General features: G+C 40.3%; 2 protein-coding genes across 3 annotated transcripts; both read left to right on the top strand.

Moving 5' to 3' along the window:
- The first annotated feature begins 50,308 nt into the window (after window positions 1-50,308).
- Window positions 50,309-52,369, top strand: LOC121983089 (QWRF motif-containing protein 7-like). The gene is made up of 5 exons (XM_042536067.1): window positions 50,309-51,205; window positions 51,315-51,551; window positions 51,632-51,721; window positions 51,807-51,914; window positions 51,985-52,369. Exons 1-5 carry the CDS (start codon window positions 50,567-50,569, stop codon window positions 52,141-52,143), a joined length of 1,233 nt encoding a protein of 410 aa, XP_042392001.1. The 5' UTR covers window positions 50,309-50,566; the 3' UTR covers window positions 52,144-52,369.
- A 718-nt stretch (window positions 52,370-53,087) lies between these two features.
- LOC121981293 (cell division control protein 48 homolog D) lies at window positions 53,088-61,433 on the top strand. 2 transcript variants are annotated; one of them, XM_042533739.1, is made up of 9 exons: window positions 53,088-53,223; window positions 53,338-53,500; window positions 53,937-54,165; window positions 56,440-57,206; window positions 57,287-57,508; window positions 57,769-57,840; window positions 57,927-58,208; window positions 58,290-58,649; window positions 60,938-61,433. In XM_042533739.1, the coding sequence occupies exons 1-9, from the start codon at window positions 53,189-53,191 to the stop codon at window positions 61,226-61,228; spliced, it is 2,421 nt and encodes an 806-aa protein (XP_042389673.1). In that variant the 5' UTR covers window positions 53,088-53,188; the 3' UTR covers window positions 61,229-61,433. The 2 variants fall into 2 exon arrangements, with proteins under 2 accessions (XP_042389673.1, XP_042389674.1); XM_042533740.1 differs by having other exon boundaries at window positions 53,128-53,239.
- The last annotated feature ends 10,656 nt before the right edge of the window (window positions 61,434-72,089 follow it).

The raw sequence follows: 72,089 nt of genomic DNA, 5'->3' as shown, positions 1-72,089 counted from the left end.
GGCACCTAAGGGCAAGGAGAAGCCCAAAGAGACCGCCCCCGTGACAAAGAAGAGCAAAGAGCAAAGAGCACATAGTATGCTTCTTGTGCAATCAAAGAGGACATTACCGGAGTCAATGTCCAAAGGGGAAGAAACCGATCAAAGTCAAGGGAGGAAGCTCAAGTCATGGAGGAGCTCTCAAGAGCAAACCCAAGGTATCATTTATTGAGCTTATCCCTTTAAGTAATGATAAAAAGCATGCTAGTTTTAATTTATATCATTTTAATGCTATTTATCATGAAAATAGAAAGCATGATAGAATTAGGAAAAATTATGTAGTCTATCATGCTAAAACCACTCAATCTAAGGCTAGAAAAATAGATAATAAATTAGACAATAACTCTAAGGATTTTAGATATAGGCCTAAAACAAAAATTGCTCATAGGAATCAAGAAAAATCAAAATCTAAGGATTTAAGGTTAGAAAACCAAGCATTGAGATCAATGCTTGATAAATTAGAAAAGACTATAAAGAAAATGGAAAATATTTTTAAGGGTCAAAATGAGCATAACCTAGGTTTCGGAACACAAAAGTCATCCTATGGCCATAGAGGTTTGGGATACAAACTTAAGACTAAGAAGGGTGTGACTTCATACCATAGGATTCCATATAATTATGGAACCAACCTTAGGTCTAGTAGTCAAGTCAAAAATATAAGGGAAGTTATCCCTAGAAGTATTTTTGGAAAAACTAATGTGACTAAGACTTCTAAGAAGTCAAAGAAAGTTACCAAGAAGGTCACAAGGGAAGCTATTCTTAGAGTTGACCTAGAGAAAGTGACCAAGGCTTCTAAGAAGCCTAGAAAGGTCATTAGGAAGGTATCTAGGGAAGTTATCCCTAGTGAGTACCTATAGCATCCAAGGAGCACCAATAGATTTTGGATTCCGAGGAGCATATTTTCTACACCCTAGATGGGTTTAGAGAGTGTCAACTCCACATGGGTAGGGTGGTTAACCCAACCTTGATAAAGTTGACACTTTGAGACATTTTCAAGGTTTTTGTTAACTTTTGAAAATGAAAAAAAATAAATGGTTACTCTTTGAAAGAATAAATATGCCAAAATTTGAGGAATTGGACTTAATTTTAATTGACACAACTAAGGAAAGGTAAAAGAAATGTTAAGTTGGATTTTGACATTTTCTTAAGAAAATATGGGCAATCTAGGATCAATTTTAATTTAGCTAAGGAATTAAGGATACTTAGATAAATTATTTAGGTATATTTTATTTATGCTAATTATCATGCTTTGTTTGCCCATCATCTGTCATGACATCATATGTTGCATTCATATTTATTATTAAAAACAAACAAAAATATTATGTCATACATACATCATATAGCATTAGTATTTTTTTTTTGTAAATTATTTCTTTTTGATGTATGTCATAACTTATCATACATCGTTTTAGTTACCTTATAAGTAAGGACAATGACATTTACTGACAAGTGACATCCTAGGTGGATGTTCATAATTCCTAAAATGTCTAGATAGATATGTATGATCCCAGTTTAGGGTAAAACCAAAATCTACATCTCACAAAGACTATAAGGTGACTTGTATGTGTGTTAGTGCATGTTAGATACAAGTGAAATGTTAGGATGATGAACAAGACTCAAGATGTTGATTTAGTGTATCTATTTGAGTTTTGATTTCATTAAAATACATAGTTATGTGTACTCCAATCATTAGAAAAGCTAATGTACAAGCCACGTGCATTGAGCTCAAAGAACATGGTTGAAAATTGGTTTTGAAAATCATTTTAAATATACTTTGGAAAACCTTGGTGAAGGCTATCTTTTGATAGCAACTATCATTGAAAAGTTAGACACAAACTAGAAGAAAACATTGAAGTTTTTATAAATTTTCAATTTTGTGTCAATCTTTGAAAATAAGGTGTATTTTCTTAGAAAACTATTTTTTTCATGATAGTATATACCCTAAATAATGTCTACAAGAAGTTTCATGATTTTTAGAATTTTGTAGAATTTTTAGAACATTTCTAAATTTTGGCTAAAATTAGATTCTAGAAATTCAGAAACCCAATAGATTCGTCGATCGATTGGGCAGGCTCAATCGATTAGTCGATCGATTGAGAAAGAGGATTTTCAGTAGTAGAAGCTCACTAAATCGATCAACCAATCGATTCAACCCTGGTTGGATCGATCAGTCGATCGATTCAAGGGCATTTTATGCGAACAGAACCTTGCTGAATCGATCAGTGGATCAATTGAGCAAGTGTCAATCGATTGAGCCCTAACCCAATCGATTGATAAGGCCGATTTTGGTTGGAAAAGCCTGATTGCAACACTTTAAGTGATTTTTAGTCCCTTTAACCACTCTTACCCCCTTAGAATATATTTATATACATTTAAGGGTAGTTTTCATGATGAAAATAAGGAGAAATGGTTAAGGACCACTAGATTGAAGTTAGGTTGAGGTTTGCATTCAAATATTGATACTTAAACCTCAAAACTTCAAGTTTTTGGGTTCTCTAAAGATTTAGGAACTCCAAGTTATTATTGATGTAAGACAGAAGTTTGGAGCATGTCTTTAAGGGGAATCACTCTTTAAGGATATGAAAATTATTTTTTTTTAAAACACCCTGGAAGGTGGTTAACCTTCTTTAGAGTAAATGCTCAAGGTTGAGCATTGAAAAACAATGAAGAGTGGATATCTCCGTTGTTAAGTTGTGAATGCTCAAGGATGAGCATTATGAAGTAGATTAATGCTCGAGGGTGAGCATTGACTACAATGAAGGGTATGAGACCTTCATTGTGGTGTTGTGACTAACATGGTAGGTTGTGAACAATGTTGAGTAACTCTTCAGAGGAGAGTTTTTGATGTGTACCAATAGGGGGATAATATAAGATTTAAGTTAGTTCTTCATTACCCTTCTAGGAAAGTTTGGGGGAGAATGCTCTCTAGGAAAGGGAGAGAATGAAGGAAATTCGAAAACCCGCATTCATGCATTGACATGAAGAAAACGTTGAGGCTATGCGATTATCCTAACTTAAAGGTATTGTCAAACATCAAAAAGGAGGAGGTTATTGGTGCAATATCCCCTGGGTTAGGTTGACTAGTTAACTAAGCTTGAGTTGGCTTAAACTTGAGTCTTGATATTTAGGTTTCGAGACAATATGTGGGGATTGTAGGTGCAATCATCTGATTAGGGAGATTGTTGGTGCAATTCCCCTCTGGTCAAGGTTTGACAGTTTGATGCAAAGAAAAGTCAAGTAGGTCAAGGTTGACCGGATACTTAACTGGTAAAGCCCTAACTGGAGGTTAGGCAAAGGAAATCGTGGTGAGTGAAGCCGGGTGAAAGACCTAGTGAGTGAACCTAGACAGTTGAAAATTATGGTGAGTGAAGCCAGGTAAAAGACCTAGTGAGTGAAGGTAGGTAGGTGAAAGTCCCGGTGAGTGAAGCCGAATAGTGGAAAAATTCTAGTGAGTGAAGCTAGGTGAAAGTCCAGGTGAGTGAAGCCAGCAGATGAAAAGTCCTAGTGAGTGAAACCAGACAGATGGAAAGTCCTAGTGAATGAAGCTAAGCAGATGGAAAGACCTGGTGAGTGAAGACAGACACGAGAAAATCTAGATGGGTCAAGGGTGACCGGACATCTGGTGGAAGTCTAAGTGGGTCGTGGAGACCGAACACTTGGTACGAGACGGTAAGTCCAAGTGGGTCAAGGTTGACCGAACACTTGGCGCGTGAAGAAAAGTCCAAGTGGATCAAAGGATTGACTGGACACTTGGTGAAGAAGTCCCAACAGATCAAGGTTGACCAGATGCTAGGCACGAGGAGTTCCAAAAGGTCATGGTTGACCGAATGCTGGATTTAGGGACCCTTGAGCTTGAGTTAAGCAAGTCAAGGGTGGTCAATCGATCAGCCGATCAATTGGACCAAATCCCAATTAATCAACCCATCGATTGGGAGAATGCTGCAATAAACAGCAGCCCAATCGATCGGTCAATCAATTGGGGGTGTTTATCATGCAAACAGAAGCCTCCCCAATCGATCATCCAATCGATTGGGGGCTGAAAATCACTTGTGACGCGAGAAAGCTGAATCAATCGGTCAATCGATTCAGGCTTTTCCAGCAAAGAGCACAAAGGCGCTTTGAATTGATCAGCCGATCGATTCAAGCCTCCCCAATCAATTGGTTAATTGATTGGGATACGACCGTTGCACAAGATGTAGATTTTGGACGATCGAGATCGTTGGGATCTAGCGTGACAATCGATTGGGAGGAGCCCCAATCGATTGGAAGCCCTAGAAGCGCAGATATAAAGGCGACGAAGCGTTCAAATGCAAAAAAATCTTTCTTCCCGATCTTCACGCGATCTTCTCCGACACTTCTTGCCAGTTCTTGGAAGCTCTTGGGGATAAGTGCTGGTGCACTTCCAAGGTTCAAGAGGCAACTACAAGTAATAAGTGAGCAAGAAGAGAGTTTTTCATTTGTATTTATTGTATTTTTCTTCTTGCGTTGAGTTGTTGTAAGTGTGAGTGTTGTATGAGGTTTCTCCACCTCCGGTAGTTACTGAGAAGGAGAGTTTTATTAGTGGAGTGAGTGTCATGTGTGGATCCTTGGATTAGTCACCTCTTCCTGAGGTGGATACCAAGTAAATCCTCTTGTTAGCATTGTGAATGTTTGCTTCGAGTTCTTTTCCGCTGCACGTCATCACAAAGTATCAAGACAACGAACGCGATGAGCTATTCACCCCCCTCTAGTTACAAATCGACCCTAACAGAACCTGTCATATCATACTCTTTTAGAAGTTTGTGCCAAAAAGGATAGAGAATATTCCACTAGTAAATCGTCCTTTAAAAACTTACAGCCTGTCAAATCATAGAGATTTGTGCACTCATTTAAGAAAAGATGTCAGAGCACTTTATCACCTATCCTTTCCTAAAAAAACTTTGGAAAACATGCTAACACTTTGAGATGCATGTATAATGCAATAGTGACACTATAAAAGAAGTCTTTATCTACAGGCGAAGGTATGTGATGCTTTATATTTAGATACGCTATTTGCTACAGTGTTCTTCTACTGCTATCTTCTCTTTACAAGATCGTTGATTTGAGCGTCGGAGGGCCAATGCCGGAGACCTATTTTCTAGCCCGGCACTAACACTCCCTGTGTTGCAAGGTAGCGCGGAGTCTTCATCTAATCAACAGTAAAATCATATTCCCAACTCATCACCTTCACTGATTTATGATAGGATTAGTCACTATTAAACACTAATGACTAAAATTGTTTAACTATCACATAGGGCTTAAAAAAAAAAAGAAAAATAAATATAAAATTCAATAGAGCCTCTAGAGTACAATAGTGTTCATTGGACATGAACTCAAACATCTAGAGTCATTAAACACTTTAAACTAAAAGTGATTAGCCAATATGAATATGGATAGAGACTCAAGGAGCCTTAGAGTGCAACTTGAGATTGTATAATCATCAAATATTTTTTTTTTTACCAAAACTGCATCATACTTGTAAGTTTTAATTTTTTATATATATTGATCCTTTCTAAGAACTACATAAATGATGCACTAGCATGGTGGATCAGTGGTTGGCTAGTAGAAGGCCTTTGGTTCCACGGGAAAGCTTCCTTCTGCTCCTGTGCATATGGAGATGAGGCAATAGAACGTCAGCACCTAGAAACTAGGGGGAGTCCCTGATGAAGGCTCTCCAGTGCTCAAGTCAATACAAATATGGACGGGTGGATGAAGAACAATAAGAACGTGCACGTGAGAGTAAAGTTACAGATGTTCCCATAATGCACCTTTGCCACAAAAAGGACTTCCCCTTTATATACTACCTCACATAATCTCCGCAATCATGAGGTGACAGAGTATGCCAGAGTTTGTTAGGTAAAGGGAAATGCACAACTCAGGTGATGTTCAATAATCCTTCGAGGAATATTTCCCTTACCCACATGTATACCTCTTTTGTCATTTATAGCTTCTGTTATTGTTAAGGCTGATCTATGTGAAAATATACAATAGACTTCGCTACTGTTTACTTTAGTAATTAGTAATTATGAAGTAATATATGATAATCAATTTCATTAATAAATTTGATGTACTAAATTTGATTTTAGATTTCATCAGTTAAAAAATATGGTCCTCACTTCTAATTTTATTTAAATTTTACTTCATAATATATATTTAATGAAGTAATAAGTTATTAAATAAAATTGATATGTCTAAATGATGAAATAATAACTTTGAATAAGTTAAAATTTTTCCCATGTTGAACCGATTTATTATTTTTCTATCTATTCTCTACTAAAACCCTAAGTCCTCCTTTTGTTTTTCGCCGAAAGCACTTCACAGCCTCCTCGACGCAAGCTTTGGCATTTTTCCCCGATTCAATCCTTCGTGTTTTCCCCAACGGGCAACCTTCTCATTTTCCTCGACACACTTCACTTCCGTTCCTCTCTACACTCTAGGTTTGTTCCCTCTCCCACCCCCTTCTTTCCTTTCCTTGCTGCGCCATTAGGATTCTTCATATCTGTAGTGCCGCCGGTGGAATCAACCTTTGATAGGTCATCCTCTTTGGGATTTCCTGGCCACGGGAAGAAGAGGCAACATGAGCAATTTTTACAATTTCTTCCGCAAACCCAAGGACATAAAGAATATCCGCAAGAGAAAAAAAGTTGACTCCGACGAGGAAGTCTCCATTGATGATATTTTGTCTTCTGATCCAGAGACGAAGAAGTTCGTCGAGCTTTCCTTCTCTTCGTCTTGCTTCGATATTCCAGTTTGATTCGTCCATGGAGATCAAGGTCAAGCATGACAGTTGCGCCATGGCTGCACTCGAGATGAAGACCGAGTTCTCCAAGGATGCCTGCACCATCAGCAAGCGAGTGTTGAAGAGGGCAGAGGAGGCTCTCAAGGGCAAGTAAGTCTGGCAGAGGGGCGATGATAAGATATACAAAGGGATCCACAGGTACACTAATTACATTGTGCTCTAAAGGAATATGATGTTTATGATGCATCTGTTGGCATGTGTTTTTTCTGATAATGATTTCCTTGAGCCTATATACTATTCACATGCATTGTTCAGTTAAGGCATTATACTAAGGGTTCGATAATGTAATCTTCATTGTTTATTAGTTGGGCTTATTGTGTGAAGATTGTAGTATGAGATTTCTCATGTATTTTAACCAGTTATTTGTCAGTATCTTTTCTTTTGTTACTAAGTAAAGCACTTACATGTAGAAAGGATATTTGCTATACAAAATTCATGTGTTCCAATTTATCATAAATAGCCATATTATTCTTGTAAGGTGTTTCCAATGTAGGTTTCATGTTTTTGATGACTGGATTTATTAAAAGCAAACATGAAGATCCTACTATAAAGTTAAATTATTTAAATACTGCTTTACTTTGTATTTGGACATCCAAGGTTAGCAGTGTTGGCATAATGCATGTTTGTTCATATCTCAATAACAAAATCTTTATTTCTTTATAGTTTATACATCATCAAAAGCTGGTATGTTAGATCCGAGGGGATTTGAAACCTTTCATTATTATTCATTATATTTACAATTATATTTTTTTTAGATAGCATCATGCAAAGAATAAAAAATATTTTATCTGCAACAAACCAACTCTTGGCATATTCAATGCCACACGTGAGATACGAAAAATATGGCTGAAGATACATAAGAGGAACTGATAATGATATGTGTCAAACCAAAGGTTACATAGAATATTTTAGCATTGGTAGAAAAATTATGCTTTCTGGAACTATTAGACACTCTTATTGGTCACGTTGATCATCTGTTAGTTTAATATACTGGATTGTGGAAGATAACTGAAAGTTTAACTTCATGTGGAAATGTGGTCAGAGATCTAATATTAACTTCTGATCTAATATAATTGAAAGTTTAACTGAAAATAATTGAAAGTTTAACTCCTGGTCTAATATTATATATCATGTTTTTTCAAATCTTTTAAATAGTTGGACCAAAATGAAGCATTTGTACTTTTGTTGATAATTTGCTTTAAAATGAAGTTTAATCATTGTGTTGTCAATTACTTTGATTCTTACTATCTTTTTTAATATAAAAATTGGCTTTAGCACTATCTATCTCCTAATACTTATGAGATGTCTTAGCATTATTGAAACTATAGTCAACATGCTTTGCTTTGTTCACATGGGGTAAATTTAGATTTGACCTTAATTTTTCTTAAAGACGATCCTTATAGAGAAGGGTGACAATGCTTGATGTTAGATACTTTTGCCAATAGATGTTGTTATAAACTGACGTAGGGTTATGAATATTCTTGTACCCATCATCTATGGTATTTTTTTTTGTATGTTTACCTCATATGTACCCATCATCTATGGTATTTTTTTTGTATGCTTACCTCATATGTTCAAGTTTTATTATGATGATTATGGTTATCTGGTATGTTCTAGCATTTTTTTTACCATTACCTTGCAATTACCTTACAGTTACCTTTACAAAAATATATTTAGGCATCAATTAATAATTCTTATTATTTGGATTGTGACTAATTGCATTAAATTTTTAATTTTATTAGGGTAATCTAAAATCAAATGGTGATGTGGATATTGTGTAATGAGGTACATGAAAGAGATAGTCTTAGATAAAGATCCACAATTGGAGAGGAAGGTGAATTTCTTTTTTATGAAATATCTTCTTTATGTAATATTGAGTCATTTTGCATTAGCCCTTAAACTTATGTTAATGCTTTAGTTTGCAATATCAAAAAATAAATAATATTACAATCAATTTTAGTATGATGAAGTCAGAAGTAAATGAAGTGAATTCGTCTGGTTCTATGTGTGTGTCTAAGTGTAAGTTGTGATATAAATTTTGGATTGTAATTAGAGATTTATGGATACAAAAGCCTTTGGGCGAAGTTAGTCAAACTTGTCTTTTGTGAATATACTTTTGGATTATAGTTAGAGATTTGTTGATATAAAAGGTTTTGGGTGAAGTTGGTTATATTTCTTTTATGAATACACTTTTAGATTGTATTTTATAGATATTTGTGATATATTTGTTCAATTTTGGTGGTGAAAAATATTATGTAGTAAAATATTATGATATACACTTTTGTCAATTAAAATTGTACTATAGTAAAATATGATCAATTTGTTGGATCGAAAGCGCTAGAGGGTGGGGGTGATGTAACACCCCACCCTCCTCACTACTAGTTTGCGAGGGCGGAGCGCTACTGGACTACTAACTTATCTTAACTAACCTTGTTCACATGTTGATAGTAATTCCTAAAACTCTCGGAGAACTCAAAACATACAATTAACTAGCAGCAGAAGACTAAATAACTCATCTAATACATTCTTAATAAATGGCAATCTTAATAAATCCTTATGCTAGGTCCCAAGGCTTCTATAGTCCAGGCATCACACATCCATCCGCACCTCCTTGTCGCCTTCCTTTGCTATAACTTTTCCTTTCCTTTATCTGCAGTAAGAGGAAAATGCAACTATAAGCAAAATTGCTTAGTAAGCGCTATCTAACTCACAAAACTCGAATATGCATGTAACTGGAAGAAGTCTAAAACTGAATGCTCAGAAAGAAATACTACTCATACTCATCTACTAATAAAAGAACAAGACATGCTGAAATGCTAAACATGTAAAGCTACTCATTCTCAGAAAATAGCAAAGAACAGTAAGCTAATCTAAATAACATGCTAGCATAAAAGAAAACTCAGCTTGCTGATTTTAAAACAAAGTGAAACTTAATTCATCTGTTCTAAACTTATTCTTTAATTCACTTGTTTAAAACTTATTCTTTAATACTTTATACTTATGTAAAAATTGCTTTACTTGTTTAAAAACTTATACTTATAATACTTCAAATAATAATCAACTTCTCGTGGGCCCGGCAACTGTGCTTTTACTTTTGTAACGACCCGGCCCATTTGGCGACCCTCGGGTCGTCGACCGTCGACCGTCGGCCGTGCCGTTACTACTAGGTTATCTAAACCTAGGGATGACTATGGGAGCCCAACCCAAGGACAACTGAGAGTCCAGCACAGTGCCACTGATAAAAGTAAAATACTTGTTATCTTTTAATACTTCTAATATATAATGTCTCGGCATTTTCTTTAGCACCTTGTGTGCCAAATTCCCTAAAGTCTTGACTTTGGGATCTACTTAAGGCCTTGGCCTTTTTCTTTCTTTTCTTTATATTTCTTATACTTTTCTTAAACTCAAAATACTGATAGGAAACTCAAAATTTGTAATTGAAATGCTTGATGAAAAATCTACACTGTAATGCTTAATTAAAATCTGCATTATAAGCTTACATAAAAATCTGCACTTATAAGCTTAATTAAAATCTGCACTATAGGCTTAATTAAAATCTGCACTATAAGCTTAAATAAAAATCTGCACTATAAGCTTAATTAAAATCTGCACTATAGGCTTAATTAAAATCTGCACTATAAGCCTAAATAAAAATCTGCACTATGAGCTTAATTAAAATCTGCACTATAGGCTTAATTAAAATCTGCACTATAAGCTTAATTAAAATCTGCTCTATAAGCTTAATTAAAATCTGCACTATAAGCTTGCATAAAAATCTACATATGAGCTTAATTAAAAATCTGCACTATAAGCGCTCATCATGCTTCGAATTCAAGAAGAACAAAGGTCCGAAACTACTCCTACTGCAGGTGAGAAGCACTTACCTTGATTCTTGGACTCACAACCGAACAAAAAGGGCTTCTAGGACCTTGGTCGGCCGCCGGAGACGATGCCCTAACTCCCTTTCGTTTTTTTCCCGGGCTCCGCCATCGTACGCAGAAGAGAAGGAGAGAATAGTTTAAGTCATGCGAAAACAGAGCATCAACTTGTCCCTTTTTATAACTTTAATATTTCTGTTAACTCCTTAAATAAATTCGCTATCCTTTCTAAACAGACAAATCCAACATCAACTTATCCCTTTTATAATATTCTGTTAACTATCTTAAATAAATTCGCTACCTTTTCTAAACAGACAAATCCAACATCAACTTATCCCTTTTATAATCCAATATTCTGTTAACTATCTTAAATAAATTCGCTGCCTTTTCTAAACAGAAAAATCTGTTTGCCCACCTGGTTAGCTGGGTTTTGACCGAGCCAAAGGTCGTGGGTTCAATTGGACATTTTTTTGTCAAAACTTCCTTCGTTTAGTAAAAATACCAAACGACCTCCAAAAATTACATAAAAATACTCTAAAAAATTTATAAAAATCCCTAGAATATTTCTATAGCATTTTTAAATATTTTTAAATTACTTTTAGGACTCTAATTGAGAAAATTTGGGTCATTATAATTCCCCATATCTTATAAAAAGTTCGTCCTCGAACTTAGAATAATTCTATAGCATGTTCTCTACCTTGTACATGCATTAGTTAGCGTCCATAATTTAATGTACTAAGGAAAACCACATCAAAGGTATCTTAAGACCTCCTAACCTACATACAATGAACATAAGCATAAGCAGTGATATAAGCATGACATCATAAATGTAAGCATGGTAGATGAACTAAACATAATGATAGACTCTATCACAAGCATGTCCATATACATAGGCAAAAACATAACATGAACATAACGTAGACCTAAACATAAACGTAAATATAAACATAACATGACTTGAACATACTTGCATGCATACTCATAAACATACTATTGTGGTGGCCTAGTTGCACTTAGTAGTACCATAACATAAGTTGTTGATCAGACAACTACCCTAGCGCTAAGTTCGTAGGGGTCTGAACTTAGGACCGGAGTTCCCCTTTATTCTGGCGCGCTCACCGGGCTTAGGTCCCCGGATCATACCACCCTCCCAGAACATATCTTGTTTGATTCTGGCGTGCTCACTGGGCTTAGGTCCCCAGATCATACCACCATCCTAGAACATATCTTCTTTGATTCTGGCGCGCTCACCGGGCTTAGGTCCACGGATCATACCACCATCCCAGAACACATCTTGTTTGATTCTGGCGCGCTCACCGGGCTTAGGTCCCTGGATCATACCACCATCCCAGAACATATCTTGTTTGATTCTGGCGCGCTCACTGGGCTTAGGTCCCCAGATCATACCACCATCCCAGAACACATCTTGTTATATAAAAGAAACTAAGCAGAATTCTTAACTTTATAAGCACTTCTAAACATCTCCCTATTCTGTACATATAATCTAATACTTCTAAGGATTTCTCTTTACTGTAAAGAATAAAGAAAAGCATACTAAAAATTAAATACTTTCTTACTTGAAGACGGCAAGGTTGGTGCTAATGTGTGATGTTGGAGAATAGGAACTGCTCTGATACCAACTTGTAACACCCCACCCTCCTCACTACTAGTTTGCGAGGGCGGAGCGCTACTGGACTACTAACTTATCTTAACTAACCTTGTTCACATGTTGATAGTAATTCCTAAAACTCTCGGAGAACTCAAAACATACAATTAACTAGCAGCAGAAGACTAAATAACTCATCTAATACATTCTTAATAAATGGCAATCTTAATAAATCCTTATGCTAGGTCCCAAGGCTTCTATAGTCCAGGCATCACACATCCATCCGCACCTCCTTATCGCCTTCCTTTGCTATAACTTTTCCTTTCCTTTATCTGCAGTAAGAGGAAAATGCAACTATAAGCAAAATTGCTTAGTAAGCGCTATCTAACTCACAAAACTCGAATATGCATGTAACTGGAAGAAGTCTAAAACTGAATGCTCAGAAAGAAATACTACTCATACTCATCTACTAATAAAAGAACAAGACATGCTGAAATGCTAAACATGTAAAGCTACTCATTCTCAGAAAATAGCAAAGAACAGTAAGCTAATCTAAATAACATGCTAGCATAAAAGAAAACTCAGCTTGCTGATTTTAAAACAAAGTGAAACTTAATTCATCTGTTCTAAACTTATTCTTTAATTCACTTGTTTAAAACTTATTCTTTAATACTTTATACTTATGTAAAAATTGCTTTACTTGTTCAAAAACTTATACTTATAATACTTCAAAATAATAATCAACTTCTCGTGGGCTCAGACATTGTACTTTTATGCGCGTTCCCTAATTGGTTGAGTCGCGACCGGTCGACCGTCGGCCGTGCCGTTACTACTATGTTATCTAAACCTAGGGACGACTATGGGAGCCCAACCCAAGGACAACTGAGAGTCCAGCACAGTGCCACTGATAAAAGTAAAATACTTGTTATCTTTTAATACTTCTAATATATAATGTCTCGGCATTTTCTTTAGCACCTTGTGTGTCAAATTTCCTAAAGTCTTGACTTTGGGATCTACTTAAGGTCTTGACCTTTTTCTTTCTTTTCTTTATCTTTCTTATACTTTTCTTAAACTCAAAATACTGATAGGGAACTCAAAATTTGTAATTGAAATGCTTAATGAAAAATCTACACTGCAATGCATAATTAAAATCTGCATTATAAGCTTACATAAAAATCTGCACTTATAAGCTTAATTAAAATCTGCACTATAGACTTAATTAAAATCTGCACTATAAGCTTAAATAAAAATCTGCACTATAAGCTTAATTAAAATCTGCACTATAGGCATAATTAAAATCTGCACTATAAGCCTAAATAAAAATCTGCACTATGAGCTTAATTAAAATCTGCACTATAAGCTTAATTAAAATTTGATCTATAAGCTTAATTAAAATCTGCACTATAAGCTTACATAAAAATCTACATATGAGCTTAATTAAAAATATGCACTATAAGCGCTCATCATGCTTCGAATTCAAGAAGAACAAAGGTCCGAAACTACTCCTACTGCAGGTGAGAAGCACTTACCTTGATTCTTGGACTCACAACCGAACAAAAAGGGCTTCTAGGACCTTGGTCGGCCACCGGAGACGATGCCCTAACTCCCTTTCGTTTTCTGCCCGGGCTCCGCCATCGTACGCAGAAGAGAAGGAGAGAATAGTTTAAGTCATGCGAAAACAGAGCATCAACTTGTCCCTTTTTATAACTTTAATATTTCTGTTAACTCCTTAAATAAATTCGCTATCTTTTCTAAACAGACAAATCCAACATCAACTTATCCCTTTTATAATATTCTGTTAACTATCTTAAATAAATTCGCTACCTTTTCTAAACAGACAAATCCAACATCAACTTATCCCTTTTATAATTCAATATTCTGTTAACTATCTTAAATAAATTCGCTGTCTTTTCTAAACAGAAAAATCTGTTTGCCCACCTGGTTAGCTGGGTTTTGACCGAGCCAAAGGTCGTGGGTTCAATTGGACATTTTTTTGTCGAAACTTCCTTCGTTTAGTAAAAATACCAAACGACCTCCAAAAATTACATAAAAATACTCTAAAAATTTCTAAAAATCCCTAGAATATTTCTATAGCATTTTTAAATATTTTTAAATTACTTTTAGGACTCTAATTGAGAAAATTTGGGTCATTACAGGTGAATAGCGCTCATGGCTTTCACTCATTTCGGATTCGTAAAACTCTAGTAATGACACAGCGGAAATAAAATAATCACACAGAGAGACACATTGAGTTACTTGGTTCGGAGCCTATGGCGACTGCTACTCCAAGGCCCGCGATCGTTGATCGCTTTCGATGGGAAACAACTATAGTATCGTAAATTTAGTACAATTTGAGATTACAACTAAGAGTACTTAGAAATAATGATTCCGACAACAAAGAATAGTAGAATCGCAACTCCTGGTTGTCAGGGCGTAGCTACAGCACTTCAGGGTCGTCTCTTGAGCAGCCAACAGTCAAAGGATGGCTTTTTAATTGATGATTCAACCTGCTGCTCGAAGCCTCCTTTTAAAGCCTATTGGAGGCGCCTCCAAGACCATCCAAGGCGCCTCCAGACCTCCGAGTCACCCGCGTGGATCACTGCTGAACTCGTCGCACCTTATCAGCTTGAAGGTGCCTTCAAGCCACTCCAAGGCGCCTCAAAGCCTTGGTCCAAGGCGCCTCCAGCACTGCTTCGTGGCCAGCTCACATTCTGCACCCGAGGCACCTCCAAGCTCCATGGAGGCGCCTCGGACACTATTCATCCGAGGCTTAAGGTGCTCTTTTGTACCTGCAAAGTATCTTAGTTCCAAAAATACCCTACAAAATAAGGTTAGCACAAAATAATAATATGAATAGAATATTTTAACAATCTCCGGACTGTCCGGTTCTGACTTCGGATTTCCTACCGGAAACCCTAGGTCGAACCGACGCCTATTGTTCTCTCTTCCGAGGAATGCGTCTTCATCTACTCCCCTCAGGAGAGATTACCTGATGCTAGTCCGATCCTCCAGACCGACTGGACTTTTCGCCTAGGGTTACCACCCCCTATGACCTAGAGTTATCGCCCCCTAGGGTTTTTCTCCACCTAGGGTTACCACCCCTAGGACCTAAGGTTACCCCCCTTAAGATTTTCCTCCACCTAGGGTTACCGCCCCTAGGACCTAAGGTTGTCACCTCTTAGGGTTTTTCTCCACCTAGGGTTACCACCCCCTAGGACCTAAGGTTACCCCCCCCCCTAGGCTTTTTCCTTCACCTAGGATTACCACCCCCTAGGACCTAAGGTTGCTGCCCCTTAGGATTTTCCTTCACCTAGGGTTACCACCCCTAGGACCTAGGGTTACCACCCCTAGGGTTTTCACCTTGCCTAACCACAGCTAGGACTTTTGCCTAAGTATCACTTAGGACTTTCCTGCAAGCTCCAGGAACCTTGTTAGATAACACTACAGCTTAACTTTGAACCCTTTGCCATAATCAAAACTCAGGTTCGATCATTTGGTGCTCACTGCACCAACACAATTACTTCAATACTATGTGATCCGGTTGTAAGAACAGGGGCCCCCCGTCGGTGGAGTCAACGCCACGTGGAAGTCAAAGTGGCAAGTGGCCAGCCGGAGAGGGGTGGGTTCGACCGGTCGGGCAGCCGGTCGGTGTCTAGTGGATGGTTAAAGGCGCCATGTCGAAAGTCAGGGTTCCGGCGCTCAGCGGACAAGATCGCAGGGCCGATCGGACTGCACGCTCGGTCGAAGCCATCAGGTAGCATACTGCTAATAGTTTCCACAAAGCACGCGATTGAGAATCTCTAAGTAAACCACCGTATACATCCGGCCGGATGTCGCGGAAGCTGGCCGGCCAGACGCCCTCTAGGGAGTAAGGGCAAAAGGACAAGCGACATCTTTTTCTAACAGCGGGTATGTTCCACATGTAGGCCATACTCCAAATCTTATGACAGGGGGTTCCGCCGTCCCATCGAAGACATGCTTGGACTGTAGCAGTATGGGTCAGGTAAGCTCACTGACAAGCCCTTACTGGGGTATGGGCCACGGACACGTGTACACCTCGGTATGTGTACACTCGCTTCTCCGCTGCCCTATATAAAGGCCCTCATCCTTCGCCGAAGGTACGCGTTCTAATATTTTTGGAGAGCCACTTTTTCGCTGCTTGCTTGCCTGACTTGAGCGTCGGAGGGTCGTCGCCGGGAACCCCTTCCAAGCCCGACTTTTGTGCAGGCTCGCCGGAGATTCGTGCGATCAAACGGAGGCCTACGTCATCAACTAGGAGAGCGCCACGTGCCCAGCGTCCGTTGGTTCAGCGATTCGGACAGGATCAATTTGGCACCGTCTGTGGGAACGCTCCTGCATCCGAGTGAAGCAATGGACGAAGCTGGACGACAACACACGGTGACGCTTTCCACGGAGGAACTCGACGCTCTGATCGAGTTGAGGGCCGCCAAGCTTGTGGAGAAAAAACAGAAAGCACCAGCCGAGCGGCCGGAGCAGCAAGCAACGTCAGCATCTGGTGGCCGAGCGGAAGCATCACAGGCCACCGTTCCATTCCATCGGGCCTTATTCCGCACCCCTGAAGCCGTAGCAACTAATCGAGATTTAGGATCTTCTTCGGATGAAATACCTCGACGAGACGACAGAAAAGGGAAAGCCCCCCGAGCGGACTCATCGCCCGAGCGGATTAATCGCCAATTCTCAGAGGCTATTCTACGAGACCCTCTGCCCAAGCACTATGTGCCTCCGACGATCAGCGAGTACAATGGAACCAGCGACCCGGATGATCATTTAGGTAAATTCGATAACACTGCAACTCTGCATCAATACACAAATGGGGTGAAGTGTCGAGTTTTCCTCACCACCCTTTCCGGGTCGGCTCAACGATGGTTTCGGAGGCTGCCGGACGAATCCATCACAAGCTTCAAGGACTTCTGAACGGCCTTCCTCCATCATTTTGCAAGCAGTCGGCGCTATCAAAAAACCAGCGTTAGCCTGTTTGCCATCAAACAGGAAGCCCGCGAATCGCTCCGAGCTTACATCCAGCGGCTCAACAGAGTGACCATGGACATTCCAACGGCCACCTCGGAGACCATGATGAATGCCTTCACACAAGGCCTCGTGGATGGGGATTTCTTCCGATCACTCATTCGGAAGCCGCCTCGAGACTACGACCACATGCTACACCGGGCCAACGAATACATCAACGTAGAGGAAGCCCAAGCAGCCCGGAAAAAAGAAACTCCAACCGAGCGGGCTCCTCCTGCCGAGCGGAAGCCGCACGCTCAACCACCCAGAGGACCGAGGGCCGAAGCAATCCGCTCCCCCCATGCTAGGTCCCACGTGCAAGAGGTAGCTGCCGCTCGGCCCAAGCCAAAGAAGAAATGGACCCCAATGTTCTGCTCCTTCCACCGGACAGATACGCACAACACGAGGGATTGTCGAAGTCTTCCCTTGATTGCTCATCCCGTTTCCCGAAGTGGTGGTCGACGATCGCCCTCATCCGATAGACGACAGAGAACTCATGAAGCCAATCAGACTCAAGCTGACAGGAGAAAACAACAGACTCCCGATCGGCATCGCTCTCCGAGGAGGGAGAATCGCCGAATGTCTAGAGAACGGTCCCGACCGTCCGCTCGGGAAGAAGAAAATAGGAGCAATACTTCCCGAGGCGAGATCAACACCATAGCTGGTGGGCTGACCGGAGGAGATTCCAATCGAGCAAGAAAGGCGAGCGTCCGGCAGCTCCAGATCCATTCAGTCAGTTGCAGCCAAGAGCGGACGAGTGGACCCGAAATCAGTTTTGGGCCTGGGGACTTGGAAGGAGTTGAAGTGCCCCACGACGACTCTCTGCTCATCAAAGCGGTAATAGCCAACTACACTATTCACCGTGTTTTTATTGACACAGGAAGCTCGGTCAACATCATATTCAAAAAGGCGTTCGATCAACTGCAAATTGAACGCGCCGAGCTGCTGCCCATGACAACCCCCCTCAATGGGTTTACGGGCAATGAAGTCCTGCCGGTCGGACAGATCCGACTGGCTATCTCACTGGGAGAAGAGCCGCTCAGGAGGACGCGTACAGCAAACTTCGTGGTGGTTGACTCTCCCTCATCATACAACGTCATTTTGGGACGATCGGCGCTCAGCGAATTCCGAGCGGCCGTCTCCACCTTCCACCAGAAGATCAAATTCCCCGTCGAGGACAAAGTAGGAGAAGTACGGGGAGACCAACTGGCAGTTCGGCGATGCTATGTTGAGATGGTCCGAGCAGAAGCCAATTCCGCTCGGAAGTCGCCACGGATCGAGGTAAACGCTATAACTGAGAAGCCTCCCTCTCTAGTTTATGAAGAAAAAGAGGAAGTGCAGATACACCCGACCCGATCGGAGGCCACGACATTTATCGCGTCCGATCTGGAAGCGAGTCAGAAGGAGGAAGTGATCCAATGCCTCTGAAGAAATCATGATGTCTTCGTCTGATCGACCCATGAGCTGCCCGAAATTTCGCCAAGTATAGCGCAGCACGAGCTCCACGTCCGCCCGGACGCTCGGCCAGTAAAGCAAAGAAAAAGGGACTTCAGCGCCGAGCAGAATGCCATCATCCGAGCGGAAGTTGAGAAACTCTTGGAGGCCGGCCATATACGCGAAGTCCAGTTCCCGAGCTAGCTGGCGAATGTGGTGCTAGTTTCCAAGCCCAGCAACAAGTGGAGAGTGTGCATCGATTTCCGGGACCTTAACAAGGCGTGCCCAAAGGACTTTTACCCCTTGCCCCGAATCGATCAACTGGTGGATTCTACGGCCGGCTGTGAGTTGATATGCATGCTCGACGCCTATCAGGGATATCATCAAGTGCCGCTCGCCCGGGAAGATCAAGAAAAAGTTAACTTCGTGATGGCCGACGGCACCTACTGCTATTATATGATGCCGTTCGGATTGAAGAACGCGGGAGCCACTTATCAACGCTTGATGAACAAAGTTTTCAAGGAGCAGATCGGGCGGAATCTGGAAGTTTATGTGGACGACATTCTTATCAAGTCCATCCGAGCGGCCGATCTCTTCAAAGACATGGAGGAAACCTTCTGAACGCTGCGGAAATATGGAGTCAAGCTAAATCCCCAGAAGTGCCTGTTCGGAGCAAAAGGAGGGCGTTTTTTAGGTTACATAGTGACCGAGCGGGGTATCGAAGCAAATCCCAGCAAGGTGAAAGCCCTACAAGACATGCCGCCTCCAAGAAATATGAGGGAAGTGCAGCGTTTGACCGGTCGGATAACTGCTCTGTCCAGGTTCATCTCCAAAATTGCCGACCGGAGCCTTCCTTTTTTCAAGATACTGCGCAAGGCCACTAAGTTTCACTGGGACGAAGAATGCGATCGGGCGTTCGAAGATTTGAAGGCATATCTGAACTCTCTCCCGGTATTAGCCAAGTCGGCTGCAGGTGAGCCACTTTGTATCTACTTATCTTCAATCGAGCAAGCCGTCGGCTCGGCACTAGTAAGGGCGAGCGGAGAAGAGCCTGTATATTTTCTGAGCCATATTTTAAAAGATGTTGAATCTCGCTACACTGGGCTCGAGAAACTAGCTTTCGCTTTGGTCCTCGCCGCTCGGCGCCTCCGTCCTTATTTCTTGGCTCATACTATCATCGTCCGGACGAATAGCCCATTGGGAAGAGTGCTATTGAATCCCGAAGCGTCCGGACGGCTCATTAAATGGACGACGGAGTTAAGTGAATTTGACATCCAATACCAGCCCCGCTCGGCAATCAAAGCGCAGTCCTTGGCAGACTTTGTGACTGAGGTGCAGAATTCAGAGCCGGATGCTATGTGGAAAATATTTGTGGACGGATCATCCACTCGGCTCGGAAGCGGGATTGGAATACTGTTGCTCTCCCCTCAAGAAGAAAAGATGCACTTATCCGTCCGGCTGGATTATAAAGCTACAAACAACGAAGCAGAGTATGAGGCCCTCATAGCCGGATTGCAGGCAGCACGGCATGTGGGAGCCGGTCGGGTAACGCTCCATTCGGATTCGCAGTTGGCCGCTCAGCAGCTCTCTGGCACCTTTGAAATCAACAGCGCTCGGCTCAATCTCTACGCTGAAGCCTTTGAGAAGCTCAAAGCCAATTTCAGAGAGGTTATTATCCAGAAGATACCTCGAGCAAAGAACCAAGCGGCCGATGAGTTAGCCAAACTCGCAAGCTCAATAACGTCGATCGCCATCCAGCAGCCAATTGAACAAGTTTCGCTGGTGGCTCACGTCGACCGGATGGAGGGCCTCTCGTTTCCAAGCGACTGGCGGACACCCATCATGGAGTTTCTCCGCTCGGGTTCTACGTCGTCTGATCGGGATGAGTCCCAGCTACTAAGGAGGAGAGCCGGTCGGTTCACGCTCATTGGAGATCAACTATACAAGAAGGCTTTCTCCCGCCCGCTTCTGAAATGCGTGAGTTCAGAAGATGCAGCATACATCCTCCAAGAAGTGCATCAAGGGTCGTGCGGGGGACATCCGGGCGAGCGATCACTAGCTAAAAAAATACTGCTGGCCAGATACTTCTGGCCAACTTTACAAGCAGACGCCGCTCGGATCATCGCGACGTGCCTTTCTTGTCAAAAGTATCATAATTTCTCTCACCGACCGACGGAAGAAATGAAGGCCGCTACTGTCTCTTGTCCGTTCGACCAATGGGGAATGGATATTGTGGGTCCGTTTCCTATGGCGACCGGACAGCGGAAATTTTTATTGGTGGCGGTTGATTATTTTTCCAAGTGGGTGGAGGCCGAGCCACTAGCCAAGATCACCGAGCAGATGGTCAAGAAATTTATTTGGCAGAACATCATCTGTCGGTTCGGCATCCCCCGACGACTTATTTCCGATAACGGGCGGCAGTTCACAGGAAAATTGCTTGAAGATTGGTGCAAAAGCTATGGCATCGAGCAACACTTCACATCTGTAGCCTATCCCCAAAGCAACGGTCAAGCCGAAGTAGCCAATCGGGAAATTCTTCGCATTCTGCGCGCTCGGCTCGACCATTTGGGAGGAAGTTGGGTGGATGAAGTGTCAGGCATCCTATGGGCCATCCGAACGACTCCAAAGGAAGGAACGGGCGTCATGCCTTTTCATCTGGTATACGGCGGCGAGGCGGTGATTCCCGTCGAATTCGGTGTCGAATCCGTCCGGATCCAGAATTACGATGAGGGCAACGCCGAGCGGAGGAACATGGAGCTGGATTTGGTTGATGAAGAGCGAGCCAAGGCGTCCGTCCGGCTGATGGCGTACCGTCAACGGATGAAGCAAAACTACAACAGGCGCGTAATCCCCAGATCATTCCAGGTCGGTGACCTTGTCTGGAAGAAAGTGAAGCCGGTCGACGACGTTGGCAAGCTAGAAGCTCCCTGGGCAGGCCCCTTCAAGGTTATCGAAAAGCTCCGCTCGGGCGCTTACTATTTGGAGGATGAAGACGGACGGCAGCTGGACCGGCCCTGGAGCGCGAATCATCTCCAACCTTATCGAGCCGGATGAGAGGTGCACTGATGTAACTCATTTTTGTGTATATCCTAGTCGCCCATGTCCTTGTAATGCAGGAAGCAGAAATGAATTAAAGGATGGCTAGTGTGTCAGCCGAGCGGCTGTGTTAAACATTAGCCAGTAAAACCGTCGAGCTCTGACGTTAAATATCGAGAGACGAGTCGGCATCTATAAACCCTCCGAGCGGAAGACCGTCGAGCTCCGATGTTAAATATCGAGAGACGAGCCGGCGTCTATAAACCCTCCGAGCGGAAGACCGTCGAGCTCCGACGTTAAATATCGAGAGACGAGCCGGCGTCTATAAACCCTCCGAGCGGAAGACCGTCGAGCTCCGACGTTAAATATCGAGAGACGAGCCGACGTCTATAAACCCTCCGAGCGGAAGACCGTCGAGCTCCGACGTTAAATATCGAGAGACGAGCTGGCGTCTATAAACCCTCCGAGCGGAAGATCGTCGAGCTCCGACGTTAAATATCGAGAGACGAGCCGGCGTCTATAAACTCCATAAGGAGGCTAGGCCCGCCGAGCGGCGTTAAACATTAGCCGTAAGATCGTCGAGCTCCGACGTTAAATATCGAGAGACGAGCCGGCGTCTATAAACCCTCCGAGCGGAAGAGGCCAATAAAAAGGATGCGATTGTCCAAGAAACTCGCCGTCAATATCGTTCGATCGTCTCTACGTTCCACTCGGCCCAGTACCCAAAGGTACTTCATCGGTGTCTAGCGAGCGATCTCTGCTATCAAAGCGGAATGTTGCATATTGGAAATATTACATATTTAGCCGAGCGGAAGGGCAACGCCAAATACTTGCATCTCATAATAGGCGAGCGGACAACACGCATTAACTAGCAAAAGGACAAAGTACGCGAAAGGGAATTGTTGCATTAAATTTAAAACTTTAGGCCGAGCGGCCTAAGTACAAAAAAGGATCACTTTTTGGCCTAGCGGCCCAACTACATCTACCAACGTCTACTCAATGTAATCATAAAGGGTCTTGGGGATGTTATCCAGAAGCGCCACCTGATCGCCGGCCGGAATAGTAGTGGACTCCGGAAGAAGGCCCTGAGACTTCAGATATGTCATGGTGGCGGTCATAGCCAAGTCGAAGGTTGTGTACATCCGCTCGCAGATTTTCTCCGAGAATTCGGGCGAGCGGATGTAGCCCTGTCTCAGAGCAGCAACCCGACTCGGCTCGGCCTCTTGGTACTCTTTGAAGGACAATTGAGATGCAGCGAGGGATTCCTGCAAAGTGGTCAACTCATCTTTATGCTTGGTGGCGTCGGCCGAGCGGCCCACCTTCTCCCTGTCAAGCTGCTCTGTCAGCTCCTTTACCTTCAGTTCCAGGCCCCGAGCCTCCACGTTCTTCTTTTCTAAGTCGGAAATGGCCGTGTTTTTCCGAGTGGTGGCCAAGGTTATTTTTGTGTCGAGCGACTTGACTTGTCGCTCGGACTCGGCCAGGGCGTGGGCCTGATCGGTCGTCTTTTTCTGCTCAGCCGCCAACAAATCTTGAGCCTTCTTAAGCTTCTTCTGCAGCTTGGAGTACGACGGGCCTTGAGAGCCGGACGGACCGCACGCCGCCTTCAGCTGCCTTAACTCCTCATCCACCATGGCTAGGCGGTTGGAGACTGCAATCTCCTCCACCCATCTCTGGCAAAAGAAAATTAGAATTGTTAGTGGCCGATCGGAAAGAATGCATACAAAACTTCGGAAAAAGCGAACTTACCCCCGTGGCCTCCTGCATATGGCTATTGGCCAAGTTTCGGAGGGGGATCAGCGCGATGCGCGCCCGAGCATCAGCCCACATCTCAGCTAGGGGCCCTTTCAAGGTAATGGTGTGCTCGAGCGCGGTTGGTCGGTCGGCCTCTGGCAGCAGCTCTTCAGTCGGGAGATGAAGAGTGACCCGAATCGTGCGACCAGCGGTCGGAAGGGGATCAGAAGCCGGCGCAGAAAACTGGGAATGAATGGTTGAGCGCTGGACTGAGTGACGAGCGGGCGGAAGGGTGCTGACCGGAGTAGCCTCAATTGGAGCAGCCGGCTCGTCCCATTCAGAAGGCGTCCGGTCGGACGAAATGGCTTCAACCTCTGGCGCCTTACCCCGAGCAGTCGCAGTGACCCGCTCGGATGGTTGGACCGCGGAGGTAGCCGACCGAAGGGGAGTCTCCACTCGTCGCCTCTTTTGCAGAGGTTGTCCCTCTTCCCGAGTGGAACCTTCTTCAGGGGCAGTTTGTCCTCCGCTGGGCGTGGCTACGCTTGCCACGTTCTGTTGAGAAGCCGGAGCGGTTGACTCAGCCTGAGTCCCGCTTTCTCCTTCATGGGATCCGACCGGCTGGATACCCAGCGCTTCCATTTCTTTGGCTGCCGCGGCTTCGAGCGTCGCCGCCTTTCTCTTCAGAATGTCGGCCATCACTGACTCCATGACGATGTCCGCTGCAAAGGAAAGGAGAAAAATCAGTTAGCAATCAAAGCAAATGCCCAAGTAAAATTCTTACCGAAGCCGGTCGGAAGAGGAGTCCGTATGGGACTCAGGCCGAAGATGTACATCACTCCTTCGTGAAGAAGCTTATTGATGTCAAGTCGCAGACCGGCTAGCATATTTGCAGCATGGAGGTAGTCCGATCGGGTCTTGAATTTCTTCAGCTCGGGAGTGGGGGGTAGGTTGACCTGCCACTTGGTCGGGAAGTTGGCCTGATCGGGCATGCGGATATAGAAAAAATAATCCTTCCAATGTTTATTGGAAGAAGGTAGTTTGTTGAAGAAGACTAAGCCGGGCCGAGCTTGGAACATGAAGGTGTTGGGGATCGGTCGGTCGGCTTGAAGGGGGGTTGGATAGACGGCGCCCCCAAATACTCGCTTCTTTCTACAACGTTAGTGCGCAAGCGGAAATGCAAACAAAGCAAGTAGAAAGCTAAATACTAAAGGAAAGAATGCAAACCAAGCTACACGATCATTTACGTGGTTCGGAGATAAAGCTCCTACTCCATGGCGTGTCCGTAAGGTGGACGATCCCTATCCGTCGGTGGATTACTCCCCGGAAGATCTCCGATTAGCTCACGTAGCTCCTTGTGGGTGGAGAAACTTCACCACAACTCTCACAAGAACTTCTTACAAGCTAGGGCACAGGTAGACTACTAATAGGGGTTAACCACCTCTATTTCGTCAACCTCAACCAAGCTCCCAAGGCTTGGTTATATAGGCCATGGGTTGGAAAACCCCGCCTACCAGTCGACTGCTAAAACATGCAGTCGACTGCCCTCTGTGGAAATTCGACCGTTACATCCCAACGGCTCGATACCAGTCGACTAGTAACAGTACCAGTCAAATGCACCAATCGACTAATGAAATCACCAGTCAACTACTACAGTAGCGCTACAGTACTGCTGCAGTAAATCCCTAAAACTAGGATTTTACTCCGAGTACAATCTCTCATGCACTCGTACCCTCACCCTTATGACTCACTTGATGCTTCTTTGCAGCCTTGACATCTTGCCTTCAAGCTTACTTCCTTTGGCTCTCGTCCCTCGGATGCATTCAAGCCCTCGGCTCGTCCCCAATGCCATCCTTCGCATATGCCTCGAAGTCGCTTCCCTCGGCCCTTGTCCTCGCTGCCTTGTCCACGGTCCCTCGGATGCTCCATCCTTCACCAGACTCGAAGCCATCAACCTGAGTCACATGTGTATCCTGCATACCTGCACACTCACATACACATATCAAATAATAAGGGTGAACCTAACTTAAACCCTTTGCCCAAACACCAAAACACATGGTCCCCGGGACCATTGGGATTGCTCCAACAATCTCCCCCTTTTTGGTGTTTGGCAATACGTTTAAGTTAGGGATATAGCAAATAAATATGCTAAAACAAATGGACTTACGTTGCCAAGGCTACACACTTGGACTTACACTGCCGAATGGACTTACGTTGCCAAGGCTACATACTTGGACTTACACTGCCGAATGGACTTACGATGCCAAGGCTACACACTTGGACTTACAACGCCGAATGGACTTACGCTGCCAAGGTTACACACTTGGCAACCGCCGTAACAATGCATCATGCATTTGAACCTATCCCAAGGCTCCCCCTACACCTACGCTCCCCATGAGCTAGGATTTTTACAACGGGATTTTTAAGAACCTATCCCAAGGCTCCCCCTACGCAAAGGCACGTTCAGGTTTTTCCAACTAAACCTTACTTCTCCCCCTTTGCCTAACATCCAAAAAAGTCCTCCAACAATATCCCAATTGTTGAAAACTTGTTATTCTAATTGACTCTAAACTCGTGTGTCTATCCCCCATGGATTTCATACACTTGTATGAGTTGACTTGGTCAAAATTCAGTGCTGAAGACAATTTCAGACTGGTATCAGTCGACTGCAAGAAGTACCAGTCGACTGGTCGCTACTGGCTGAGCGAACAGAATGCTTCTGTTTCCAGCCAGTCGACTACATATTTTAGCAGTCGACTGGTGCAGTCGACTGCTAAAACTAGCAGTCGACTGGCACAGTTTTTCAGCCTTTTTCAGCATTTCTGACCCAATTTCAGAAATGCACCAATAATTCCACAGACCTCCAAAAAATCCCCAAATTTTGTGGAGAGGTCTGTTTTACCCATGTCTACTTGGAAAAAATACATTCAAAAATGTATCTATCACCAATCCCAAGATTGACACAAAACTCAAAATTAGCTAAATGGTTCAATTTAACCTTGACCTAAAGTCCTAGTTTTGGCTTCCTCTTGATGTATTTTCCCATGTCAACCCACAATGCATCCCTAGCATTGATTTATATGGCATCTATACATCCAAAACTAATTATCATGCTATATGACCCCAATGTCATATTTCTTGCATGAAACACAATCTAATTATATCAAATCCCTAGGTTTAAGACTCAAGTCCGTATCCAAACCATTTGACACAATCCATGACCCAACCTAAACTCCCAAGTAAAACCCACCTGAGATCCATTGGCCATGGGTCCCAAATTGTCTCTTAGAGCTCCCCCTAGAGCTCTTAGCCTTAGCCACCTCCCTAGGTGACTCATCCACAATGGCTAGGCCACATCGGTCCACCCCCGGTGACACTTGGCCTACAAACGTAACTTTCTTAACTTTGGACACCTTATCCTTGGTTAATTTCTTCTTACCATTAAATGGCTTTCCCTTGCCATTTATTGACTTCTCCTTGCTATAGTCATATGCAACCCTAGCATAAGACTTTCCCTTATCTTTGGAGGACTCTCCCTTGCCATGATCATTTGTCATCCTAGCATATGAACTCTCATTGGCCTTGGAGGGACTAGATCGGTATCCCAAGCCCAATCTATCATTGTTGGGTTTTTGGCTACCCAACACCATACTTAATCCCTTAGATCCAATAGTGAATCTCTTAAGGAATTTCTCCAATTGATCAAGGTTTTCCTTCAAAGCTTGATTTTCTCTTTCTAGGTTCCTAAACCTAGAATCAACATGCCCACCATGGACATTCCAAGACCTAGCCTTCCTAGGCATATGTCTCCCCTTCTTGGGATTAATGTCTTGGTTCTCTATTACCTTCTTCTCCTTAGGTAATGAGAATTTAACTTTCCTAGGTCTATCATGCATAGGTCTCCTAGGGTTATGATCAACATTTACCCTATTCTTATCATGATATTTAAATCCAAAATTTTGCATGGGCATACAATGATAATCAAAATCATTTCTCCTAGCATGCATGGGAACATGAAAATTTGAATTGCATTTCAAATTAGGATATACCTCCCTTACCCTTGAAGCTCCCCCTTGATTTGAGCTCCTATTCTTCTTCTCCCATTTCTTTAGATGCGCATGCTTCTTGATTTCCCTCTTCTTGGGGCATTTTGTGTGGTAGTGGCCCTTCTCCCCACACGTGAAGCATGTAATGCACATTCTCCTCCTTTGGGCTTCTTCATTCCTACAACCCATGTTAGTATTCAAAATAACTTGATTGGGTTTAGGAGTTACCTTCTTCTTACCCAATGGACACCTACTCTTGTAGTGTCCCTTCTCATTACAACCGAAGCAAATGATATGGTCCTTTGATTTTGCTTCGGTGGAGGTGCTCACTAGGTTGACCTCCAAGATCTCTTCTTCCTCCGTCTTGGATTCTTCTTCAACCCTTGAGGATGCTGACGATGCTTCTTCATCCTCCTTCTCCTCCTTGGAAGTTGAGCATGACTCAACTTCTGTTTGCTCCTCTTCAACTTGAGCAACTAGACCCATCTCAATGGGTTCTTCGTCCTCTTGTGTAGGTTTAGGTTCTTCTTGTAGAACCATCTTCACCTTGCTCCACAACTCGTGGGCGTTCTTATACTCACCTACACCATTTATCACATGATTAGGCAAAATATCAATCAATATAGATATTACCTTTGAATTTGCCTCCGATCGTGTGGTTTGCTCTTCCGTCCAATGTCGTGGTCGGAGCCTTTTTCCCTTCTTGTCTCTTGGGACTTCGAACGGGTACTTGATCACCATCATTGTATCCCAATCCGTGTCGAAGAAGACTTCCATCTTCATCATCCAAAATGTGATGTCCCCAAGGCTTCCTCCTTCAAACTTTGGTGGTTCTATCAAGCTGGTCATCTTGTGCTTCCTTAGCGATTAGTCCAAAGGAGAGTGTCCTTGCTCTGATACCACTTGTTGGGGATCGGTCGGCCGGCTTGAAGGGGGGTTGGATAGACGGCGCCCCCAAATACTCGCTTCTTTCTACAACGTTAGTGCGCAAGCGGAAATGCAAACAAAGCAAGTAGAAAGCTAAATACTAAAGGAAAGAATGCAAACCAAGCTACACGATCATTTACGTGGTTCGGAGATAAAGCTCCTACTCCACGGCGTGTCCGTAAGGTGGACGATCCCTATCCGTCGGTGGATTACTCCCCGGAAGATCTCCGGTTAACTCACGTAGCTCCTTGTGGGTGGAGAAACCTCACCACAACTCTCACAAGAACTTCTTACAAGCTAGGGCACAGGTAGACTACTAATAGGGGTTAACCACCTCTATTTCGTCAACCTCAACCAAGCTCCCAAGGCTTGGTTATATAGGCCACGGGTTGGAAAACCCCGCCTACCAGTCGACTGCTAAAACATGCAGTCGACTGCCCTCTGTGGAAATTCGACCGTTACATCCCAACGGCTCGATTTCACACTAACCGAGCGAACAGAGACATTCTGTTCGCTGCCAGTCGACTGGGGCAGTCGATTGCACCAGTCGACTGCTAAAACATGCAGTCGATTGCTACAGTACTGCTACAGTAGCGCTACAGTACTGCTGCAGTAAATCCCTAAAACTAGGATTTTACTCCGAGTACAATCTCTCATGCACTCGTACCCTCACCCTTATGACTCACTTGATGCTTCTTTGCAGCCTTGATATCTTGCCTTCAAGCTTACTTCCTTTGGCTCTCGTCCCTTGGATGCATTCAAGCCCTCGGCTCGTCCCCAATGCCATCCTTCGCATATGCCTCGAAGTCGCTTCCCTCGGCCCTTGTCCTCGCTGCCTTGTCCACGGTCCCTCGGATGCTCCATCCTTCACCAGACTCGAAGCCATCAACTTGAGTCACATGTGTATCCTGCATACCTGCACACTCACATACACATATCAAATAACAAGGGTGAACCTAAGTTAAACCCTTTGCCCAAACACCAAAACACATGGTCCCGCAGATCATTGGGATTGCTCCAACAGAAGGTGCCCAGCTCGGCTTGCTTGGGATAATAGAAATAAAAAAAGACCTCCGGTCGGAGGGGGATGTTGTGAATTTTGAACAAAACAACAACACCACAGAGGAGACGAAAGGTGTTGGGTACCAGACTACCGAGCGGAACACCGAAAAAATTACAAACATCTATGATGAACGGATGTACAGGGAAACGCAGACCGGCGGTAAACTGGTCGCGGAAGACACAGAAAGCTCCGCGCGGCAGCCTGTGCGGCCGGGCGGAAGGACCGGCTAAAAGAAGTTCAAAATCTTCGGGGATTTCAAAATTATCGGTTAGGGTGTCAAAGTCACGCTGATCAAAGCGTGACTGCATGGTAGTGTACCAAGGGCCAAGGGACTGGTCTTCGGGACGGGAAGAACTAGCCATGGGCCGATCGGAAGAAATCAAAAAGGCAAAAAGGCAGGAGAAAAACAACAGCAAGCGAAAAGAGGTTTCAAGGATTGAAACTGGGAAGAGAAATACGGAGTAAACACCGGAAGCAAGGAAGAAAAGGTATAGAGCCTTACTGCGAGGAAAAAGGTTCAAGGAAGAGGCGCCGGAAAGCGTCGGAAAGCAGGAATGGAATCGCCGGAGCACTGAAACACCAGAGACAAAGGTAGAAATCGCGAAAGCAAGTAAGGGGAATAGGAGAAAGTGAAGATTTTATATAGCGGGGGGCGGGCGGCCTCCGCCGTTGGATCCAGGTCACGGGAATCAAAGTGCACATCGCGCCGTCCATTTCGAACTGCCTCGATCCCATCGAAGCACCACACCGCCGCCGTCGTACGATGACGACAGTTCGCCACGTGGCATTTGGTCATTCGATGCATTTAATGAGCGCATGCTCAGCCTTAATGTCGAAGATTGGCACGGGTTACGAAGAGAGTCCGAGGAAGGTTGCTGTTGACTAACCTTAAAGGCCATCCCTGTGAAAAGCCGAGTGGATTAGGTGTGCCTAAAGGCGCCACCCGGCTAGGCTAACAGTCCAGTCAGTCGGACTAATCGCCTCCTTTGACTAGACTTGAAGGGGAGGCAAGTGATCTGGTTGTAAGAACAGGGGCCCCCCGTCCGGTGGAGTCAACGCCACGTGGAAGTCAAAGTGGCAAGTGGCCGGCCGGAGAGGGGTGGGTTCGACCGGTCGGGCGACCGGTCGGTGTCTAGTGGATGGTTAAAGGCACCCTGTCGAAAGTCGGGGTTCCGGCGCTCAGCGGACAAGATCGCAGGGCCGATCGGACTGCACGCTCGGTCGAAGCCATCAGGTAGCATACTGCTAATAGTTTCCACAAAGCACGCGATTGAGAATCTCCAAGTAAACCATCGTATACGTCCGGTCGGATGTCGCGGAAGCTGGCCGGCCGGACACCCTCCAGGGAGTAAGGGCAAAAGGACAAGTGACATCTTTTTCTGACAGCGGGTATGTTCCACATGTAGGCCATACTCCAAATCTTATGACAGGGGGTTCCGCCGTCCCATCGAGGACATGCTTGGACTGTAGCAGTATGGGTCAGGTAAGCTCACTGACAAGCCCTTACTGGAGTATGGGCCACGGACACGTGTACACCTCAGTATGTGTACACTCGCTTCTCCGCTGCCCTATATAAAGGCCCTCATCCTTCGCCGGAGGTACGCGTTCTAATATTTTTGGAGAGCCACTTTTTCGCTGCTTGCTTGCCTGACTTGAGCGTCGGAGGGTCGTCGCCGGGAACCCCTTCCAGGCCCGACTTTTGTGCAGGCTCGCCGGAGATTCGTGCGACCAGACGGAGGCCTACGTCATCGACTAGGAGAGCGCCACGTGCCCAGCGTCCGTTGGTTCAGCGATTCGGACAGGATCACTATGAATAAATGGTGGAGTAATACAACACAAAAGACTTCGACAAATTTAAATAGTAGCATAGTTAAAGAAATTATTTACTTCGCCACTGATCAAATTTATAAAGTCGTTTGTATAAATTACTTAGCTAAATTAAAATTTTTGTTGTAGTAAAATATGCTTTATTACGTCTATACTATGATGAAGTAATACAACACAAAAATACCTTGATCAAGTTAAATTATGCAGAAGTAAAATTAAATATTTACTACACTAAAATATAAAAGTTATGAAGTTGTATACATATTTTACTTCATCATTCAATGTAACATATGAAGTAATATATCATTAACCACTTCAATACTTTTTTCTGATCTCGATGAAGTAATAGAGTCATTTTTATTGTAGGATATGTTGGTGCAATATCCCTAGGTCAAGGTTGACCTGGTTGACTAAGCTTGAGATTGCTCAAGATTGAGTCTCTCTATGTTTGAGTTTCGATATTTAACAATACAGATAATACGTGGAGATTACAGGTGTAATCATCTGATTGGGGAGATTGCTGGAGAAATTCCCCTCTGGTTAGGGTTTGACCAGTCTGAGTTTGAATAAGAGTCAAGTAGGTCAAAATTGACCGGATACTTGACTGGGAAGTCCTAGTGAGTGAAGCTAGGCAGAAAGAAAAATCCTGGTGAGTGAAGTCAGGTGAAAGACCTAGTGAGTGAAGCTAGGCAGTTGGAAAATCCTAGTGAGTGAAGCTAGATGAAAGTCCTGGTGAGTGAAGCTAGGCAGGTGAAAGTCCCGGTGAGTGAAGCCGGACAGTGGAAAAATCCTGGTGAGTGAAGCCAGGTGAAAATTCTAGTGGTTGAAGCTAGGTGAAAGTCCTGGTGAGTGAAGCCAGACAGATGGGAAGTCCTAGTGAGTGAAGCTAGGCAGATTGAAAGACCTAGTGAGTGAAGCCAAGCATGTGGAAATCTAGGTGGGTCAAGGTTGACCGGACACCTGGTGTTTTGGAAGTCCAAGTAGGTCAAAGGATTGACCGGATACTTGGCAAGAGGAAATCCAGATGAGTCAAGGATGACCGGACATCTGGTGGAAGGAAGTTCAAGTGGGTCATGGAGGACCGAACACTTGGCATGAGATGGTAATTCCAAGTGAGTCAAGGTTGACCGGACACTTGGCGCGAGGAGAAAATGTCTAGACGAGTAAAAAGTTGACCGAATTCTTAGCGGTCGTAAGTCCAATATGGAGTTGGCATGGAACTAGGAAGTTCAGACGTAGTAAACTTCCGAAGGCCATAACTTTTGACTTGTATATCAGAATGTGGTGATCTTGGATGCGAAACGAAGCTAATTTCAAGCTCTACATAGTTTTCTAGGTTTCAATCGATTAGTTGACGGGATTTCATGCAGAAAACATTTGGATTGATTGGATAATCGATCAAAACTTCCCCAATCGATTGGTCAATCGATTGGGAGAGTTTCTGAGCAGGCAGTAAGCTTCTGAATCGATCAGTTGATCGATTGAAACCTCTAATCGATCGGTTGATCGATTGGAGCGCTGAAAATCGCTCGAGAAGCTTTGAATCGATCGGGTAATCGATTCAGGGTGATTCCAGAGAGCACAGAGGCACTCTGAATCGATCGGTCGATCGATCCAAAGCCTCCCCAATCGATTGGGAGCAATCCAATCAATTGGGATTCGACCATTGGCGCAGATAAAGCTGTTGGCGAGTGTGTCTTCGGCACTTGCTTCATCTCTTCTCTACGGGCGATCACAAAAACTCTACACAGCGATCCTTTCTTCCTCACCGCCAGTTCTTGAAGGTTCTTGGAGGTACATCCAAGTCAAGAGGTGAGTTGCAACAAGAAGAAGAAGAAGCTAGGGTTTTATTGTAATCTTGTAAGATTTACTTGTATTTTACTTCTTTCTTTCTTATTGTTGTATTGTGAACTTGTAAGGCTTCTCTGCCTACGGTAGTTACCGTAAAGGAGTGTTTTCATAGTGGAGGGTGCGTGAGTGTGTGGATCCTTGGACTAGTCACCTCTTCTTGAGGTGGATACCAAGTAAATTCCTAGAGTTAGCGTTGTTGTGTTGGTTCTTGTATTTTCTGCTGCACATCATCACAAGAAGCAAGCAACAACAAGCACGAGATCGCGACGAGTTATTCACCCCCCTCTAGCTACATTTCGGTCCCAACAAGTGATATCAGAGCAAGGTTGCTTTTCATCGAAATCATCGTCGAAAGGGGCAAAAAACTAGAGGGTGAAGAAGTTGGAGCAATTCTACAAGTCGAAGACTTCATTCAAGAAGCTCAACTTCAAATGGAATTCCAAGATGGACTTGGATTCGATACAAGGGTGCCTCCACCGTTCACAATGATGAGCTTCGATCTTTAGAAATCAAGGATTGAAAATTTCTTGATGGTGGAGATAGAGCAATGGTTTGCTCTCATGGAAGACTTCAAAGCTCCAACAAGTTCAAAGGGAAAAGTTCTCAAGAGAAGCAAGTGGAGCCAAGAGCAAATTCAAAGGAGCGAGGCAAATGATAAAGTGTCCAAGCTTTTGGTCAATCTATTACCTAGCCACAATTTGGAGCAAATTGGAGAATTCAAGGATGCCAAGGAGCTTTGGAGCAAATTGGCAATGATTCATAAGATCCCCTCCACTGTACCAATCCAAGAAGAATCAAATGAGGGTGACTCATTGAATCAAGATCAAAAAGAAGAAGAAGAGGATTCCGAGGTTGAGAGGTACTCAATATCGAAAGAAGAAGTCTTAGGAGCTTCATCCTCAAAGGAGTGCAACCAAAAGAGTAAGGAAGGAGCATATTCCTTGTTTCATGCACAAGAGGATGAAGAGGAAGATGAAGTCTCCACCTCTAGGATTGAGGGGGAGAGACCTTTGTTGACATTGGATCAAGAAGAAGGAGAAGTTTCTACATCCGGGTCAAATGGAGAAGAATATGTTGCATCCTCCAAAAATCAAGAAACATCAAATGGAGGAGCAAGTGTCATCCCTATACATGAAGGTAAAAATGGTTCAATTAAGAATAAAAATTAGATTATATGTTTTGAGTGTAGGGAACATGGGCACTACAAAAGTAAATGCCCAAAATTGGCCAAGAAGAAGAGCCAAGTGGCACTAAAGGGCAAGGAGAAGCCCAAAAAAACCGCTCCCGGAATAAAGAAGAGCAAAAAGCACATTGTGTGCTTCTCTTGCAATCAAAAGGGACACTATTGTAGTCAATGCCCCAAGGGGAAGAAAACGCTCAAGGCTCAAGGAGGAAGCACAACTCAAGGGGAAGCCTCCAAGGTAAAACACAAGGTATCATTTGTTGAGCCTACCCCTTTAAACAATGGTAAAAAGCATGTTAGTTCTAATTTATATCATTTTAATGCTATTTACCATAAAATAGGAAGCATGATAGAATTAAGGAAAAACATGTAGCTCTTCATGCTAAAACTACCACACCTAGGTCTAGGAAGGTAGATAAAAATTTAGGCAAGAATTATAAGGATTTTTGTTACAAGCTTAAAAATAAAAATGCTCAAGGATTAAATGAAAAATCAAAAACTAAGGATTTAATGAGAGAAAATCAAGTCTTGAGGTCAAGGCTTGATAAATTAGAAAAGACCCTAAAAAGGATGGAAAATATCCAAAAAGGACAAAATGAGCAAAATCTAGGTTTAGGACAACAAGGGTCATCCAAGGGTCATAGAGGTTTGGGATACAAATCTAAAACCAAAAAGGATGTGCCTTTTTACCATAGAGTTCCATATAGTTATGGAACTAACTCTAGGCTTGGTCAAAAATACAAGCGAAGTTATCCCTAGAAGTATGTTTGCAACAACAAACGTGACTAAGACTTCTAAGAAGTCTAAGAAAGTCACAAAGAAGGTTACAGGGGAAGAAATCCCTAGAGTTGACCTAGAAAAGATGACAAGGACTCTAAGAAGCCTAACAAAGTCACTAGGAAGGTATCTAGGGAAGGTATCTAGGGAAGTTATCCCTAGTGAATACCTAGAGCATTCAAGGAGCACCAATAGGTTTTGGGTTCATAGGAGTATTTTCTCTACTCCTTAGATGGGTTAGAGAGTATCAACTCTGATTAGAAGGGTAGTTAACCTAACTTTGATGAAGTTGACACTCGGAGAGCATTTTCAAGGTTAGTGTTAACCTTTGAAAATGAAAAGGATTATGATTTACTCTTTAAATGAGTAAAATGTGCCATAATTTAAGAAAACTTATTTTAAATTAAATTGGCATAAGTGGGAGAATCGTAAAGAAATGTCAAGTTGAGATTTTAGCATTTTATTGGGAAGTTAAAGGCAAATCTGTTGGTGCGGGTAGCACTAACGGTCTAACCCAGGTTTTGATGAATGACAAATAGGTTAAGTTAGTTGTGTTGTTGTCTGACACTTTGATCAAGTGTGCAGGAAAAGTCCAGCTAGGTCGACGGGCTGACCGGATAGCTGGCGAGAAGTCCAAGCGGGTCGACGGGCTGACCGGGCGCTTGGCGAGAAGTCCAGCTAGGTCGACGGGCTGACCGGATAGCTGGCGAGAAGTCCAAGCGGGTCGACGGGCTGACCGGACGCTTGGCGAGAAGTCCATACGGGTCGACGGGCTGACCGGACGTCTGGCAGGTAAGTGAGGTAAGTCACTGGAGGGGAGTGACTGTGAGGACGCGTTCCCGGGAAGGGGACATTAGGCGTCGATCCGGCTTAGATCCATTTCGGATGTCTAAGTCGAGATCGTGACTAGATTCCGGTCTCGGAAAGATGGAATCTAAGTCATACTCTCTTTATCTATCTGTTGAACTTTAACTGTGCTAACCATTTGTTTTATAGGATATATATTTGCCTCGGACTAACCTTGTTTTGCAGGAAAAAGGAGTCTTTCTGGAACAAGGTGGTCCGGGCGCCGGAGGATCCGCGCTGAGGTCCGGCGGCTAAGGATCCGGCGCCAAGGCTAATTTTATCCGACACCTCGCCGCTATGTGGAGCATCTTGATTTGAGATTTACGTCACACTCCTGGCGAAGGGATCCAGCGCCCGGGAAAGAAGCCCCAGACAGGAGCTTCAGAATCAACTTTGACTGAGAACTCTTCTGCTGATCTTGCTGCTCGACGTTCAAGTGCGACGTCAACGACGCTCCGACAAAAGTGCTCTTCCGATTTTTGTTTAATTTTTTCTTTGTCGGTATTGCTTTATTATTACTAGCATCTCCTGTACTTTTTCTGTAATCATATTTCGATCTGCTAGTGATTGCCCAACGAAAGTGGTCAAGGACCACGGGCCTTCGAGTAGGAGTCGTTACAGGCTCCGAACGAAGTAAAAATATTTGTGTCTACTTTATCTTTTTCCGCTGCGCTTAAACTCTTGTGTTTTCGAATCGATATTCACCCCCCCCTATCGAATCTAACGGTCCTACAAGTGGTATCAGAGCAGGTACCGCTCTGATTTGGTGCAACCACCAATCAGACAAAGAGGGGGTCTTTTTAAAGAAAAATTATATATCGTTCGTTTTTAAAATAAAACCTTACGCCTTTCATTTTTTCCCTCCAAAACTGGTTTTGAAAAATACATCGTCATCTTTTCACTATTATTTAGTATCGACAAAATATTACATTTTCAAAAATTTGAGATAATATTTTTTAATAATATTTTATTATTTAAAAAAAAATTAATAGTGAAATATTATTTTTTTCAGCACTGCTAATCCAAGACCAAGTCTTGGGATTTTGTCTTTGTTTCATTGTGTGCAAGAACAATGTCTTTTCAAGAAGGATGGAACCCCAATGAACCACCACCGTACGATGAAGATTTCAACTACTGGAGGCGAAGAATGGAATGCTTCTTAGGAAGCGTAGATATCGATTATATGCTAATATTGAAAAAACCTTCTCAGAACTCGGAGCTGAATAAAAACGTAAGTAAAATTATTTATAATATTTTACCTAACAATATTATATGCAGACTAGAAAAATACAAGAATGCATATGAGCTATGGACCCAGTTGATCAAGCTTCACGAGACGCCAATGGAGCTAGAAGATCAAGTTAAAGTCGAATCCGGACTCGAGTCAGATCCAACGGAGAAGCCTGCTGAATTAGAGGTTGCGCTCAAGGTTAATAATAATTACCAAAACACCCTTGCTAGTAGTAGTTTAAAATATGTGCATGTTAATTTGGATATGTCTGAAAGGATATGTGAAAATAGTATACATGACAATACTTGCGAAAATACCCCTAGGATATTTTCTGATAAAATAAATATAATTAATTTAGAAAATACAGAAAATCTAAAAATCAATAAATCTAAAAATTCGAATTTAAACCTAAACAAATTTGAAAATTCGAACAAAAAGGATGACAAGGTCAATATTAATCTAGACATAATTAATAAATTATTTAATAATCTAGACAATATCAATCTGGAAAATTCTATCCAAACCCAAGATAATTTAATTAAAAAAAAATTAAATTTTAATGATAAGACTTATTTAATAAATTCAACTAATTATATCAACTTAAAAGGTAAAGAAAATATAAGGATAAAATCAAACACTTTGATAAAATCAAACACTTTGATAAAATCAAAACGAAAGTTAACAAACTTAAAATTAAATGTTAAAGATAACATATTAAACAAAAATAATCTAGAAAATTTAAAATTAACAATTAATAAAAAGTTAAAAGATAAACCTTTAAAGAAATATAATTCAAACAATTTAATTAACTCAAAAATAAATAAAAACCTAAACTTTAAAAATAAGCTATTAAAGAAAGGTAATTCAATTAACCCAATAAAATTGAAAGAAAATTTAAATGTTAAATATACTCTTTTAAAGAAAGATAATTTGACCAATTTAATTAATTCAAAATTAAAAACTTAAATTTAAATTACAAATTAAACATTAAAACTTAACTAAAACCAACTCTAATTATACAAGAAATCTTAAAAAGAAAAATCAATAATTTAAGGGGAGGCTCCATAATAGCTGGCACCTCCAAAAATAACTTATCCGACAGGATAACCCAAATAAACTAACCCAGCAGGATAATTAGGATTAGTTAAAAAGGGACCCAGTTTAACTTGAATCACGGTACGGGTAAAGTTTTTGGATGATAGTACGTTAGGGAAGCTTGGGCATAGCATGTCTAGAAAGATATGACTTCGATCTGGTGCATTTGGCCAAGTGGAACTGACCGAAGCTACCCTTAAACAGAACCTAACTAGTTAGACTAAGGTTTAGTACTAAGCTCCATGGATAGGACTATTCGGAAAACCTCGAAAGGTTGGTTACTTCTAATGACGTCCAAGTGACTCGCCAAGCTTAGAAGTTTATCCGAAGAATGCCTATTTGTTGATACCAAAGCTAAACCTGAATCTAACACAAGTTAAATCAAACTCTATAATTAAATCTAATTCATCTCACAAAATTGTAGGATTCCCTGATTGAAAATATAGATCAGGTGAGATGACTAAGGACCTAAAAGAAATTAATTAAATTAATTAAATTAAATTAAATTAAAATTAAATCGATTAAATTAAAATAACATTTTCTTTAATTTAAAATTTTATTTTAAAAATTAAATTTAATTTTTACTTACAAATTTATTTTAAAAATTAAACTTAAATTATCTTAATCTAAAAATTATTTTAAAAATTCTTTTAAAAACTTTTAAAACTTATTTTGAAAATTATTTTAAAAATTCTTTTAAAAACTTTTAAAACTGATTTTAAAAAATTATTTTAAAAATTCTTTTAAAAACTTTTAAAACTTATTTTAAAAAAAAAATATTTTAAAAATTCTTTTAAAAATTTTTAAAACTTATTTTGAAAATTACTTTAAAAATTCTTTTAAAAATTTTTAAAACTGATTTTAAAAATTATTTTAAAAACTCTTTTAAAAACTTTTAAAACTTATTTAAAAAAAAAATTATTTTAAAAATTTTTTTTTAAAAAAAAACTTTTAAAACTTATTTTTAAAAAAAAAATTATTTTAAAAATTCTTTTAAAAACTTTTAAAACTTATTTTGAAAATTCTTTTAAAAATTCTTTTAAAAATTTTTAAAACTGATTTTAAAAAATTATTTTAAAAATTCTTTTAAAAACTTTTAAAACTTATTTAAAAAAAAAACTTTAAAAAAAAATTCTGTTAAAAATTATTTTAAAACATTTTAAAAATTATTTTAAAAAACATTTTAAAAACCTTAAAAAATTATTTTAAAAATTATTTTAAAAACTATTTTAAAAATCATTTCAAAAACATTAAAAAATTCTTTTAAAAATTATTTTAAAACATTTTAAAAATTATTTTAAAAAACTCTTTTAAATATCATTTTAAAAAAAAACTTTAAAAATTCTTTTAAAAATTATTTTAAAACATTTTAAAAATTATTTTAAAAACTCTTTTAAAAATCATTTTAAAAAATTCTTTTAAAAATTCTTTTAAAACCTTTTAAAAATTATTGTTATTTTAAAAATTATTTTAACATAAAAATTATTTTAACTTAAAATTTATTTTAACTTAAAAATTATTTTAACTTAAAATTATTTTAATATAAAAAATTATAGTTTTAAATTATTTTAACTTAAAAATTATTTCAAAAATTATTTTAAAAACTTTTAAAAATCATTTAAAAACTATTTTAAAAATTATGTATCATTTTGAAAAATTCTTCTTATTTTTTCACTATAATAAAATTCTTTTAACTTAAAAAAAATAGTAATAATAATAAATTATTTCTATAGACTATTTTCACTTTAAAAATTATTATTTTGACTTTAAACTCATTTTTAATCTTAAACATTATTACTTAATTTAACCTAACTGAAAATTAAAACTTAAAAATTTAACTTAAACTTAAAACTTAAAGCTAAATTAATCACTGATATTAATTTTAATCTAAAATCAAAACTGAATTGAACGTATATTAATTGTCATTAAATTCCTGTTAGAAATCCCTTAAAAATAATAATTATTATAACTCTTTTAAATTCATTTAAAACTTAGACACCTAACTTAAAAACTTAAATTCCGTTAACTTCAACTTTAAACTTAATTATGTAATTAATAAGTAGAACTTAACTATTTAAGTTTAACTTTATTTGAGAACTAAGCTTGATTTGATCAGAACCTAGGTTTAACCTTAGTAAAAATATTAAAATTACTCTAAGTCATTTTTCTTAATCAACCTTTAAAATATTAATTATTTTTATTAAAACATAATTAAAGTTTGACTTAAATTGAACCTTACTTAACCTTGTTTAATAACGAGTTTAACTTCAAATTACCACCAACTTTAAACTAAGTCAATCCAACTTAAAAGGAAGTAAATGAAAAGTTAAATTATAACTGACACCTTCATCAATTAACACAAAATTTAGATTATAGTAAAATTTAATCAATAAATTATTAATATTGATCAATTATTGAATTAATAACAACTTATCTTACTTAACATTACACTAAAGGTCAATTTATTTCAACTTAATCTAACATTAATTACGGTTAGTCAAATTTAAATGAACAATCGTCTAAAACACTTAGGTACAAAAATATGTTACGGTTGTAAAATTTTATATTAAGGGGAAGTAATAAATAAGGAGTATCAAATTAAGGGGGAGGTTTATTTTTTAATTATCTCCTTAAGTGTTATTTTTTAATCTTCTCTTTGAAATCTCTCTAGAAAATTCTACCTCAATTTAAAAATATATATATATATATATCTACTTTGAATATTTTTAGCAAATATTTTCAAATTTTATGTCAGGTTCAGGGGGAGGAATTAATTAAAAATTTTCCTTTATATAAAATATTTTAAATTTTGTTTGAAAAATGTTTTCTTAAAAATTTTTTAAACCTACTTTTGAAAACTAACTCTTATAAAACTAAGCTATTTTTAAGAATTAGGTTTTACATCCTATTGAAAATTGATTTTGAAAATTAGATTTAACTTAGTTTTGAAAATTGTGGAAATTAGATTTTCCAAAACTTAAGTTTACAAACTAAGCTTCTCAAAATTTTTTTCCTTAATTTTGAAAATCAAAGTTCAATAATCAATCTTCAAAATCAACTTGCTTAAAATTGTGAAATTTTTTAAATCAACTCAAAATTGTTTATTTTAAATCACAAACTTTTTATCCTTTTTACTTAGTCTTTGAAAACTCAACTTTTCAAGTATTTTAAACCATGGTTTTGAAACTAGTACTTTTGAACTTTAAAAGTTTGATTTTTTTTATTTTACTTTATCAAAGTTAGTTCTCCCAAACTCCTTTGAAAACTAAAAGTAAAGTTCAAAATCAATATTTGCAAACTGAGACTTGATTTGCAAAACTCAGTGTTGAAAATTATGAAAGTTAGATTTTTCAAACTTAAATCATTGTCAAAACTTAAGTTTTAATCATTTACAAATTTAGTGGTGAAAAATAAATCAGTTTTGGAAAAATAGGTTTTTCAAACTTAGTTTTGGAATTTTTGGTTTTGAAAACTTATGTTTGAAAAAGCGTTTCAAAGTTGAAACTTGTTTTGAAATTTAGACCTTATACACTTATGTTTGTAAATTTAAATCTTGAAATTTTTCTAAAAGCTAAAAACTACTGCTTTATACAAGTTTTCAAAACTTTATACTCCCCCAAGTCAACTTGATCTTTTCTTGGATTGAAAAATTGTACTTTTGTCCTTAAATTCTGAACTATGATTGTTTAAGTGTTATTCAGTAACTCTACACTATGATTGTTTACCCTTGTTCTTTTTGATGATGAATGTCAAAGGGGGAGGAGGGTTAGGTGGTTAAGTTAGCTAAACCAATTTGAAAACACAAACTGACTTTAAAACCACACAAATGCATGTTGTTTCGTACATATGCTTTCACTAACTTAACCAGGTTGTCATTCCATCAAAAAGGGGGAGATTGTTGGTGCGGGTAGCACTAACGGTCTAACCCAGGTTTTGATGAATGACAAATAGGTTAAGTTAGTTGTGTTGTTGTCTGACACTTTGATCAAGTGTGCAGGAAAAGTCCAGCTAGGTTGACGGGCTGACCGGATAGCTGGCGAGAAGTCCAAGCGGGTCGACGGACTGACCGGACGCTTGGCGAGAAGTCCAGACGGGTCGACGGGCTGACCGGACGTCTGGCAGGTAAGTGAGGTAAGTCACTGGAGGGGAGTGACTGTGAGGGCGCGTTCCCGGGAAGGGGACATTAGGCGTCGATCCGGCTTAGATCCATTTCGGATGTCTAAGTCGAGATCGTGACTAGATTCCGGTCTCGGAAAGACGGAATCTAAGTCATACTCTCTTTATCTATCTGTTGAACTTTAACTGTGCTAACCATTTGTTTTACAGGATATATATTTGCCTCGGACTAACCTTGTTTTGCAGGAAAAAGGAGTCTTTCTGGAACAAGGTGGTCCGGGCACCCGGAGGTCCGTGGAGCATCTTGATTTGAGCAGTTACGTCACACTCCAGGCGCCCGAAAGGGATCCAGGCGCCCGGAACAGCATATAAAAGAAGCGCCAGACAGGAGCTTCAGAATCAACTTTGACTGAGAACTCTTCTGCTGATCTTGCTGCTCGACGTTCAAGTGCGACGTCAACGACGCTCCGACAAAAGTGCTCTTCCGGTTTTTGTTTAATTTTTTCTTTGTCGGTATTGCTTTATTATTACTAGCATCTCCTGTACTTTTTCTGTAATCATATTTCGATCTGCTAGTGATTGCCCAACGAAAGTGGTCAAGGACCACGGGCCTTCGAGTAGGAGTCGTCACAGGCTCCGAACGAAGTAAAAATATTTGTGTCTACTTTATCTTTTTCCGCTGCGCTTAAACTCTTGTGTTTTCGAATCGATATTCACCCCCCCTCTATCGAATCTAACGGTCCTACAAAATCTAAGTCTTATTTTAATTTGTTACTCTTTAAAAGAGTAATTTGTGCCCAAATTTGAGGAATATGCTTAATTTAAATTGATATAATGTAGGAAAAGCAAAGGAAATGTCAAAATTGGGTTTTGGCATTTTTTTGGGGAAATATTGGGCGATCTAGGTTTAAACTTTAAGTTAGCTAAGGTTCAAGGATATTTAGATAGTCATTCTAGGTATTTTATTTATACTAAGTTGTCATGCTTGTGTTTACCTATCATATGTCATGACATCATATTTATTCTTGTACTCATGCCTTATTATGAAAAACATAAAAATACCATGTCATGTCATACATACATCATGTAGTCATAGGAAATTTTCTTTTGAAAATAATTTATCTTTGATGTATGTCATAACGCATCATGCATTATTTTAATTCCTTGCGAACTAAGGACAAATGTCATTCATTAACAAGTAATATCCTTGTTGGATGTTCCTAACTTCAAAATGCCTAGATAGATATGCATGATCCCTAGATTAGGGCAAAACCAAAGTTTACATCTCACTAAAGAACTATAAGGTGACTTGTATGTGGTTTCATACACATTAGATACAAGTGAGATGTTAGGGTGATGAACAAAACTCAAGGTGTTGATTAAGTGCATTCTTTTGAGTTTTAAGTTCATCAAAACAATACTAGTTATGTGTTTTCCAATCATTGGGAAAGCTAATGTACAAGTCATGTGCATTGAGCCCAAAGAACATGGTTAGATATTGGTTTTGAAAAAGGTTTTAAAATGCTTTTAGAAAATCTTGATGAAGACTATCTTTTGATAGTAATTATCATTGAAAAGTTAGACACAAACTAGAAAAAAATACTAAAGTTTTTACAAGTTTTCAAGTTTATGTCAATCTTAGAAAATAGAAAGTATTTTCATAGAAAAATATTTTTTTCTTGATAGTATATTCCCTAAGGAATGTCTACATGAATTTTCATGATTTTTTGAATTTTGTAGAATTTTTGGAGAGTTTCTGAAATTGACTGAAAGTGAATTTCAGCATTTTTAGAGCTTCAATCGATCACCCGATCGATTGGAATGCCTCAATCGATCGAGCGATCGATTGAGAAGGCATTTCTCGTGAGCAGAAGCTCGCTGGATCGATCCACCGATCGATCCACGCAGTCTAAATCGATCAGTGGATCGATTCAGCTGGGTTCAATCGATTGGGGCCTAACTTCAATCGATTGAAATGTTGATTTTGGCTGGGTAAGCTAGAGTTCAGTATTTTTTTAGTCTATATAACCCCTCCTTTCCACTTAAAACATATTTGTATACATTTAGGGGGAGTTTTCATGATGAAAATAAGGATGGATTGGTTAAGGAAGACTAAGTTGAGGTTTAGGTTGTGGTTTGGTTTCAATATTGAATTTTTGAACCTCAAAACTTCTAAATTTGGGTTTCCTATATATTTAGGGATTCCAAGTCATTGTTGGTGCAATGACAGAAGTTACGTGTATGTCTTTAGGGGGAGTTATTCTTTAAGGACATGAAAATCTATTTTTCATACACCTTGGAAGGTGGTTAACTTTCCTTAGCGTAAATGCTCAAGGTTGAGCATTTTGAATACAATGAGGAGTGGATATCTTCATTGTTTGGGTGTTAATGCTCAAGGGTGAGCATTAAAAGATAATGAAGGGTATGGGACTTTCATTATCGTGTTAAACACAACGAGTGAAGTTGTGAACAACGGTGAGTGCCTCTTCAGGGAGAGAGTTTTTGATGTGTGCCAATAGGGGGAGAATGTGTGGTTAAGTTAGACTTTCATTACCTAAAGAGGGAGTTTGACCTCTAGGAAAGGGGGAGAATGAAGGAAACCCTCATTCATACATTGACATGAAGGAAGTTGAGGCTATGGAATTAGCCTAACTTAAAGGTATTGTCAAACATAAAAAAAGGGGGAGATTGTTGGTGAAATATCCCTAGGTCAAGGTTGACCTGGTTGACGAAGCTTGAGTTGGCTCAAGCTTGAGTCTCTATGTTTGAGTTTCGATGTTTGACAATACAGATAATACGTGGAGATTACAGGTGTAATCATCTGATTGGGGAAATTGCTGGAGCAATTCCCCTCTGGTTAGGATTTGACCAGTCTGAGTTTGAAGAAGAGTCAAGTAGGTCAAGATTGACCGGATACTTGACTGAGAAGTCCTAGTGAGTGAAGCTAGGCAGAAAGAAAAATCCTGGTGAGTGAAGCCAGGTGAAAGACTTAGTGAGTGAAGCTAGACAGTTGGAAAATCATAGTGAGTGAAGTTAGGTGAAAGTCTTGGTGAGTGAAGCCAAGCAGGTGAAAGTCCCGGTGAGTGAAGCCAGATAGTGGAAAACTCCTGGTGAGTAAAGCTAGGTGAAAATTCTAGTGGTTGAAGCTAGGTGAAAGTCCTGGTGAGTGAAGCCAAGCAGATGGGAAGTCCTAGTGAGTGAAGCTAGGCAGATTGAAAGACCTGGTGAGTGAAGCCAGACATGTGAAAATCTAGGTGGGTCAAGGTTGACTGGACACCTGGTGTTTTGGAAGTCCAAGTAGGTCAAAGAATTGACCGGATACTTGGCAAGAGGAAATCTAGATGGGTCAAGGATGACCAGACATCTGGTGGAAGGAAGTTCAAGTGGGTCGTGGAAGACCGGACACTTGGCATGAGATGGTAAGTTCAAGTGGGTCAAGGTTGACCGGACACTTGGCGCGAGGAGAAAATGTCTAGATGAGTCAAAAGTTGACCGAACTCTTAGCGGTCGTAAATCCAATAAGGAGTTGGCATGGAACTAGGAAGTTCAGACGTAGTAAACTTCCAAAGGTCATAACTTTTGACTCGGATATCAGAATGTGGTGATCTCGGATGCGAAACGAAGAAAATTTCAACCTCTACACAATTTTCTAGGTTTCAATCAATTGGCCAATCGATTGGGGGGGTTCAATCGATTGGTTGACATGATTTCATGCAGAAAGCATCTCGATCAATTGGGTAATCGATCAAAACTTTCCCACGATTGGTCAATCGATTGGAAGAGTTTCTGAGCGAACAGTAAACTTCTGAATCGATCAGTTGATCGATAGAAACCTCCAATCGATTGACTGATCGATTGGAGCGCTGGAAATAGCTCGAAAAGCCTTGAATCGATCGGCTAATCGATTCAGGGCGATTCCAAAGAGCACAAAAGCGCTCTGGATCGATCGGCCGATTGATCCAAAGCCTCCCCAATCGATTGGGAGCAATCCAATCAATTGGGATTCGACCATTGGCGCAAATAAAGTCGTTGGTGAGCGTGTCTTCAACACTTGCTTCATCTCTTCTCCATGGGCGATCACAAAAACTCTACACAGCGATCATTTCTTCCTCACCGCCAGTTCTTGAAGGTTCTTAGAGGTACATCCAAGTCAAGAGGTGAGTTGCAACAAGAAGAAGAAGAAGCTAGGGTTTTATTATAATCTTGTAAGATTTACTTGTATTTTACTTCTTTCTTTCTTATTGTTGTATTGTGAGCTTGTAAGGCTTCTCCGTCTACAGCTGTTACCGTAAAGGAGTTTTTTTATAGCAGAGGGTGCGTGAGTGTGTGGATCCTTGGACTAGTCACCTCTTCTTGAGGTGGATACCAAGTAAATTCCTAGAGTTAGCATTGTTGTATTGGTTCTTGTATTTTCCGCTGCACATTATCACAAGAAGCAAGCAACAACAAGCATGAGATCGCGATGAGCTATTCACACCCCCCCCCTCTAGCTACATTTCGGTCCCAACAAGATCGTAGACGTGCTAGGGGGGTGAATAGCACGCGTTGCTTTTTCACTCGTTTCGAAAAACACACAGAATATGTAACGGAATAAAGAATGAAAAGACAAGCAACACTAACAAGCTTTCTTTTACTTGGTTCGGAGCTTGTGGCGACTCCTACTCCAAGGCCCGCGATTGTTGATCGCTTTCGTTGGGCAATCACTATAGATTCGGAAATTGAGTACAAGTACAAATATGTAGCTTACAAGTATTGCTCAAAATTAAACTTGTTACCAATGACTTGGAGAAATAAAACTTCTAGCTTGATTGTCGTCAGAGAAGCGTTTAGATGTTTTCGGAGTGTGCGCAAGAGCTCAAGTTGTTCTTCAAGAATTGTTGTCGAAGCACCTGGTCGAGCCCTTCTTTTATAGTCGAGCTTGATCTGATCTAGATCCGATGATCTGGGCATCAGGTTTGACTCGTCGTCGATCGGTCGACCGATCCCGCATGAATCGGTCCGCCTTCCAATTCTTCTACTCGGATATACTTTCTTCGTTCGGTCGACTGATCCCATCATTATATCGACAGATCCCCAGTACATCTGGTCTTATCAACTCAGCTCGACCACGTCACCACTTATCCCCGGTTCGGTCGACCGATCCCTCAGTCGAACCCGATCCACTCGCTGGAACTCTGCTATGTTTACTTGGAGGTTCGGTCCGATCGCCAGATTCGGTCGACCAATCTAGGCCGAACATCAACCTGCAGAATCATTAGTCTTCTTGCAAAACAGAGTTAGCACATAGCAGATAATATGTCAATAAATAACTTTGACATCCTTTGGATTGCCCGGTTCTGATTTCGGATTTCCTCTGAAAACCGTAGATCGAACTGACACGTACTATTCCCTCACAGGGGAACGCGCCCTCACCTACTCCTCTCAGGAGAAGTTACATATTGCCAGACCGATCCTCCAGATCGACTGGACTTTTGCTCAATGTCCGATGCTTTCGGTCTTCATGTTGGACGTCGGCTCCACGACCCGCCCAGACTTCCACCCCGATCCGCAACCACCAAGATTTCAACCTAGAGTCCCCGACTCTAGGATTTTGCCTGAAGCGCTCGATCCGCTAAGACTTTCCGCCTAGGGTTACCACCCCATACGATCTAGGGTTACCATCCCCTAGGGTTTTCCATCTGCCTAATCGTAGCTAGGAATTTTAATCACCTAGGGTTACCACCCCCTAGGACCTAAGGTTATCACCCCCTAGGACCTAAGGTTATCACCCCTAGGGGTTTCCACCTGCCTAACCGCAGCTAGGACTTTTACCTAAGACAACTTAGGACTTTCCTACAATCTCAATCAATCTTGTTCGATCACAAGACAACTTAACTTTAGACCCTTTGACATAATCAAAATCCAGGTTCGATCGTCGGATGCTTCACGCACCAACATTTACTTCAAAAATGATCTGATTTTGAACCAGTTTTGGATCGGTGATAGACTTTAGTAATTATGTGGTAAAGTAATAAATTGACCCTTTTACTTCACGTGCATCTACTTCGGTAATTATCTACCTATTACTTCGGATAATATCCAAAGTCTATTGCTGATTTTCACATAAATATGAAGGAATATGCTGTTATAAATGGTTGGTTGATGGGGGACAAAAGGGTCCCTGAAGAAGGTCCTAGGGGAATACTATTTGACACATGGTTTGTTATTCTAGCAGACTATTAGGATGTTGTTTGCTGAGTATATTTCATTCAGTTGTTAAGCCGGCCATCTTATTAGACTGTTGTCAGTTGAGTATATCTCAGTCGGTCGTTAAGCTGGCTGCTTTGTTAGACTGTTGTCTGCTGAGTATATCTCGGCTAGTGGTTAAGCCGACCGTATTGTTAGGTTGTCTCGGCATTAAGCCACTCAGTTATATTCTGTGTAGTTTTGATATATTCGTCCGGAGAATAATATAATGCCCTAAACACGTTGAGAGTCTGTTTGAGAAATAATATAATAACTCGTGTGTACTAGAAATCTATCTGATCCGCAATATGAAGCTAAGTGTCTTAAGCTCCTTAGGCTTGGTCAGTATTTTGTCCGGACAGGCGTACAACGAGCCTCTGGAGAAATGCTGTGTTCTAAGATGTCCGATCAATATCCTGAGTCAAAATATCTTAGGACCGGTCGACTCTTTTTACGGCCGGGAATATAGCAACTTGTAGGTAAAGTGCATCCAGCTGTCTGACTAGATTTATAAAGTTATCTCACTTATACATAGAAGAGATGAGTATGGAATCATATGGATCCAATCAATTATACTATTGAACAGATAACCATAGGATTAACCGGTGATCAGATCGACCGGGTGTATATAGATAGGCTTCTATATAGCAATGAGTTCGACCCTCCCTTTGACGGTGGATCGACTATTCCAGTTGGCCTATAAGGGCAACCATCTTTAAACTCGATTAGCTATTAATTGACTAGACATGCTGCTTCTTTAGTTTAAAGGTGAAGCACTGAAACCCTTGTACTCGATCGACTTAAGGGTCAGTCGGCCTTTTTTTCGTACTGCTCGGAATCCAACCAAGTCCGGCTGACGAGCCCTTGTACCGGGCAACCAATCAGAGCTAGATGGGGAGATGTTCTCCTCCGGTGACTTTGACTGTCACTTTATCTTGACTTTGACCATTATACAATTTCTTGGATTCGCTCATTATAATCCGTATTATATATTATATAAATTTTAAATCATAGTTGGATCTAGTGACAGATAAAATATAGATTTGCCATGACCCATTGGAGATGATTATAACAATTATTAGAAAGCCTGTAATATAAGTCTTATGTTCTTCAAAGTGACAAGCACGCATATACTGTTTGAGTCGTAGCCCTCCCAATGACAATGCCCCAACACCCCTTACCTGGACATGGACATGGACATGGACATTTGGATAAAAGCAAGAGGTGGACAGCCACTTAAGTCCAAAAGATGGTCCGCAAGTGGATTTCAACTGGTAGGTGGAAGTGGAACACAGGTGAGTTCCAATATAATGGATGCGATGATATCAATCTCCATGGAAACGAGCTCAAGCCCCAGCTTACGACTACTCAACTACTAAATTTAATTGACCACCTCTCCTTGTGCAAAGGATCGATCATACAAAAAAAAAAAAAAAACATTAAAAGGAAAAAGATAATGAAATATGTTAGTCTAATGTTCTTTGTTTCTAGGTTCGTCGATAACAACGGATTATCTTATCCTTCTCAATACGAGAGACAGAAAGGGACGGAGGAGCTCTTCCAATCTTGACGTCCCGCTCGCTTCTCTTATTCGCATCGATACGTACAGCAACGTGCGCGCTGCTCGCAGTGTCCTTTTAGGTCGTGGGTGCTCTTCGACGTGCCTTCGAGTTGCCCGTTGAATACGTGCCTCCGAGCGTTCGAGGGGGAAGGGGGTTAAATTTTTAACTTGGGCATTTTATCGAACGACTCGCTCTCTCCACCAACTCCTTGAGTTCCCCGCGCAAATTGAACGCTAGCTAGCTAGATACCTCGAAACATGAATATGGGGACCGGCGCGCGCTCGCCCTCGCCTCGCCGGCGAAGTGCTCTTCTACTTCGATGCCGCAGCGGCGTCTCCTCCTTTACTCGTGGATCTTCTTCTCCCAAGGCGACCCCGTTGTCGTCTTCACTCTCCAATTCGCACCCTGTCGCCCTCCAGCGCTCCCACTCGGCTTCCAAGATCACACCTTCGCAGCAGGTCTTTGACGACGACGCCGAAGCTGATCCCTCCAAGGAGAACCGCCGGTGCCTCTCCGCGCCCGACCCGAAGCCGAGGCCGCCGCCGCCTTCCGCCTGGGCGCTCTCCCCCGGCCGCTCCCCGCCGCGTGGCGCAGAGCACGACTCCAATGTTGGGAATAAGGCCAAAGGACGGATCCCGGCTTGGGCACGATCGCCTACCCGGACGTACGCGATCACTTCGCAGAACCAGGCGCACCGAGAGCCTGTGGCGGCCTCCGGCGGGAAGAGGGGCGGGGACGGTGGCGGAGTCCTGGGTCTCTTCAGGAAGAGGAAGGAGGCAGCGCCGGCCGACGAGGAGTGGCACCAGCTCCGGCTGCTCTCGTCGCGGCTGGCGCAGTGGCGGTTCGCCAACGCCAAGGCCGAGGAGGCCATGGAGGTCTCCCGGCGAAACGCCGACGTGCGCTTACTAATTACAAGCTTCCTTAATTTACAGCAGTTCACCCAAAATACAATATCTGCAATATCAACCTCGATCGAAAGCTAATTTACCGGCACAAATTCCGCAGGAAAAGCTGTTCGACGTCTGGTTGGGTGTCTATGAGTTGAGGAATCTCGTGGCGGCCAAGCGGATTTTGGTTCAACGAAGAAAGCAGAAGATGAAGCTGTTTCAAATCCTTCAACCGCAGGCTCTTCTCCTGAGCCACTGGAAGCCCCATGCAAAGAAGCACATTGAAGCTGTAGCCATCCTCGTGAGGCTCTTAGGCACTGCTTGCCTCTCGCTTCCTCTGGTCGAAGGAACCCAGGCAATGAATTAAATCTTCTCAATATTTTTTTTCTTTCTATCTTTTTATCTTTTTCCACTGATCTCTTGTTTCTCATGCAGGCCGACTTGGTGTCAGTCCATCTCAACATGAGCACGTCAATGGAGATCATGAAGGAAATTGCTGGTGCAGCAGGAATCTTTTACTCAGAGGTATAGAACTTCATCACGAGTTCACATCTGTTGGAATATTAAGTCCCTCCCTACTAACCATCTTGCGTATTTGTACCCTATTAAGGCTGGAGAAGTAGACGCAATCCTCATCGAGTTGGTCAAAATAATAAGATCAGAGATAGAAAGTCTGGAGGAATTGATCAAGATTTGTAGAAGAGTCACTTCATTGGAGGTTGGTTTCAGCATTATTTCATATCCCGCTTCGATCTGATAAGTATTTATTCCCTCCCTGTTTTTGACAGATGCATGAACTGAGCCTTCGAGCGCAGATGATTCAGGTGATAAAAGAGGAAGACGAACGCATCTTTGTTTATCCTCAGCGCAGAGCTGAAATTTGCAAAGATACATTCACATCAGTGCGTCCGGTGCCGTATCGCACTCTTGTTTGGACTATTTACTAACTATTACAGCTTCCTGAGAAAATCAAAGCACAGTATTGGATCGAACAAGCTTCCATTATAGCGTGCGTGCGAATATAGCAGTATTAGGATGCATTTGTTGCAGATTATTTAAATGGGGCACTGGATTTTTTATTTATTTTCTCAACAAGGAAAGAGAAGAGGATTGTAACGATGACTGACGGGCCGCATAGTTAATTTGGTTTGATCGGTTCAATTAAACAATTTAAGCGGGTTACTAATTCAGATAGTCCAATCCGTTAATATTATATCTCCGATACCTCAAATTTTAATAAATTTAAATTTAGATGTATTATACTTTTTATTAATTTAATTTAACATTTTAGAAAAATATTTTTATGTAAATTTAACAATTTTCAATATTCAATTAATTATAATATAAATAAAATCAATTCTTAAACTGTCTTTTTTAAAATAAAAAATCAATATAAACATGCAGAAGATTTTAAATTCAAAAACCGAAATATTCTGATCTATTAATTCTGAATAAGTTCATGATTATTTTTTCTAAAATGAAATGACTTGATTGGTTTGTTTACCATATTTTTTTTTGTAATTTTTTCTAAATCTATAATGATAGATTCATTTAAAAATGCTTTTAAATTTTAATTTAGATTTAAAAAAATTAAATTATTATTTTTTACCATACTACATTTTAATTATACAATTTTTTTTTTTTTTTTTTTTTGTATTCCTGGAGCCAAAATCCAATCAAGTGGGCCAACTGGTTAAATGGGATACGGTCGTCGACCTGCCCCACTGCCCGCATCTTTGGTATGACTTTTAGTTAAGGACTGGATCGTCGGCCCACCAATAAGAGACCGCATATACATACAACGAACGGTGGATCGTCCACCCGCAGAATGATCAACGTCCCCAATAAAAAGTTTATGTCTTGGCAAAGAAGTCGCCCCCAACCTGCTGGGCCTATATAACAACCGTCTCACTAGGCTTCGTCTTCGCTTTGCCTGTTGGAATTCGATACTCCCTCGTTCCAGCTTTCTCATCTCCTGCTGATCACGATCCAATGGTGACTAAAGGCGAGGCTTCCTCCTCCGATCCGTGAGTTCCCTTCCTTGTGGGTGTCAGAATGTGTCTTTAGGGTTGGATCTGGGGTTCTGATTTTGATTTTTCATGTGTTCTACTTTTGTCAAATTTGGGTGGATGCCTCCGCAGCAAGGGAAAGAAGGATTTTAGCACGGCGATTCTGGAGAAGAAGAAGGCGCCTAACCGGTTGATCGTAGATGAGGCTAGTAACGATGATAATTCCGTGGTTGCCTTGCACCCCGAAACAATGGAGAAGCTCCAGCTCTTTCGTGGAGATACCATACTGTTGAAGGTATCCATTGCTGCCTTGTTTTGATCTGTGCTTTCTATAACTTATGGATCTTTAAGCTTTGGTGGAAGTCTGTTGAATCTGTAGTGCTGGAAATCTTTGTCGACTTGTTCAATTTTTTTTTTCGTGTTTTTGGCACTGCGGATGAAGTGCCAGTGATAGTTTAGGTGTTCTCCTACTGTTATGGAACTTTTGTTTTTTTTTTCTTTGTTTTATCAGAATCTATTTGGAAACTGAAATTTTCTGAATTAGTTGAAAGAAAATTTCTATTCAAATATACATGTTTACTCAACACTGCTTTTTTGATATTCAATTTTGAGGTTAGAAAAAGAAATATTTTTTTAAACAAAGTGGCGTATGTTTCTATGATCTCGGTTATAGTTCTATGTACAATTTGAACAAGTATTTTAACATTCATTTGGTACATCTGTATATATAGGGTAAGAAAAGGAGGGATACTATCTGCATTGCACTTGCTGATGATACATGTGATGAGCCAAAAATCAGGATGAATAAAGTTGTCAGATCAAACCTTAGGGTGAGGCTTGGGGATGTTGTCTCAGTACACCAATGCCAAGATGTCAAGTATGGAAAGCGAGTTCATATACTGCCAATTGATGACACAATTGAAGGAGTTACAGGAAACTTGTTTGATGCATATTTGAAACGTGAGTTATGCTGAATATTTTCATATCGGATTTAGGTTCTTCTTGGCTTTAATTGCTTATAATGAATAACACCATCAAACTCATTACTACATCTTTGGTCAATCTTCTGAATTCTTTTGCTTGCAATGCGATACTCAGATTCATCCTTCATCTGATTGGACTTCATATGTCAGTTTAATGTAGTTATTTAGAATGTCAACTTTGTTCATAAAAAGGATAATGCTATACCACTGAGATTGTAACTTGTATGATCTGGAGCTACTTCTTTCTCTATCTAAGATTTGATTCAGATGATATCATGTTGGTTTGTTTACAATTCAGCAGTTCCTTGTTAATTTAAATCTTATATCGGCACTCAACAGTGTAATCATAATTCTCTTCAATTTGAAGGAGAACTTCTTGAATAAATAATAATGTAACATTCTTATTCAGTGTTTACTAAAAAAAAGGTAGATCCGCTACCTTAGCGGCCCCCCTAGTTCCGGCCCCACGGATATGGAGGGAGGTTTTATTCAGTGTTTACTACAATCTACCTTTTGTGGACAGTTTATATTGAATACAATATTTCATGATCAATTTATTCAAGAGTTTCATTTAGAGGTTACTCAAGCTACTTGCTATCTCCTTTTAGGAAAATCCTAATTAATTAGTTGAAATTAATAATTTAACTATATCTCCCTTGTTATGCGAATGTGATCATTCATTTATCTTTTTTTAAGTGAAGTTTACCAGTCAAAATGAGATGTAATATTTTCTTTTCTGTTGCTTTTATTTACCTCCTAGCATCAGTGATTTGGATAGTTTCACCTTGTTTAATGTATGCATTTGAAATATTCTTTCGAGCCATCAACACCTATGCAGTTGATAATTGTTCTCACTGTTCTATACTTTACATTTATTCTACAGTATGATTCTTTTGTCTACACTAGGGTTTTGTTATAGACTTACAGCTGATCACATGTTGTTCAATGCTCAATTAAATGACCATTGCAGCTTTTCTTTGAAATATTCTTCTAATCTAGATGGCCTCAATAATCACATGAGACTGTTGATCTCCTTCACCAATACAGTTATGTCCAACTTTTGTTGTAAACATATCTTCTTTACAATCTTTCATTTCCCCCTGCATTTCCAGCAATTTATGTGTTCTGTTTTGTATTTTAGAACATTCTTTACTTATTGACATGGGTTATTTAATCGGAACCATGTATTATTGTGACACTTATAACTTGTTAATATGTTTTTGAATATTCTGTGTCACTAATTGGTGTTGCATTTTTTTGTTTGTCTATTGAACTAATCTATCTACCGTGGCTGATATTTTTTTTTATGTTATTCATGTTCTACTTGTTTTTTTTCAAGAAATTACCTAGTAGGTTTTTTCATTCTCATGAATGACACTCTTGTTTTTCTTTTTTTTTTTTTTCTCTCAACACTCATGGGGTAACTTTTATACCTCCTTGTTTTGGTGAGATAGAACAAATTGAAGAGAACAGTCTAAAGTGGACGCAATAAGATAGAAATTGGATATTGATATATACTATATTATTTTACCAATTTTAGATCAAATTTGATTTGTTGACATGGACAAGTGATGAGATAGAACTTGGGAGACTAAAAATCATGTGCCTAAGTAGTTACTTGGTTGTCAAAGTGTATTATTATTTAGATCAAATGACAAAAAGATTTGTAAGTGGTAGCCTTATCTGATTTGTAGTATTAGTGGAATGGGAACATATTTGAAAAATTTAAAAGAAATGTTAAAATAAAATTAGTTCATATATGAGATAATAAAAGATACTAAAAGTTAGATGTGTGTTATATTGTTAAATACTATATTATGAATATTTAAAGAATTAAAATAAAATTATCTTATGTAGGATATAATATTAGATTGTTGCATGTTATATTTTATTAAATACTAAATTATAGATAATGCAGACAAATTGAGTTTTATTGAGGGGATTGATCCCACTGATTGCTGAGAGAGGCTACTGCATTCTCTTTCCATGGATTGCACTCTCTCTCAAATCTTAATTGACAATGACCAAAAGAGGGGTGAGGAGTTGAGTCAATTGAGTGACTACTTGTGAGAAGTGATGAGGTTTAGCAAATAATATTGGATTTTGATGGATAAATGGTGGCAAATTTTAAGAAATATAAGTAGGGTTTCAGTGATGGGTAGCTTTTCTCTCTCCTTTTCTTGGTGTTTGTTTGCATTTAAGAAAGGATCATGAAATATTGATTAGATCTAAATGTTAACTATTTTGGCAGCATACTTCCTGGAAGCATATCGTCCTGTTAGAAAAGGAGATCTCTTCCTTGTCAGGGGAGGGATGCGGAGTGTTGAGTTTAAGGTTATAGAGACTGATCCTGCAGAATATTGTATTGTTGCTCCTGACACAGAGATCTTCTGTGAGGGGGAGCCTATAAAGAGGGAGGATGAAGACAGACTTGATGATGTGGGTTATGATGATGTTGGTGGAGTTAGAAAACAAATGGCTCAGATAAGAGAGCTAGTTGAGCTACCTCTTAGGCACCCTCAATTGTTTAAGTCAATTGGTGTCAAGCCACCAAAAGGCATATTATTGTATGGACCCCCTGGTTCTGGGAAGACATTGATAGCTAGAGCAGTTGCAAATGAGACTGGAGCTTTCTTTTTCTGTATTAATGGCCCTGAGATCATGTCAAAACTTGCTGGTGAAAGTGAGAGCAATTTGAGAAAGGCTTTTGAAGAAGCTGAGAAAAATGCACCATCAATTATTTTTATCGATGAGATTGATTCAATTGCACCCAAGAGAGACAAAACTGGTGGAGAAGTTGAGAGACGTATAGTTTCTCAACTTTTGACACTAATGGATGGTCTGAAATCTCGTGCCCATGTAATTGTCATTGGGGCTACAAACAGGCCAAATAGCATTGATCCAGCTCTTAGACGATTTGGTAGGTTCGACAGGGAAATTGATATTGGTGTCCCAGATGAAGTTGGACGCTTGGAGGTTCTCCGTATTCATACCAAGAACATGAAGCTAGCTGAAGATGTATAAACCTTTGTCTCTCATTTCTTTTTGGCTATATATGATATCAATTTAGTGTGTCATGACATAATCATGTAATGCAGGTTGATTTAGAAAGGATTTCCAAGGACACTCATGGCTATGTTGGTGCTGACCTTGCAGCACTCTGCACTGAAGCTGCTCTGCAGTGTATTCGTGAAAAGATGGACATAATTGACTTGGAGGATGAATCTATTGATGCTGAGATTCTCAACTCCATGTCTGTTACAAATGAACATTTCAAGACTGCTCTTGGAACAAGCAATCCATCTGCTTTACGTGAGACGGTAAGGATCACCTATCATTTCTCAACTTTTGAAACTGGGCTGAAAATACGTTTCAACAATGAAACTTTTAATCCAGGAATTTCTAGATAGTTGGACCATAAAAATTCAATACCCTGTAATATCATTGAACACATTGTTTTCACCAAAATTAAATTCCAGAAGCCCTAATTTATTTGGCGTCCTAACATGTTTCAATAACTATTTGATTAATATATTATGTTGTCACTGATTGCTTATTATTACTTTTGGTCCTTGGTCAGGTCGTCGAAGTGCCTAATGTCAGCTGGGATGATATTGGTGGTTTGGAGAATGTCAAAAGGGAACTGCAAGAGGTAATCTTGTTTGTAGTCATATTATCTTACTTTTAAGAATGTTTGATGATGAATGATTTCTTATAATATTTCTCCATTTCTTACAGACTGTGCAATACCCAGTTGAGCATCCTGAAAAATTTGAGAAGTTTGGGATGTCCCCATCCAAGGGTGTTTTGTTTTATGGACCACCTGGTTGTGGAAAGACTTTGTTAGCTAAGGCTATTGCTAATGAGTGCCAGGCAAACTTTATCAGCATCAAGGGTCCTGAATTACTGACCATGTGGTTTGGGGAGAGTGAAGCAAATGTACGGGAAATCTTTGACAAAGCACGCCAATCTGCACCATGCGTTCTCTTTTTTGATGAGCTCGACTCCATTGCAACACAGGTAAGCTATTATTTTCATCAAAGCTCCGCCTTTCTATACCATAGGAACCATAATGGTCATAATCCTTTGCTCCATTTACAGAGAGGCAGTAGTGTTGGTGATGCTGGAGGTGCTGCTGATAGGGTACTCAACCAGCTACTAACTGAAATGGATGGCATGAATGCCAAGAAGACTGTCTTCATTATAGGGGCAACTAACAGACCTGATATAATAGATCCTGCACTGCTTAGACCAGGTCGTTTGGACCAATTGATTTATATTCCTTTGCCAGATGAGGCCTCAAGATACCAAATATTTAAGGCTTGTCTGAGGAAATCTCCTGTCTCAAAAGATGTTGACCTAGCGGTTCTTGCCAAGTACACTCAGGGATTTAGTGGTGCTGATATCACAGAAATTTGCCAACGTGCATGCAAGTATGCTATTAGAGAGAACATCGAAAAGGTATGTTTCTACTTCTGGTTTTGCGTATTTGTGCCTGTTAATATGAATGATTATATTTTAAGCATAATACTTGTATTTGCCTGTTGCTTAGTGTTACAACAATTGCGTCTATGTTGGAGTCTGGAACCAATAAGGCTAGGTATGAAAATGCCTTCCCAAAGTGCGTTTAGGTGCCAAAACACTTTAGAATTTAAAAAGTTTTTTGCTATACTGATGTTAACAGTACTTTGAGGAGAGTGTTTTTCCAAGTACCTTTTGCAAAGTAGTCATACATATAACAATTGATGCAGAATTTAGATAAATATTAAAATAAATATTGAATATGAAAATAATCAAAAGAGGGAGTCTTATCACAATGTTAAAGTTGTTGCCATATGACTTTGTAGTCACAGGTTCGAGTTGAGGAAATAACTTCGAGTAAGGCCACGTACAATATACCCAATATGGTCCAATCCTTGTCCGGGACTTGTATTGGTGGGAATTTCGTGTACCGGGCTTCCCTTTATGAAAACAGTCAAAATTTAATTTAGTGATATAATTTAACAAAATAGTTATTACAATTTAAGTATATACAATTTGGATGAATAAATAGTATTTTGTGATGTTGTAATGAGTATAAAAATCATAGTGTAGAACTTTTATAATAAAAATAATATTTCAATCATCGAAATTTAGTATAGCAAATATGAACAATGAGGATCTAGATTATGATTATAGGATTTCTTGTAACTGAGAAAAATAGAAATTCTAGCAATACAATAATAAATAGTGTATAGTTATGTGTAGTGATATGAGTCTTATCTCATACAAGTATAGAATATTTTTGACATAGAATTGTTCCTAGAAAAATGGATTGGTGGATTATAGTTTATATAATATATAACAGAATAAAGAGAATTTCATTTTTTCCCTCCCATAATTTTTTATTTTTTGAGCATATAGTTTAGTGATGCCCTCTAACATTAATGTCATTTCTTCTCGGGTGCAAATAGTGATTCCTCTGTTGCATATGTTTTAAGTTTAAACGATCAGTAGATTAGTTGGGTAGAATGAAATTAGATTGATTCTATAGGGATCTTATTCCTTTTGTTCAGTATATTACATCATTACTATGTGATAAAGTGAGGTACTTTCAACTATGACATACTTCTTTTGAAGATAGTCAATGGACTGTGTAAAAGCCAATAGTGGATAACTAAATTATATGATAATATGAAGAAAAATAATAAGGGGAGGATAAGGTAACAGAATATTTTTAAAATTTTCTGCCCTTGAGGAATCATGTTTTTTAGATTTAATCATTTAAACTCGTTCGTGTGATCATGTTGAATTTTAAAACTATTTGAATGGAAGGTTGAGTAGTAGAAAAAAAAGGAAATCTGTTGAATAATTCATCAGTCAAATATAAAGTTAAATCACTTTTTTTTTTAACTCTGTCTTGACCTTGTCAATTGTACTTGGATGAATAGTCGTCTTTGTGTTGATAGAGGAGGGATATTTTGTATATATCTTTTGCAAACTAATATTCTAAACTATTAGGAGCAAAATGAAAAAGTAGATAAATTATAGGTGTGAGCAAATGAATATTTTCCCCATTATTAAAAAGTTTGTTAATGGTGACTTTTCATGGATTCACCTATAGAAGCCTCTCAGCTAAGGTTGGAAAAAAAAAACTAAGAATGGTTTTGTAAAATTTTCAAGGATGTTAATTGGTTATGGATGGGAGTTGAAAATTATAAAAATGAAAAGTGTCTTTTAAAGATACGTTTATCAAACTTTATAGTTGTAAACTTGTTTTTAAAAGCAATTTTGAGATTAAGTTACCAAGCAATAATTTACTGTTAAACAGTGCAGCACAGTGTTTTTCCTAATTACAATTTTGAAATTCAAATTCATGCCACACCCAGTCTAAATATGTTAACCAACATTTCTTCTTATGAAAAAGTATTGAGCATTATTAACTCAAGTAATTAATTTTATGCACAAATTTAACTATTGTTTTTTTTAGCATTTTTCCCCAATTTCTTTCAATTCTAATACATGTCTACTCAAAGTTACTTTTCCATGACCACGATTTAATGCATCTTTGAAAATTTAAATGTCCCAACTTCCGGAGATTACCATTCTTGAAGATCAGTTTTAGCTGTACAATCTCTGCTTTGGGCTTAGTGATTTTACTTTGTTGTATTTGCTCACTTGTTATCGTACACTCAATGGCACATATTTTGTGCTCAGCTAGCTTATACGAGAGGCATATCTTAAATCTCACTATCATCAATTCATTGCAGGACATTGAAAGAGAGAGGAAACAGAGTGAGAATCCTGAAGCAATGGAAGAAGATGAGAGTGAAGTAGCCGAGATCAAAGCGGTTCATTTTGAGGAATCAATGAAGTTTGCTCGTCGCAGTGTTAGTGACGCAGACATTCGCAAGTACCAAGCTTTTGCTCAGACTTTGCAGCAATCAAGGGGATTTGGCTCTGAGTTCCGTTTCTCAGAGCGATCTGAAGCTGCAGTTGGAAACGCTCCAACAGACCCTTTCACAGCTAATGCAGCTGATGACGATGATCTATATAGTTAGTCGATCCGAACGTTTTCTTTTCCTATACATTTTACTGTTCTCCATGCGTGAGAGACCTTTAAGGCTCTCTTGAACTGTAGGCAGCGTACCTGCCGGCAGGTTATTTAACTGATTGTCATTTCTGTCCAAACTAAGATATTTTCAGATCTCTGTTACTATTTAAGCCTTAATTACGAAGTAGAAAAGCACATCTTTATTTATGACATCCAATAGTTGCCCTTGGTTTTAGGTGTTTGTTTCTCAATCAAACACAAATTGTTCTTCCTCAATCTTTTCTAATTTCTGGAGCATGAGTCGTCATTGATAATGCCTCCAATAATTCCTCTGCAACAAAAAGGTCTCTTTAATTGCCTTTGTCCGTCACTATTCATTTTGTGCATACAGACAAGGTCGATTCCAATAAGCTTATCATTATTAGTTTTCATCACGATATAAATTTTACATCGAGATAGCCACGTACGCACTGATTCACATCACAAGGAACAATATTTAATTGCAAATAATCCTGGCCTAATCATGTATTAAAGCATGACCACTGCTTTGTGAGATAAGCTTCATTCGTTTATCTCTGTCGTCGCGTAGTGGCAAGCAGGCGAATTGGCCATTTAGTGCGAAAACAACAGTACTACGGATTGCTAGTTGGAGGCTTAGCATCGACATTAGCGTTTAATTTCCTGCACTGTTGTTCTACAGTGCTAGAGCTATGCAGCAAGTCCCGGAGAGAAGCGATACCGATGCTTCACTTCCGAAAATGTGTTGGTTACTTCCAACGTGATATTCTAATTTTAGTTGATTGTTCATGAGATTAAAGCAGAGTACACCAAGTCTGCCAATTGTCTTAGATTGACTCAGACGTTGATAGTTAAAATTGGTCGAGTTCGATTGAGCTTGCTGCTTCACTTCCTAAAATGTAGGCGGCATGTTTACCCCAAAGGATGATGGCTGTAGGAAATTAAAACGATCCACTGTGAAAAAAAAAGAAAAAAAAAAAGAAAGCCATGAGAGCTTGCGGCGGCTTAGCCATTAGCTTGCAAAGAGGCGTGAATTTGTGATAGCCTAACGGTCAGTTCTTGTGCTCATCGCCAATCTACAACCTTGAGTTTGTAGTTATTCTCCTGATTGATTTATCTATCGAGTAAATCTAGGACGGAGTTTATACACATTCAAAGAATATTCATCTTTATTAGGATTCCAATTCTGATGTCTTATTGATTAGCTGTTGGGCTTGTGGCACACATCGACAAATGCTAGAGAGTTGGCTCGAGAGGAAAGAAAAATTATTCCACCTAATGATTTTGTGTTATAAGAAATTAATTATCTCTGACTCTCATAATCCATCCTTTCCTTTGATCTATTCTTCAAAGTAAACAAGGAATATATGATTGTGGTATCCTTTTATGCTCATTCATCCATCCAATGATAGTGATCCTTCGGCACTTGGACAAAGATGAAGTATAGCTGATGATTGTATGTGTTTTAATTCTAAAAAAAAAAGAACCACAAAAATACTCTTGAATTCAAGTCTTAAATTAATATCAGTCGAACCCCATAAGAAATTAACTACTAAAAGTCAAAATGCGGCGTCGTTTAACGTTTCTCCCTCACTGTGGTGGCCTCCGCATGCTCCGTCGCTAGCTATGGAGTTTACTTTATATATTGTCGATGGCCCACCCAATTTCATCTCACCCCCCATCGCCGCGTGTGCAGCTGCTCCGCCACTGACGCCGTGGGGCGCCACTCATCTGATGCAAAACATCACAAATCCCATCGCAGAGCTATTCATTAATTAACTAATTAACAGTTGCATATATATATTTATATATATACCACCAACACCGGCCTCCTCTATATCTCACTTCTTAATTCCCTTCTTCTGGAGATGGAGAAGGCCACGGAGAAGAGAGAGGAGTACTGCTTGCCTTGTCTCTCCTTCGGCCGCCGCTGCCGGCAGCTGGTGCGGGAGCAGAGAGCCAGGTTCTACATATTCCGGCGATGCATCGTCATGTTGCTTTGCTGGAACGATCGCAACCATCTCTGACGTCATGATCGAAGAGCTAGCATATATCTCAGCTGGAATGGTGCAGCTCGATATATATACATCAGTTGCTTTGCTTGCTTTCGATACTACTTTTAGTTTGTCTGAGCTTAATTATATATGTATATGTCGATGGATTGAAGCCACTTAAATCGTTCCCGAAGAATGTATTTTACTAGTTATGCGTTAATTCATAGAATCTCTCCCATTCATTTTGGTCCGTGTTCACGAATTTCTTTGCGTTAATTAATTCCGATACCTGTTCTGTTCCATCGATCTGCGCCTCCTGATTTGGTTCATTTTGCAATAAAGAATGAAAACATTCCAAGCGTAATTAAGTCGACCGGTCGCATCTTGATCACTAGTGTTCTTTCTTTCGATCGCTTTCACCACAGAAAACCAATTAACTATATATATATACATATGGCGTGAGTCAGCCGCCGGAGAGCATGCGCTAGCTGGTGCCGGAGAAGGTGGAGGAGGAGATGATGGTTTACAGGATTTCTAAGTACTGGAATGATCATGCACGAACAGTAGAATGGAGTTGAAACGTCCCTTTGATAAGAATAAAAACGAAATAGTCTGATGAACTTGAAAACAACACGAGTCATCGATCGCCCTCTTGCATATATTTTCCCTCACTTCTCTGCGTAAGCAAATGCTCCACGAATCGTATCGTACGTTGCATTGTCATATCTCAGAGACTGTTACGACCACTGTTGCTCGATTATATACCATCATCAGCGACTTAATTGTAGTAGAGCAATGTAGTACAATTAATTAGGAATGGTGAATGCAAATTAAAGGTCCATTTGTGTTTGAGGTAGAATATAGATGTGATGCACATGCCGAACTACTGTTGAGTTGAATTGGACGGTGAGAGGGTTTGTCTGATAGCTAATGGGAGAGGAGACGCCGACAGCAGGAATCCATACCAGGCCCGCTCGAGTACATACGTGTTTAATCGCACAGCAGAGCAGAGTACTAGTTTAAGCAATTTACCATCACATTAAGGTTTGCAATTTAGGGATAGATGGGATCTCCATTAATTGAGGGCTGTGTTGTTCTAAACTAAAAAAAAAAAAATATTTAATGATGATTTTTTTCTTAATAGCTATTGATCTAAAGAACAACTAAGCTGATGGATTAATTAAGTAATTAAAATAATAATAATAAATAAATAAATAAAGCTTTTCAGGCACTTAAATGCTTTGTGGAATTTTATGTGCTCTGTAAAAATTTTAAAAGATTTTAGTAATTTTAGAGTAACTATTTTTTTTTAAAAAAAAAAGTGTTTTGATAATTTTTCAGTAGTCAAAATATTTTTTTAAAAAAAGCAAAAGTATGAATGCAGTTTTAATAGTATTGTAAATCTACTACGTATGTTGTCATTTTGACCATTTGAATGTCAAAGTTGTGCGTAAGTAATAACATACTTGGAAGAATAATAAAAGATGATAGTTTAAATTTCAGCTGAAATTAATATCTGAGAGATTGATTTTTAAGTGTGTATAGCGAGTCAAGAGAAATACCGTTTGCCTTATGATTAGTTAGATGAACCTCGGATAATTACTGGATTAAAAAAATAAAAATAAAAGGCATAAATGACCTACAAGAGAAATAATATGAATGTATTTGGTGATATAGCATTGCTAGAAGTTAAAGAATGTGAATGGGCTTTTAGGAGCGCCATGATTGCATTTAATTGTGCTCTTATATTGACATTTTGTCCTTGTTAGAATATCTATTGATAAGTAAATACTTAAATTTAATGAAAATACTCTGATATCTTTAGTTAGTGGTGAGTAAATGATTCAAAATTAAATAAACTAAATTGAACAATTCGATTAAATTGAATTTTTTTTAAACAAACTGAATCCGCTAAAATCAAACAATTGAATTGATATAAAATCAATTAATTCAATTGATTACTGTATTAATCGAACTTTTCTTATGTCATAATGTTATCAGTCCATCTGCTTTGAGACCTTTGATGAATGAGCCACTTCTGAGCTATCTAGAATGTTGACGGAGTTATCGTGAATTGGAGGAAGGTGAGGTTACCGAAGATGCCTATAAAGTTGTAAAAGGGCATCACCATGCACTGTAGAGAAGATTGAATCGTTTGGAAAACCTGTGAGGAGTAAAACAGCGAGGGAGGAGATTAGAATGGAGGCCAGGGAATACCCAGCTCATCCACTCCGACGTGTTGGGGAGCCTGACGCGGTGCATATTAAAATATGTTTTATAAATATGTACAGTAAACAATATAAATAATAATAATAAAATCTAATTATTTCATCATATACACTACATGTATATGAAGATACAACGTGCCAAATATGACTGTAAAATAAAATTTTACGATAATAAATTATACCTACGATTCATTAACGAATATCGTAGAGAGGCTGCGACGCTGGCGGACAGATTGTCGGCCGATTGTTCTCTTTGATTGGAACGGAGGTTGCCGGCCGGAGATACTTCTCCAGGGACTCCTACTTTCCGCCGGGGAGGTGCTGGCCGGTGGCAGACTTAGGCGGTGGCGGAAGTGAACGGCGGAGGAGAAGGAAAAAGGCACAGTACGTCCTTTTTTTTCTTTCGTGAGCAAAGTAAATAAGAATGAGAGAGATAAGAATAAGGGAAAAAAATTAAATTCGAAAAATTAAATTAAATTCTAAAATTTAATTTAATTTTATAATTAAATTTATTTTCTTTTCCAGCCATCTCATATCTAATTATGGATAGATCATAAATGATACCTAATAATATATCATAACTCTCAATTAACTAAAAAATTATCGGTTAATTTCAGAACCACTTCTGAACCTTTCAACAACTATAGTGAATTGTGTCTTATTCCTTTCATTCGTCTTATACTCACTTGATTAAGGACATGATTTATATATTAGTCCTTACTAGACTGACTACATCATACCTACCCTAAGTAATACTTTCTCGTCTTGTGGATTCAAACTACTCATACATATATCCTATAAACGTATCTTAATATGTGATGCTTTGGTCAAATACTTTGAGTAATAATCTTGACAAGTGGCTATAGGGTATACATCTCCTCGTAAGAAGCAGCGAATCCTTTGTTGGCTATTCAAATATCTTTGGGTACTTTGATTTATACTCAATCATCTCAGGACCATACCTCCAAGAAGATATTTACTTAAGATGTCAAAGTATAAGTCTCCATTAGCAATGTGACTTGAATACCTCTAGTCGAAGGAAACTTGCACTTAAACTATAGTAAGATCTTCATTGACATATTCATATATGTAGAGAATCATATGAAATCTTAAAGTAAGTTACTCCAATGAACTAATTACCATAACTAACATTCACGTTTAACTTTCGATATCCCAATATCTCCAACTAGTGAGGAACAACTGCTTGGTTAGACCAAGAAGTATAACCCCATAGAATCGATGATGTCTGAACTCATTAATTTAATGACTAGAAAATATTTCAATACATTCATAATTACATATATAGAGATACTCACTAGTTGTGATCCAATTACAAGTTCTCTCATGCAATGAATTACATTGCGAACATTCAGCAAATGAGTTTAAGATTCAAGCATGCACATAGAGGATGTGCACTCAAATAGTGAATTTCATTTATCCAATAAATGATATAATATATAAGGCGATTGCTTTAGGACACCTTTCAAATATAACATACACTCAAGTTAGTTTCCAGGGATATGAGAATGAGAAGATAAACAGTAGAGGTACTATGTGTAGATGAGTGATACATAAAATCCCTTTGTGAATTTGGAGAGTTTGGTCAATCTTAGCACAATCAGTATGTTCGCGTCTCTAGTAGTATCCACACGAGCACAACCGCCACCCGTCTCATGAGTACGATTGGAGTTCCTCAAAATCACATGACCGTAGTGCTAGCTACCATGTATATATATAAGTTAAGATAAAATCCTAATATGTATGGTTATTTTTTCAGATAAGACATGTTCGCTATCACTAAATCTTATCTAATAAGACTTTTTAAAATGTGGCCAAGTTTTATCTAAGAAGAATTTATAAAACACGGTCAAGTCTTATTTGATAAGATTTTATCTAATAATGTGATCAAATCTTATCTATTAAAACATATCCAATAATGATGGCTTCATTTGGTTTGGGTTTATTTGAAAAATCCAAATAAATATTAGACTAACTATTAATCCAATAAGTTTAAGATCCAATTAAATTAATCCATTAATCGAATAAGCTCCAATTAGATTAAAGTGGAACTTTAATTGTATTCTAACAATTCTCCCCTCAAATGCAGGATCGTCGTTAATCTAACAAGTTTAAAATTCAAAACTAATTTCAGCTTAAAACTTAAGTCCACTTTATTTTAGTCATATTAAAATAAAATAAACTCCAAAATTGATGCGCTCTGTGTATGTGACCCAATAAGTTCTCGTAACGCTGGTAGTGACTTTAAAATCTAATTTTAAATACACAAGCAATGAGTGACATCTAGTAATGCATCATTACTATCCAAGTGACGAGAATGTCGTAGATCTGACCTAACATATCTATGACTATTTTATTATATAAGTTAGTCCTTTTGTCCATGATATCTCAATGGATTTACGAGGCATAGATCATATCATCATCTCATCAATTTATGTGTTTCTTGATCTCTAAGTAGACTTACTTAATCAAATAAGCTCAATATATTATTTTGAATTATTTAAGCATGACCATACATTTCAATAGTCCTTAATCAAAGGGTCCACAGATATTACTTTTGTTATATAGAAAGGATAAATTCAATCTATATCAATCATATCTCTCCGTATAACTCATTGCATACCCAGTGAATACTTTATAATCAACCTTGTTACAGGTGACGTTTGTCGATACTAAAGTACACGACTCTTTATGTAGGGAACTATAGTGACTTCAGGTCAAATGACTATTTATATTAATAGTCACTGTGAAGAATGCTTATGACACTGGCATAACAATGTATGAAACATTCTCATAGTGAATCAGTTTGGTACATATGCTCTAATATATAATCATATGTTAACTTGATATTTTATATTCATAACTTGTGAGATTAAGTCATCAATTAATCTACATACTAGTTTCAATGTATTAATATTGCCTTATATATTAATATTTGACTAAAAACAATTGAGACTAGTGTCTTATATATATCTATAACATCTCACAATCAATTTAACTAATTAATATATTATAGAACAGAACCTACCACTTTAGGATATTATTATATTTATTTAAAATTATACAAATATAAATATAATAAACATAAAATGTTGCCTTTTATTAAAATATGATACAATAGTATCATATCCATCATCTCATACTTAGAGTCAATCACTAAATTATCTAATACCTAGTGACCTGATCCGGCCGTTCGGATGGGGGACCCTCTGAAGGGAAATCAACGCCACGTGGTGGTCAAAAGTCAAAAGGGTCAGCAGGAGGTCCGGCCAACCAGAGAAGGGTTAGGTCGACCGGCCGAACGGGTCTTGGCGGAATCAAAGAACAACTCGACAGGGAGTCGAGTTTTCGACGCTCATGGTGAACAAAGTCGCTGGGCCGAGCGAGCAGCCCGCTCGGCCGAGGCGTAAATCGGTAATACTGTAAAGGGACGTTCTTAGTCGAGCACTCGATGGGATGAAGTCTTTCCGATCGGACTGATACCTACACCTGGTCGGACCGATGCCTGTCGAGCGGATGGACGCTCGGCTCGGGGAAAAAGGAGACAAGGGGACATTTGGGAACATCTTCTGACAGCAGGCATATTCGACGACCAGGCCATACACAGAATCGTACGATGGATGGTTTTGCTGTCCCATCAGAGAGGTGCTCAGACTGTAGCAGTATGGTGTCAGACATGCTCCTCTGGCAAGCCCATACTAAGGTATGGTACAGAACACGTGTACGCCTCGGTAAGTGTGCACAAGCCTCCCCCCAGCTCTATATAAGAGCTCTCAGACTTCGCCGGAGGTATGCAATCACGCGATCTCACATCTTCGGAGCCATTGTCATTTTTCACTTGTCTGACTTGAGCATCGGAGGGTCATCGTCGGGAATCCCTTCCCGACCCGACTTCTTTGCAGGTTCGCCGGAGATCCATACGGCCGGTCAGAGATCCACGTCATCGGTTGGAAGAGCACCACGTGCCCAGCGTCCATCGATTCAGCGTTAGGACAAGATCAAATTGGCGCCGTATGTGGGAACACACCTGCATCCGAGCGGAAGCGATGGACGAAGCTGGACGACAGCACGCCGTGATGCTCTCCCAGGAGGAGCTTGACGCTCTGATCGAGGCAAGAGCAGCTAAGCTTGTGGAACAACAGAAACAGAAGGCGCAAGATGAGCGGATGGAGCAACAAGCGACGTCCGCGTCGGGAGGCCGAGCGGAAGCACCACCGGCCACGGTTCCATTTCATCGGGCCCTATTTCGTATGCCTCCTGAAGCCGCAACAGTTAATCGTGACCGAGGATCTTCGTCCGACGAGGCGCCCATGCGAGACAACAGAAAAGGCAAGGCTCCCCGAATGGACGCATCTCCCGAGCGGATCAACCGACAATTTTCAGAGGTCATCCTGCGGGACCCTCTGCCAAAGCATTATGTTCCATCGGCGATCGGGGAATACAACGGAACCACCGACCCGGACGACCATCTGGGTAAGTTTGACAACACATCTACCCTACATCAATACACAGATAGAGTAAAGTGCCGCGTGTTCCTTACCACTCTCTCGGGATCGGCGCAACGGTGGTTTCGGAGGCTGCCAGACGGATCTATTACAAGTTTCAAGGAGTTCCGCACGGCCTTCCTCCACCATTTTGCAAGCAGTCGGCATTACCAGAAGACTAGTGTCAGTCTATTCGCCATCAAACAAGAGCCCATGGAGTCGCTCCGAGCTTACATCCAGCGATTCAACCGGGTAGCCATGGATATTCCAACGGCCACCTCAGAAACAATGATGAATGCGTTCACGCAATGCCTCATGGACGGTGACTTCTTCCGCTCACTTATTCGAAAGCTACCTCGAGACTATGATCATATGTTACACCGGGCCAACAAGTACATTAATGTGGAGGAGGCTCAGGCGGCCCGAAGGAGAGAAGCTCCAACCGAGCGGCTAGCCCCTGCCGAGCGGAAGCCGCTCACTGGCCACCAGCCGCCCAGAGGACCGCGAGCTGAAGCAGCCCACCCTCAGTAACATGCAAGATCCCACGCCATCCAAGAGGTATCAACCGAGCGGCCCAAACCCAAAAAGAAGGTATGAAGCCCCCATGTTTTACTCGTTCCACCGGACCGACATGCATAACACAAGAGATTGCCGAAGCCTTCCCATGATCGCCCACCTCGTTCCTCGGAGTGGCCACCGTTGATCGCCATCATCCAACAGGCGACAGCGACACCGTGAAGTCGATCGACGATAGTCTCCCAAGTGGTATCATCCTCAGAGGCACGAGGACAATCCCCGAGTATCTAAGGAGCGGCCTAGGCCGTCCGCACGGGAGGAAGAAAATCGAGGCAACACGTCCCGCGGCGAAATCAACATAATCGCTGGCGGGCCGACCGGAGGAGACTCCAATAGAGCAAGGAAGGCAAGTGTCAGACAGCTACAGATCCATGCGGTCGGCTGCAGTCAAGAACGGGCAAGCGGGCCCAAAATCAGTTTCGGGCCCAGGGACCTTGAGGGAATCGAAGTGCCACACGACGACGCCCTCCTCATCAAAGTGGTAATAGCTAATTATACTATTCACCACATTTTTATCGATACAGGCAGCTCGGTCAACATTATATTTAAGAAGGTTTTCAACCAAATGCAAATTGATCGAGCTGAGTTGCTGCCCATGACAACCCCCCTCTATGGGTTTACGGGCAATGAAGTTCTGTGGGTCGGACAGGTCCGACTGGCTATTTCGCTGGGAGAAGAGCCGCTCAGAAGGACGCGGACTGCCAACTTCGTCGTCGTCGATTCTCCTTCAGCATACAATGTAATCCTGGGAAGACCAGCGCTCAGTGAGTTCCGAGCGACCGTCTCCACCTTCTACTAGAAAATTAAGTTCCCGGTTGAAGATAAAGTTGGAGAAGTGCGAGGAGACCAGCTAGCGGCTCAGCGATGCTACGTCGAAATGGTCCGAGCGGAATCTAATTCCGCGCGGAAGACACCACGGATCGAGGTAAACGCCATAACCGAAAAACCGCCCTCTTTGGTTTATGAAGAAAAAGAGGAGGTTCAGATCCACCCGACCCGATCGGAGGCTACCACATTCATTGCGGTCGATCTGGAGGCAAGTCAAAAAAAGGAGGTGATCGAATGTCTTCAGAGAAACTGCGACGTCTTCGTTTGGTCTACGCATGAGCTGCCGGGAATTTCGCCAAGTATCGCACAGCATGAGCTTCACGTCCGACCGGACGCTCGGCCGGTGAAGCAAAGGAAGAGGGACTTTAGCGCCGAACAAAACGCCATCATCCGAGCGGAGGTCGAGAAGCTCCTGGAGGCCGACCATATAAGGGAGGTCCAATTCCCAAGCTGGCTCGCAAATGTAGTGCTAGTCTCCAAGCCAGACAACAAGTGGAGGGTTTGCATCGATTTTAGGGATCTCAACAAAGCATGCCTAAAGGATTTTTACCCTCTGCCCCGGATTGATCAACTGGTGGACTCCACAGCCGGCTGCGAGCTGATATGCATGCTAGACGCCTATCAGGGCTACCATCAAGTGTCGCTCGCCCGAGGAGATCAAGAGAAGGTCAGCTTCGTCACAGCCGACGGCACTTACTGCTACAATGTAATGTCGTTCGGAT

This window comes from Zingiber officinale, chromosome 5A (assembly GCF_018446385.1).
Source record: "Zingiber officinale cultivar Zhangliang chromosome 5A, Zo_v1.1, whole genome shotgun sequence".
Taxonomy (NCBI): Eukaryota; Viridiplantae; Streptophyta; class Magnoliopsida; order Zingiberales; family Zingiberaceae; genus Zingiber; species Zingiber officinale.
This window is presented reverse-complemented; position numbering and strand designations above follow the sequence as displayed.

Coding starts and splice junctions, on each gene's coding strand:
- LOC121983089 (XM_042536067.1), top strand. CDS start 50,567: ATGAATATGGGGACCGGCGCGCGCTCGCCCTCGCCTCGCCGGCGAAGT. Junction 51,722..51,806: donor CAGGAATCTTTTACTCAGAG/GTATAGAACTTC, acceptor TACCCTATTAAG/GCTGGAGAAGTAGACGCAAT. Junction 51,915..51,984: donor GAAGAGTCACTTCATTGGAG/GTTGGTTTCAGC, acceptor TGTTTTTGACAG/ATGCATGAACTGAGCCTTCG.
- LOC121981293 (XM_042533739.1), top strand. CDS start 53,189: ATGGTGACTAAAGGCGAGGCTTCCTCCTCCGATCC. Junction 53,501..53,936: donor GAGATACCATACTGTTGAAG/GTATCCATTGCT, acceptor CTGTATATATAG/GGTAAGAAAAGGAGGGATAC. Junction 57,207..57,286: donor ACATGAAGCTAGCTGAAGAT/GTATAAACCTTT, acceptor CATGTAATGCAG/GTTGATTTAGAAAGGATTTC.